The sequence below is a fragment of the Uloborus diversus genome, chromosome 9 (genome assembly GCF_026930045.1).
Source record: "Uloborus diversus isolate 005 chromosome 9, Udiv.v.3.1, whole genome shotgun sequence".
NCBI lineage: Eukaryota > Metazoa > Arthropoda > Arachnida > Araneae > Uloboridae > Uloborus > Uloborus diversus.
In genome coordinates, this window is record NC_072739.1 from 156,148,939 (window position 1) to 156,221,027 (window position 72,089).

The 72,089-nt window shown below is 33.4% G+C and overlaps 3 protein-coding genes across 5 annotated transcripts in view; 1 reads left to right on the forward strand and 2 right to left on the reverse strand.

The window, feature by feature from the left end:
- Positions 1-14,031: 14,031 nt before the first annotated feature.
- Positions 14,032-41,426, reverse strand: LOC129229613 (synaptobrevin homolog YKT6-like). Of its 3 annotated transcripts, none has more exons than XM_054863958.1 (6): positions 41,383-41,426; positions 37,212-37,367; positions 26,485-26,567; positions 20,921-21,077; positions 14,429-14,642; positions 14,032-14,334 (listed from the first exon to the last, which is right to left on the reverse strand). In XM_054863958.1, the coding sequence occupies exons 2-6, from the start codon at positions 37,316-37,318 to the stop codon at positions 14,299-14,301; spliced, it is 597 nt and encodes a 198-aa protein (XP_054719933.1). In that variant the 5' UTR covers positions 37,319-37,367; positions 41,383-41,426; the 3' UTR covers positions 14,032-14,298. The 3 variants fall into 3 exon arrangements, with proteins under 3 accessions (XP_054719933.1, XP_054719932.1, XP_054719931.1); XM_054863957.1 differs by lacking the exon at positions 41,383-41,426 and adding an exon at positions 41,163-41,281; XM_054863956.1 differs by lacking the exon at positions 41,383-41,426 and adding an exon at positions 41,095-41,250.
- A 72-nt stretch (positions 41,427-41,498) lies between these two features.
- LOC129229804 (pre-mRNA-splicing factor syf2-like) lies at positions 41,499-42,523 on the forward strand. The gene has a single exon (XM_054864181.1). The coding sequence runs from the start codon at positions 41,614-41,616 to the stop codon at positions 42,277-42,279; it is 666 nt and encodes a 221-aa protein (XP_054720156.1). The 5' UTR covers positions 41,499-41,613; the 3' UTR covers positions 42,280-42,523.
- A 20,706-nt stretch (positions 42,524-63,229) lies between these two features.
- LOC129230643 (signal recognition particle subunit SRP68-like) overlaps positions 63,230-72,089 on the reverse strand; it is a 30,492-nt gene continuing 21,632 nt past the window's right edge. The window contains exons 9-12 of the mRNA XM_054865060.1: positions 71,267-71,361; positions 70,625-70,745; positions 68,208-68,336; positions 63,230-63,521 (exon numbers count right to left, since the gene is read on the reverse strand). Coding sequence (XP_054721035.1) covers positions 63,294-63,521; positions 68,208-68,336; positions 70,625-70,745; positions 71,267-71,361 — 573 coding nt within the window. The 3' untranslated portion in view covers positions 63,230-63,293. The remainder of the gene's footprint in view (positions 63,522-68,207; positions 68,337-70,624; positions 70,746-71,266; positions 71,362-72,089) is intronic.

The following is a 72,089-nucleotide window of genomic DNA, read 5'->3' on the forward strand; positions in this document are numbered from 1 at the left end:
TGAATAATAAGGAAGTAAAGTATTTCAATTATCAAAACTAAACATTTTTGAACGAGTCTTCAAACTACGGAAACACATGGTGAGGAACAAGACAAAGCTAAAAACCACATGAAACCTAAATCTGGATCATGTTTTTAAAAAATTTCCCTGCATTCAATTTAATCTGGTATAATATTTGTCAGAAATAGACATTGAAATGTCTGAGAAACACGTCAAAAATTTGTATTTTGACCCGATTAAGCCTGTTATTTCATTAACATGGGGGGGGGTGTGAGGAGGAGGGGTAGCAAAGGGAATGTACTCAAAAAATGTTATTTTAAAAACAATAAAACACGAGCAAGGAAACTCTTTCATTTGTACAATGCATATCTCAAAAATGGGGGGGGGGGAATTCCCCCCCCCCCCAAAGACAAATCTTTGCAAAAAATATTACTTGTAATATTAGTTATATGTACCATATTCAACTTTTATTCAATTACCCTTTCATTTAAACGAATAGTGTTGGAAATACAGCTGAAATAAAGCAATAATCTGCATTTTGAGCCCCCTCTTTGCCCCCCCATAACTCGCAAACCCGACGCTCAAACTCTTGGGACTTTTTGGTACGTTATCTCCTCATGATACTGAACAACTTGGTATAGGTGCACATTCTTTTTTTTGAATGTCTGGGTCATGACCTAATTTGACTGGACTATAGGTGATATTAACAAGTGCCCCCCTCCCATTGAATAATATTATTATAAAATAATAATATATTACTAAAATAATAAGTGAGGTGACTTTTAAGTTAAGTGATTAAAATTAAAGTGAGTTTCTAGTTAAATTTCAAACTGGGTTTCGCATATCTAAGCACTGGTATGCACTTTAAATTATTTTTTTTAGCATTAAAGTAGTGCATCTTTTGGCACTGAAACATATATTGATATTTTCAAAAGACTTTTAAATCATGTAATTTGCTGCCTCTAAAATTTCTAGTTAATTCCAAACTATGTTTTGCATTATCCATCCAAGCACTGGTACATTCGATTTTTCTTTAGCATTGAAACAGTGAATCTCTTTTATTGCATTGAAACAAATATTCATACTTTTAAAAAAATGTTTCAACTTAGACATTTGCCGCCCTAGGCGGCCGCCTACCCCAGGAGCCAGCCTGGACAAACCTGACCTGGCAGTGTTTGTACGCTATGATTACGATCTGCATAGCCTTCACAATGCTGCCAGGTAAGGTTTGCCCAACCAGGGCCGGATTTGGAAGTGTGGAGGCCCCGGGGCAACGAAGGTGTAGAGGCCCCTAATCAGAGTTCGAAAAGATCAGCACATTTTCGAAAATATCCGATACTTTGATATATATCCGAATACAATAAAACCTGTAAAGTTGACCACTTTTCTAAGTTGACCGCTTTTGTCAGGAACGGAATTAGTCCTATCTTATATAATGAAGGAAAACCTCTGTAACTTGACCACCTCTCTATCTTGACCACCTGTCTATCTTGACCACTAATATACACCAGCTTTGGTTTGGAGTATTGTAAAAAACCCTTTGTAAGTTGACCACTAGGCAAAAGCATTAGGTTGTTACTAAAGGTTTCATCAGTTATGCCTCAAATAAATAACCAGACATTTTAGAAAATCCTATGAATGTTTATATTTCCATCGAAAAACATTGGGCTAATGTTAAGTCTCAGAAAATGCGCCAAACTTCAATAAGGAGTTATTTTGTGGAAAAGTAGATTACCATAGTTACAAATGTTCAAGAAAAAAATCAAATGAAGAATTTGAGTAACTTTTGACTTATGAATTTTTAGGAATTGTTAATATGAAGTAAGTTGTTTTTCATTAGTAATGAGGCATTTTTTTTTGGATCGATTCACAGAAATTTTAAATTTGTATTATACTTTACGAGTCATTCTGGTAAAGAATCTCTAAAAATATTTAAACATTTTTTTTTATTGCTTTAAAGTAATATTAAACAGTCAAAGTGAGTTTAAAGTATTCCAATTAGTTAAAAATGAATGCATGGGACAAGAAATGACAAAAAAAAAAGGTTTCCTTATTACCCTCTATAAGTTGACCACCTGTCTAAGTTGACCACCAAAGTGCTGCACCGCAAGTGATCAACTTACACAGGTTTCACTGTACTTTGATATATATGTATATATTCGATATTGTCAACCCGTGAAAGTTGGGATATTTTGTAATATTGTGGGGGCCCGGGGGCAGTAGCCCCGCCTGCCCTCCCTTAAATCCGGCCCTGTGCCTAACTATAGATAGAAAGTTTGTCAAGAAAGCATTACTACTCTTCAGTGACGGATTTACAATATTGCACTTACAAGGGGCACTAATGAGATCTAGTTCCCTAAGGGGAGCCAAATATGCCAGTGGAAACATATTTTTTTAATGCTCAGTTCAGTAAAATGAGAAATAACAATGTCAAAAAGCACAAATTGCAGATGACTGCACTTCTGTGTTTCAGCATTACAAGGAACGCTTGTTGAGTGCAGAAGAAATAAGCTTATGGATGAAAGTGACATTGATGTCTTTTCATCCATTAGCTCATTTCTTTTGCACTGAAAAAAGGAGTTCTTGCAACGCCAAAAAATATGCCTGCAGTAATCTGCAATTGGTACTTTTTGACGTTATTTCTTATTTTACTTTTTAGCACAAAGGTAGAATTTTATTTCAGTTAAATGTGTCTGTAATCAGTAAAATTATTTAAGTAGCATTGTATAATAATATTTTATCCATAAATCCGTGCTGCAAAACAACACCTTAAGAAAAACTGCACACACACAGAAGACAGTAGTTTCAAATGAATAATGTTTCATAACTGTTGCTAATAATATTTAGGAAGATTCTTTTTCTAAGATGTCATTTAGCTTGTTAAAGTGGTTGTCTTTAGCTGTATGATTGTAAAAATCTTTACCAAGGCTAAATTAATTTTATCTTTTCATATGATAGCTACTATAGCCTAAGCCCAGATTAGATAAACCTCTAACCTAGTAGCGGCATAATACGGTGATTAAGATCTGCCACAGCCTTCACAATGCTGCCAGTAGGTCTGTCATTTCAAATGTTTCCAGGCATGGGCGTCGCGGCCGGGGGGGTCCAAGGGGTCCGGACCCCCCCAATATTTGAGGACCGGACCCCCTCAATATTTGAAAATCGGACCCCCCTCGAAATTGTCAAGATGAAATTCATTATTTTGGGGAAATTATTTTTACTTTGAAGATTTTAAACAGTTGCATAATACATAATTTACCATGTTTAATTCATATCAAATAACACGAAATGAACATCGAAAAAAAATGAACTAAAAAAACAAAATAGGTGATGTGTATAGTGAACGGAAAGTCGGAAAGTGAACTCCAATGACAAACTATTGCTCTGCTCTCTGCGCACACTATAGCTTCAGTGGATGATGCTAGAAATGGGACACCTCCCGAGTGCAATGTCAACCCTGCATCCATAGTCGAGTCTCCAGCGTATATGGACCCCCCCCCCCTTTTTTACGACTCTCGTGCTAATAAGTCAACAGAAGTCAGACGGGGATCTGAGTTTCTGCCCCTTTCTTTCTTATCTCGTTTCTCGGCAATTCCAGGTTTCTGTTTCGAGTTTTGCAGTGTTCGTTTCTCCTATTCGTTTCAATTTATAGCGACCCCGATGTTACCCAAACAAAATGAAATACCAGACCTCTTTGGCGGTTTTTTGCAGCTGGCAACAACACCCTGGCCAAAGGATGAACAAAAATTTAGAAGATCACTAAGCTGGTCAAAGGTTAAGTTTGGGGTAGAAAGGGTAAGGACATGTCATGTGTTTGACATTATTCAACACGTGGCTTCAAAGTACCTTACCGAAGCGCGGTTTCTCAAATGTGTTTGCGGCATCTCAAATTTGACCAAAAAAGCGTTACGTTACAAAAAAAAGAAAAAAAAGGAGGAGTCTAAAAATTAACGTGCAATATCAAAAGCAAATCGTAAGTCAGCATAACGATGGATACTGTGATGTCACTTTCGATAGACCAACGAAAAAAGAAGCGCAAGATGACCAAAAAAAAAAGAGAAATAAAAGGAGCTTCCCTATTGGGAAACGTTCCGACAAAAATAAAGGTAATTTCATGCGGTCTTTTGGTCTCCTTGAGAGTAGGTGACCTGAAGAGCGCTCCTATTTTGGTAAAAATATTTTTTTTTACATATTCGTTTACGGCTATGGAGAGGTGACTTGAAACGGGAAAATGTAGCAAACCTTCTACATCAAATGAACCTGAGCAATTTTTATAACTACTGAATCATCATCAACATCCTTTAAAAAATCAAAAGACCGTGATAGGTAAGTACCATTCTGTTTAGTATAATACACGTAGGGGCTTCCCGATTTTAAATTATTCAGATGGGGTTACTTATCGATTTTCCGAATAAAATTCCTAATTACCCAGATCACTACATCTATGAGAAAATCTTTTTAATGCAATATTTCACAAAAACTACTCGAAATTTGAAGACTCGTCAGACAAAATTTTCTGGGAAAGGAAAGTTTATGAAAGTTCACAGTGACCTCCAATCGAGTAGCCCCTGAATACCTGCTAATCAGGTATGTTTTACAGTCAATATTTTGACGTTATGAGTCCTATCGGAACTAATGCATTCAACTTTCTCTCTCGCTTTTTTTTTTTTTTTTTTTGAAATGTTTCACCTTTTATAATTTTTAATGGATTAAATAATACCCCTTTTAGTTATTAAAGCTTAACAGAAAATTATCCATTAATAATCCTGCTTTACTGAACAAATTTTATTGAAATAACCATTTTAAAACTTATTGTCACGTGTCAGAAAAAAGCAGTTCATTTCTCTATCTATTTCCCATCGCCCGCTGATCAGAATTCAGTTATACACCAAATGCTGTTTGTTCTCTGTGTAGGCCAGTACTTTTCAATCTGTGGGGTGTGCCTCTTAAGACAGGCCTGTCACTTAAAGAGGATCAGGATGGGCACTTTCCCTGCTGACTTTGAGAAATCAGAAATTAATGTATTTACATAGGCATGGTTTTTGCAGTTTTTTTGATTTTATATGCATTGAGTGTATAGAGGATTCAACAAAAAAGCAAAATTTTGGTACATTTTTTACAAAAAACCTGAAAAAATTAAGAAAATACTTTAAAAGGTTGCATTATTAAAATATGATATTATGAGAGCTTAATTATTTGTGTCTTATTTTATTTTTGTAGTTGTGTTTTTCGTAAGTTCGTGAATGTCATAACGGTGAATTATGTACTTTAATTTTTTAATTAAAAAACATCAAATTAAACTTCTTCGAATCCATCTTGTGCCAAGAACTTAGAGCTGCAGGGTTTATCACTATGTAATATAAAAATTTGATTATACAGTTGTCGCGGCTTATATGAGTCACATTTTGTTCTAAACAGCTTTGATTCCATAAAGCTCGATTTCGTTTTTGATGATTTCATTCATTAAGAACGGTTAATTAAATTGTTCACTGTTTCAAAATGTTGAAAATTTGGTGCGGCTGCTCTTGGTGTGCCGCCCTTCGAAAGTTGAAAGAAGCTTCAGTGCGCTTAGAAAGCTGAAATTGTATCCATGGTCGACTATGACACACTCTCAGAAATGGACTTTCAAATTCGACGAAATTTTCTTCGTTTCTGACGAAGTCGCTTCCAGGGATATGCTCCGAGCGAACATTTCGTCAAATTGAGGAAACTGCTTTCCTCTCTGGTTTGAAGATGCGAATTTCGTCAAATGTAACGAAATATTTCTTCATTCTAGTTTCGTCAAATCGACGATCATTTTCGTAGTTTTGAGAGCATTAGTTTCGTCAAATTAATTTCGTCATATTTGAGCATGTTAATTTCGTAATTTTTTGAGTTTATTTCTTTTATTTTTCTTTTTTCTTTTTTGAGCTGATTAGTTTTCTTTCTTTTTTTTTTGAGAATACAGACGAACCTCGTTAATTCGAACACGCTTAAAAAGAATTACTTCTAAAGCGGAGTTTTTTGTAATCCCTGTCCCATTGTTGTTTTTTGGATAAAACGAATTCTGTTAAGAATAATCGATTTTAATGATCCATTAAAGTTCGTTTTAACGAGGTTCGACTATATTTTATAAGATTTAGTCAAATCTTAACTTCAGAATCTTACCACCATAATTTCCCACTTTGATGCGCATAGTTACACTCACAGGCCCGTCATTTACGGGGGGGGGGGGGTGTCATTCATGGGAGATGATCTCCCCCCCCCCCTTGATTTTTGAACATTTATGTCTTTACGTACGAAAGGCCGTGGTTTTAGTTGGTTTTCTATAAAATTTTTGAAGATAATACACCTTTTTCCACAATTGGAAAAAAATCGAAATGACTGGCCTGCACCCCCTTCCCTCAAGTATCTGTTGAAGAAAGAGGCACATAAAAGATGTTTAAAAAAATTTTTATTAATGTAAAAATACAAACAATTTCTTTAAAATGTAAAATTAATTATTGCAAATTCAAGTTAAAGAACAATGTGAAATGACATCTGGGAATCAGGGCTTTACGATGCACCGATACATCGTAAAATACCGATGTACAGTACACCCTTCATCATTACACCGGTTTAGAATAAAAACCTCTAAACCGATAGATCGGTGTGCTTCGCAAGTTTGCTTACATCCAAGCATTTTTTTTTTTTAATCCAAGCAAAAAAAAAAAAAAAAAAGAACGGAAACCCGCATGTTAGTCCGGCCCCATAAACTCTCCATGGTATCTAACTAAACCCCCATATGGAGAGTTTTCCTGCAAAAAATCCATTTTTTGCCAGATATTTTCTAAATTTGGCACAGAGGTTCATTCTTGATGCTCAGGAATACTCATTGAGCAGTTTTTGTCCCGCTATGGAGGGGGGGGGGGGAACAACCCTCATGAGGGTTCTCCTTATAAAAGCCAAGTCTTTGTCGGATTTTTTCCAAATTTGGCACAGAGGTCCTTTGATGCTCGGGAATGCACACACAATGGTTTTAGTCCCTCCAGGGGGGGGGGGGGGGCAACGCCCATGAAAGTTCTCTTTACAAAAATCAAGTTTCTGTTGGATTTCTTCTAAATTTGGCACAGAGGTCGTTTGATGCTCAGGAATTCAAAGGGTGGTTATTGTCCCTCGATTGTGGGGGGGGAGAGGGAACCCCATGGGGGTGCTTCTTATAAAAACCACGTGTTTGTTGAATCTTTTCCAAATTTTGCACAGAGGTCTTTTAATGCTCGGGAATTCAAGCAGGATAATTTTTGTTCTTCTATGGGGGAGGGGCAACCCCCCATTGGGGTTCTTCTTATAAAAACCAAGTTTCTGTCGGATTTCTTCTAAATTTGGCACAGAGGTCTTTTGATGCTTGGGAAATCAAAGGGTAGTTATCTTTCCTCTATTGTGGGGGGGAGAGGGAACCCCATGGGGGTGCTTCTTATAAAAACCACGTTTTTATCGAATCTTTTCCAAATTTTACACAGACGTCTTTTAATGCTCGGGAATTCAAGCAGGATAATTTTCGTTCTTCTATGGGAGAGGGGGGCAACCCCCCATTAGGGTTATTCTTATAAAAACCAAGTTTCTGTCGGATATCTTCTAAATTTGGCACAGAGGTCAGAGGTCGTTTGATGCTAGGGAATTCAAAGGGTAGTTATCGTTCCTCTATTGTGGGGGGGAGGGAACCCCATGGGGGTGCTTCTTATAAAAACCACGTTTTTGTCGAATCTTTTCCAAATTTTACACAGACGTCTTTTGTTGCTCGGGAATTCAAGCAGGGTAATTTTCCTTCTTCTATGGGGGGGGGGGGGAAGGGACAACCCCCATTGGGGTTCTCCTTATAAAAAGTTTTTGTGGGATATTTTATGAATTTAGCACAGAACTTCTTTGATGCTCAGGAGTTCTCATTGGGTAGTTTTCGTCCAGCTATTGGGGTCTATTTTTTTTTAAAACCAGTTTTTATAAGATCTTTTCTAAATTTGGCACAGAATTTCTTTGATGTTCGAGAATTCCCCCGTTTTAGTCCTACTATGCATGGGGAATGCCCCGCGTGGGTTTTTGTCGGATCTATTCCAAGTTTGGTACATTTGTCCTTTGATGTTTGTGAATTCCCATAGGATAGTTTTCGTGCCAAATTTGGGAAAATTCTGACAAAAGCTTGGATTTTTGCAAGGAAAACTCCCCTAATTGGGGGTTTGCTGCCTATAGCGGGAAGAATAATTCAATCTGCTTCAACTACTCGCAATGTAAGTTTGGCGTTGCATCACGATGTAAAAATTCCTACATCGTCCAGCCCTACTGGGAATATAGAAATGCTACTTCCTCAGCAGACATTGGGCTCTAGAAGAATAAGACATAGGTTACTTTTATGCAGAGTTACATCAATATTTGCTCATGAGAAAATTGCTGGGGATTTACTTCTTTATTGCATCGCATAAAAAGTTCCAAAGAAAAAAATTTTTTTTATCAAACTAATATTATAAATTTTAAAGAAATAGTGCAATAAAATGGACAGCTTTAAGTTTGTATATCTTTGTTCGAAAATTAGATACAGAAAATGAAATTAGATAATCTTGAGAAAAAGCTTACCTTTTTCTTTTTTCAATCGATTATTTGTCTTATTAATTTTGCTTCTATGTAGAATGCTTGTTTGGCAAAATTTATGTTTAATGCAAGAGGTGTATTATTGCATGCAGTACATACTTCATACTTTGAAGTACTTTGGTACATACTTCATACTTACCTCTCTGGAACTTCAAGGGAAATTAGGTACTTTATTTAACATAATTGATTAGAACCTTACTGATTTACTAAGATAGCTCCATAAGCATTAATGCAACCATGGCCAACGCTAAGACAGAATTGCAAGTAAGAGATTCAAATGTATGTAATGAAAATAGTGACTAGCGTATCGAGCAAAGTTTGCTAGTTTTTATCATATACTTTTTATTTTCCTTTCAATTTTTCATTTGAAATTTTACATAGACATTTCACTTTATCTACAGCAAAAACCATTACTTTAACTTAAATTTGGACTTACTAGTAGTTCCTCTATGAAATGCTTCTGAAGGGAATTCCCTTTTTATTTTTTGCTGATAATTCCTTGAGGCAGCAAATTTGGCAATAAAATTAATGCTGCATTTATTTCAGCTAATGGAAAAATTCCTAATTATCACAAATCAGGTAACGCAAATTAACATAGAATTTAGCGTACTAAATGTGAAAATAAACAACAAAAAACGCATTATAATTGTTATTATTTTCAAACATGCTGCTAACTTACCTTATTTTTCAAATCAAGGTTATCTTCAATAACTTATTTTAAATTTGGGAAAATTTGAAAAAAAAATTGAAAATATTTAGCTGCAAAGCACAAAGATCTAGTTCTTTATGGAAATTAATATTTTCTTTGTAACTCAAAATGCATTGTATTAAATTAATACTTACTTTACTTCATGTTTTATTTTGCAAGTAAAACCATTCAAAAGAAAAAAGAAAGAAACAGACTCAACAAATAATGAAGTATTGATACAACATAAACAGAAGACAGCTGCAGAAGGAAATGACATTACATGAACAACATGGGGTGCGACTTTAATAAGTTCGGTCAACGAGCCTAACAAAAAAAAAGGGGGGGGGGTATCATTTCCGAACCATAAGCTGAGAGCCAGTTTGCATTTATTTTTCATTGCATTAAGCACTTTTTTCCTCGATTTTTATGGGCTTGTTTAAAAGGTTGCTAAGCAATTATTAAAAAATATTTTTTATGAACACTTTTGTGAGATAAAGTTCTTAATACTTTTTGATTATTAATTTCTTCAAAATCATATTTTATTTTTCTATTAAAATATTTCATGTGGTTTTGTTAAGAATTAACTATAGAATATTTATTGTTTACCCATTCCAAAATATTAATCTTACCTAATGGGTAGAGCAATATTTCATTGAAAATGATAAGTGTTACGTACACTTTTGGGAGAGAGCTACTGTATAAATTATTATTGCATTGAATAAAATATTTCATGTAGAGTAGAAGAAAAAAGTACCAATACTTAGAGAGGGGGTGGGGGGGCGGTATATTTGTTTTAGAAAATAAAAATGCAGAGTAAAAAAATTTTGAATTATTAAACAAAAACACTTCGTTCACCAGAATTATATTAGTAAAATTCATGAAGAAGAATGAAAACACATAACCATGTAACATATTCAACGTTGAAATTAAAATTTTCAAAGTTCTATGCTATTTATCAAGGCGCTGTATTTATTATCTGCGTTGCTGTAGCTACGGTGGAATTTTTTATGTAAGTTTAAATTCTTAAAAATGCTTTGGTCATCTTTGTCAATTTTCTAACGAAATAAAGGAAGTACGTTTTTGGGAACAAATGTCAACAAACAAACATTTTCATTTGCAAATAAAAAATAACGCTAGTTAAGCCTAACGTGGAGGTGATTCAAAGTTAGTTTATACAGAATTCCAAACCAAATCGAACAGATCGTTTTCAATTTCAATGTGTTTTAAATACAACAATAAACCCAACACTAAACAAAAATATAACAATACATAAAAGAAGGCACATTGCACATACAAATTTTAATAAATACTAACCTTTTTTTTTATAAATCCTTTAGAATAACTGCCGTAAAATAATTTAACGAGCAAGTACAAGGCTGAAACGAAAACTCCCAGAATGCACTGCAATATGACGAAATCGGGACGAAATTATTTCGTGAAAAATTTGAGATTTCTGGTTTCGTCAAATATCACGTGATTCAGTGACGAAAGGATCGTAGAAAATAACGAAATAGTGCTCGAGGATTGCTGAATCGTCAAAATTGAGCGTTTCATTTTTGACAGTGCACAAAAGCGGTTGAATCATGCTGTTACGTTCACAAAAACATCTTGGACGAAATTGATCACAAAAAAATAAATAAATAAATAAATAAAAAATAGCACGGATATTCCTATCCCATGTGCAGTCTAGAAAACATGTATTTGTTGGTATTTATTTTTTTTTTCTTATTGTGTAATTATGCAAATCAAGATGTACCCGTTTAAAAGTATTGTATTAAATGTATACCCATTTCAATTTGATGTCAAGTTTTTGTCTCATACATATATACATATATATCTATCTATCTATCTATCTATCTATCTATCTATATATATATATATATATATATATATATATATATATATATATATATATATATATATATATATATATGTGTGTGTGTATATATATGTGTATATATATGTGTATATATAAATATATATATATATATATATATATATATATATATATATATATATATATATATATATACACGAATTTTTCTTAATGCAACTTGAAAATGACAGAGTCAGAATGGTCCCCCCCAATAAATTTCAGCTGACGACGCCAATGTTTCCAGGGGGCTGGGCGAAGGGTGTACACTTATTTTTTATTTTATAGGCCCAACTGGTTCAATGCCCACTTATGAAAATATTTATAAGTTTGCCCGAACTATACTGCCGTGTGCAGGTAAAGGGCAGTAACTGCAAATTTTTCGTTTTCCGATTTTTTTTTTTGCATTTTTGTCATCTATTGTACGTTATCTTCAATGTACAAGCTCGCTTATTTGGATCCCGTTGAAAAAAGGCACGAAAAAGACATCTAATCCCAACATTTCCCTATTGTTAGTACTGAATTCAAAATGCGTTTCTTCAAATATCTCGAAAACTCATTTCTACAGATACTGCCGTTTACCTGCACATGGCAGTATAGTTTTCTTCATAAATAGAAATTGATAGCAATAGAAATAATGAGTTAAAAATGCATGTTTTAAAAACTTTCATTTTAAGAGTATAATAGTTAATTTAAGTATAATAGTTAATTTAAGTATTGCTCTTAAGAGTTGTTGTAGAAAGAGTTAAATAATATTCAAATACTTGGCCTCTTTCTATAAACATAATTTTTTATTATGTCGATTGCTGTTTTTTGTACTTTAACTTTATTTTATTTTGTTGATTAACAGTAATTGAAAAGTTTTCGAAAAAGTGTTATTAGAGATTTTCCAGAATGAGACTGTCATGTATAATATGTAAAGGAATGTGCATTCACTTTTGTAAAAAGGATCATTAAAAAAGAGCTTAATGTTTTGCATGTGTATATGTTTCATTTTTTGATTAATTTTATGCGAGTGAATGATTGCTGATATGTTTTTTACATACATTATCTTACATTACAGTAAATGTAATATGGTTCTTTAGATATTCTGCATATAACTGATGATTAATGCATGCTTTTGTCACATTGGTATTTATCACATACTACAATAAGAGCTGTGAAAGAAACTTTAAAATGTTATTAAAGCTTGAATTCAATTTTTTTCTCTTAGCACTGAAATTAAGAGAAAAAATAAAATCTAAATCACAACTGGCTGATGGACCATAGTTTGCTCATCATTTTTTATTCAAGGTCCCAAAACACTATCTTAAACTACAAAAAGTTGTATTCTACGGTTGAAGCTTTTAGGTGAAAATATCAAAACTTTTAAAAGAACAATAGGGAAAATTTCCCAAAAAAGGTATTTTACAGTGATTAGAATTTCAGGAAAATCCCTTGGGTAAAACTAATGCAATTGCAAAAACGAATACACGAGTTTGAAAACAGATTAATTTTGATTCGTTTTCTTTTATTATAAAACTTTTATTTCCCAAAACAAGCAGTTGAATGTTACCAAATTTTTTCTGAACTTCCTCAATTCTTCCTGCTGCACTGAATTCAGTATCACTAAGGTCCGGATTTTGATGATATTCGAATTTCTGGGCTATTTTCATCTATCAGGGCATTCTTTTCACTCAATTGCATTTTTTAAAAACATTTTAGAGCTTTTCAACATTTTAGGAGATTTTTATGGTTTGTTTGTATATGATCACTATCTTAAGTAAAGAAATTCAAAATATTTCTACATTGTATACTATATTAACTCTCAATATCTCTTACAACGTGCTTCTAAGCACCAACCTAAACATTCCTTAAGAAAAATAACTCAATGTTAAAACTTTCTCACACTTTAACAGAGTTGCACCATTCAGATTTATAGAAAAGAATTAACATTTTCATCATTGAAAGGCTCTGTCGGTAACAAAAAGAACAGAAATAACTTTAGAGGACTTAGTGGGAGGGTAAGGCAAGGGGGTTCTTTATTCCCCCTTTTTAGAAATTTTATTCTGGAAGTAGGAGTTGACCCTTCCTTTATCTTTCTTCCTCGTGTTGACTGGTGTGAGACATTTATTTCGAACTTCAATGAACATGGTATCAAAATTTTTCTTACTGTAAATATTTTAAGACAGTTATACGTAAATTTAGGAAAACAAATTTTCAAGTGAAAATTCATGTTTAAATATAAAAGAAATATCTCAAAATACCCCCCCCCCCCTCCTTGTTTTCATTCAGTCAAACACAAATCATTGTCATAGTCCAAAGTACAACAATCACAACTTCTCTCACTGCAGAGAGATTGAAAACTCAACTGTGCAAAAAAAAAAAAAAAAAAAAAAAAAAAAAAAAATGAAAACTGATGCAAAGCATTAAGAGTGTCAACTTATTTGTAAGCTTATTGTTGCTCATTGCTTACATGCGAAGATAAATGGGTGGTGGGCGCACTAGATGTCACAAGGTAAGAAAAGAGTCATAAACTCATACTTTTAGAAGGCCCCTTTGTTTTTTAATGTTGACATGTCCTACAATGAACCCAAAGAAATTATAAAATGTAACTAGACAGCATTATAATTCATACAAGTATCCTGTGATCGTGTTTAGAGATGCCATTTTGAACCTGAAAATTTTCTGGCAATTTAAAACACTTGTCTGATGCATAGAACCTCAACAGCAAATGTTTAATGTCAGACTGGGTCTGATGTAAAACCACAAAGGGTCCCATTTACCATACTAGATTTTTGTTAAAAGAGTGGATAGTATTCAGGACTATACAGTATTCATTTCATTTTTGGTGAATGTTCAATGCCTGATACCAAGAAAAAATAAAACACAGTACGATATAAACCATATTTATTTAAATTACGAATAAAAACTTTATAATAATCATGAAATGCTTTCAAGACATTTCAATGTAATATTTATTGAAATAAATGTATACACAAATATACAATGCAATGTTCCATACAGAATTATCAAATGATTTAATAACAGCCTGTACTGAATAACATTGCATAGGAATTCACTAGATGGAATAAAAAAAATAAAACCTATGCACATATATCAAGTTGGTCTTCGAAACAGTTATATTCATCGTGACTTTTCAGAGAACAACACAACAGGAATTTGTCTTTCGAGCCTGCATGAAAATATGAAAGATATTAGAAATCTCAAAAGTGTACAAGCAAAATGAAACTTATAATTTATTGTATACCGAAATGAAAGACACTTACTGTTTTGTAAAAGGCTTTGGATTGCATACTTAGTTGCTCAGATTTAACAACTAAATCATCAATCTTTTCCCCACGTTGTAATACTGCTTCCAAGGTATTATGCAATATAATTTTTGTTTCATCAAGTTCATCTTGAATTTTGGTTAGAGCATCAGCATTTCTGGGATCTTGATAATCTGAAAGGTACTTTTCTATTCCAGGAAGTACAACACTACTGCAAAATAAATAAATAAATAAGTTCAAAATTTATTATTGAGTTGCTTTCTACTCTTAAAATTATTTTCCATAAAACTTAACATTTCATTAAAATATAACTCTTTTGAAATACAAAAAAATAAAACATCAAGCATCCAAACCCTGGGGATCATTTGTATTTTAACATCTTGAATTTAAATTTAATTTTTGCAATAAATTGTGATAGGAGCCTATTCGTTGGGTTTCTTGTTTCTACAATAGGTACCTATTGCAATCATAATTATGAAAAACATAATTTGAATTCAAGACATCAAAATTCAAATGAATGCCAGGGACTAGATGCTGTTGTTTTTTCTGAATAGGATTGTGTGAAGTTGAGAAGGTCGGAAACAAATAAACAAATAAAGTCGATTTTAGGGGACATGGCCACCAGTGTCTAGGAAGAGGGACATTTTTGCAGAAGCCTGCGGACCAGAGGACTTTACATTAAAAGCATTTAAAAAAAAAAAATCAAAGGAACATCAACTACTGTTGAGTGAAAGCAATCGTGATTGCTCATTTTTTTTTTTTCATTTTAATAAGAACATAAATTTTAACTTTTTTTTCATGAAAACCGATTTTAAGGCAGAATGCACAGTAAGCTCTTGTAAAAAATATACTGGAAATTTAACTAACCAATTCAAATGTGTTATCAACAAAAAAGTTGTACTACTTCAAAAACAACCACTTCAATACAGTGACATCCCGTTACAATGAAATATTCATCTCGACAAAATTAATTTTCAGTAAAAATTTTAATTTGCATTACATTGTTTGAATTTCATTACAATGAAAGTCCCCTTATAATGAAAAAATTTTTTCAATCCCTTGAAGCTTTGTTGTAACAGAATTTCGTTCTTAATAATAATGAGGCTGTGATGGCCTAAATGGTATGATGTCTGACTTGTAACTGAAGTGGGGTCCTTTTCTGTGCATCACTCTTAGCATTATGCATTAGGTACTGTCTGGGGGTCCACATAGACCAAAAGAGGGTCCTAGTTGAAGTTCCTCAGAGTTTGTTAATGTTGACTGGAGCATGTTAAATACATGGGCGATTTATGGGGGCGGGCGAAGGGGGGCAATGCCCCCCTTCGCCCGCCCCCAGTCTTGTTAGGACTTTATACATAGTAACAATAAACCTTCAAAAATCTTAAAACAAAAAAGTCATGATTTTTTTTCTTTTTTGAATAGCTCAGAAGCGAAAATGCAAAGAATAGCGACTGTCCTTTTGTGTGTGTGTGTGGGGGGGGGGGGGGGGGGGAGAAATCCGTACAATATATTACAAGTAGTAAAGCGGTCACTGGGATGCTGAAATGTGTTGAAAACGACTACTTTGAGCTGAAAGCTATTAGGGCAAGTATACAAGTGAAAATATCGACTGAACGAGCTATGTATTCAGCTGCAATACTTAAAATAATCAAGGATTATTTCAACAAATTAGAAACTGAAACAAAGATTTTAAAAAAGCGGATTTGCCTATAAACTAAACAAGCTATATAGCTTAGGACACCCGCTTTGTTGAAGGCCACCAACTCAAGAAAATTTCATGATTTGTTCCTTACCAAAAAAAGGAAGGACTTGAAAAAATAAATTTCATTTTAAAGTGCTTGAAAACCCTGAAAATTTTGGAAAAGTATGGATACAAACCATAAATTTAAACATTTATAGCAAATAGGAGGAGGTAGAGGAATAAATGCCGAAATATGTTAAATTCAGTTCCTCGCCTCATCCTGCATCAAAAATTTAAAAATCATGGTTCTCACATTTTTGTAACATAGAACATGAGATAAACTTTTGTGACTCAAATGTTTCACATCTTGCTGTTTATTTAATCCCAAATGCAGTGCAGTATTTTGGAATTTTTTTTGTATTGCTTGCTTCTGTCTTACTTATACTGCATATTGTTAATCTGTTCAGCAAGGGGGGGGAGGGAACCTCAATTCCTTTTCGTTTTCTGCACTGCTTGTAATTGAATAATTTTAATTGTTCTCAAGTCCTTGAAACGGATTAGATGAGTCTTTGAAATTCCTAAGCAAAGGGTGCTTCAATTTAATTTCTTATCAAGTGTATAAATTATGAATTGTCCAAATGGGCATCATGGTACTCTCCTGTTATCTATTTTCTAAATCTGTACACCATTTTTTTAAAAGCATGCTCAAAAAAAAAAAAAATTCCTGCCCCCCCCCCCCCAGAAACTCAGTCCTAAATCCGCCTATGGTTAAATATGTTGTGATCTCACTAAGTACTCCAAGTGAATCTATCTCTGGGGCTGCTGGATCAGGGATTGCTTGGCTTCTGGTCTGGATAAAAAAAGAAAAAACGGGGCTGTCTTCAGGGCCCCATTCAACCAGTTGAACCACAAATGGTGGTAGGTACGGGGGACCCTGGAGTGGTGATGTGTATAAAAATAGCTGTAAGTATGTGTACGTGAATATGTTCCTTATACAAATCCAGTTTATGTTGGAGTTTTGGCACAGAGGTTCTTTGATGCACAGGAATTAACATAAAGGTTTTTTTTGCCCCCCCCCCCTCCTCAACCACCCTTGGGGGTTTACCCAGAACATCCATGTAACAGAATGTTTGCACTTATTAAAAACATCGACTTAATTTTTTAAAATTCCAAAAAAATTTACATTTTCAGTCATTAAAATAATGGTTCTTTTCTACATGTTGACAGGAAATTATACTTTTTTTTCCTTTACTTTTATTTAAATCTGATGATTGAACATGCCTCACTGGACAAAACTTTTTTCATTTCAAGTAGATTGCAACGCAGCTTGTGATGAATATATCTAGATTATTGTATTATTTTTGAGAGGGTTGCTTTACCAGCTTTCTTAGTGGGGGTCATGTGGGTTGTTGTCTCACGCTACAGTAAATGAAACGTAGCAGCATGATGTTTCAACTGTTAAATAAAACTGTTGATTACATTGTGTGACTACACTTTACAACATAAAAAGATATTTTTTTTTAATAAAAATGTGTTTTTTTTTTTTTTTGGTTAAAAGTATAAAAACATGCAATTATTTTTGTTTGTCATGCACCCATTCACCCAAAAATCTATATTTGAGGCAGTGAGAAGAAAATTGATACAAGTGAATGTCTCAAAGTTTTGAGGAAAACACATTTAAGTTTTTATCCTAGGACTGCTTTCATTAATTTTTTTTCAAATCATGCTGCATAGCAACACCTACCACAGCTACTAGTATAATCTCTAGTCCTAAAACTGAGGAGTAGTTCAAATGGTAACCATAGTAGCTACCATTTGTACTGGTTATCTCCAAATTTCAACACTTACGTTCCATAGTTGCCAACTTGGGAAAATTTTAATGTGTAAAAACAAAAACTGTGACCGGCATTGACTTACGTCCTTTTAACAAAACCTGATTCGATTACTCTAACTGCAGATAACATACTTACAGGTCTTCAAGTTGTACAGGAGGCGCAGTGTAATGTGATCACGGTTAATGTTATCATTTGCATAATGTTATCAGAATCGCAAAGTCCCAGAATACCTGTATATTAACATGCGTTAAAAAAGTCGGATATTGTAATCAATGTCTTCGTTTATTGTTATCATTTTTTCATTAGCTTTGAAATTTTTCCCCCGCTATGTCCCTCAACCAAGAAAAAAAAAAAATACAAAGACTAACTTTCTGTGTGGCACTTTGTGGCTTTCAATAGTAATGCAAACTTTTTCTAAGAATGAAACAAGAAGTTCGTTCTCGGTGACCACAGATTCCCCAAGATACTTTTCGCTTGCACATAAAAAAATTCAGTTGCTGGACGTATTGCAGGCATGGATGTACGACCTCCATTGTTGCAGGTAGTGGCCTCTTCCCACTTTGAAAGAATTAATGTAGCTTCTGGGAAAACAAGATTCTTTCTCATTAGTAAAGCAGAAGCATTTTCTTTCTGTACAGTTACCTTAAAAACTTCACTCTAAACGTTCAAACATTTAATCCATGGTGTAAAAGCGCAATGATCTGTCAAGGAAAAAATGTACCTTTTTAATTGCTTTGACAATTTACCCATGCTGAGTCAAAGAAATGCTGCAGCACAGCTAAAAAAATTTCAGCCATTACTTTGTAAGCTGCTCAAGAATTGTGATGAGATTGAAAACAAAGCGAAGCTAAATGAAAATTTAAACAACAAGCGAAACCATGCTGGAAAAGACAGAAAAGCTGAATCTGCTTTGAGACTGTGGTTTTACAAATGTCAGGGAAAACAGATTTTATTTCACTTATTACTATGTAATTAAAAATTGCATAATTTAGCTTGAACTGTTTATGATTCAGATATTTTCATTTTGTTAATTTAGTAATTTATAATTTAAAACTGCAACAGTTGGGTCATTGTGATTTTAATTTGAGGTTGCAAAAAAAAAAATGCTCCTTAATTGGAAAAAAGCATCATTATTTTGTGCCTCCTGGGCTCTTTTCAGTTATTGTTATCAGGCAGTTATTGTTATCAAATTATATTCTTCCCAAAGTGATCACATTAAGCGGCGCCTACTGTATTCTATGGCATCATTTGTTTATTTATTACATCTGTCTTTTGCAATTACTGGATAAACACTTTCCTTTGAAATCAGCCAGCCATTTTTTTTTAATTAAAGCATTTTTAGAGTTCACGCTATAAATGACATGATTATTAAAGCTTAAAAATATGCTGAAAATAATCCTTGCATTTGAGTAGCTCAAAATTTTTCCACAGTCCACCTTTTTTCTAAAAGAAAGTCCATAGGCATCGGAAATCTAATGCTGCTTTAATAACTAGATAAAATTAATTTTATTAAGATCTTCATTAACCACATCTTTGATAAACCTAGTATGCATTAAGGTCAAATTTTGCAAATGGTGTTGAGTTGAAATAATTCGAACACAATTTGATAGAAATTTTTGAATAGGTGTGGCAAAAAAAAAAGAAAGTACCAGTCCTTAGAGAAAAATAAAACATTAGAAAGGGTTGAAAATAAGTCAACACAAAGTTTTTAAGGTTTAAGCCTCTTAAGTGATAGAATTACAAAGTAGACCCAAGTGAATGAGTATTAGGGAAATGGATGCAGCTGAAGTTTGAAATACGTAAGATGTTTGGACTGACATGTACCTGTTTGCTTCTCACTGCCTCATTTTACTTTTTCTTATGAAACAATTTGCAAGTGGCCTACAAGAAATAAATTTCATCCCAGGCACCAAAGCAGCAATATTTCAATTTTGTATGCTCAGAAAACTCCTAACATGAGTGTTAGTACGAGGGCTGTTCAATAAGTAATAAGATTAAATTTATAAAAAATACAGAAGAACTTTAATTGTCATGATTTACATGGTTTATTTAAGAATAACTTCTGCGGGACTAAACGCATTTATTCCAATGTTCTGTTCACTTCTTAAAAGCTTGTGAACATTAAGTTTGTGAGAGCTATTTCAAAACTGCTTCCATAGAGTTTAGACATGCTTTATTGCTTTCAAAATGTTTGCCTCATAATGATTTCTTAAGTTAAGGAAACAGCCGGAATTCACTGATGTAAAATAATTCTAACATTCTCCTTGATAATAACAGCAGCAGTGTTAATCATTGTCTCTGTGATGGACAGTGAAGGTTGTCCCTGACGTTCAATATCTTCCATATTCTGCCTGCCTTCCTTAAAAGCTTTATGCCAGCAAAAAGTACCGATTCTAAACATTGCTTCATCGTTCAAAACTTCACCTATCATATCAAAGATCTCTGATGCTGATTTTTGCAGATGAAAACAAACTTGAATCGCATAATTTTGTTCCATCGATGCTTTCATTTTGACAACTGGCTGCGTCTTGCAGGCGCCCGCCAACAGGCTTCAATTCAATCACGTGATCTTAAGAAACATGAGTCTGTACGCGCCAACTATCTGTAGGTTTTATTGATGCAGACAACAGATTTTTTCATGGCACTGAAATTAACATTCCCATGAGTGGTCTTGCCACAGTGAAATTAGTCTTATTTCTCGTAGGAGCCCGCCAACAGGCTTCAATTCAATCACGCAACACTCAGGAACATGAGTCTGTACGCGCCAACTATCGGTAGCTTTTGTTAATGCAGACATTTCTCACGCCACGGGAATTAATATTCTGATGAATGGTTTCGCGGCAGTAAAATTAGTCTTATAACTTATTGAACAGCCTACATAAATTGAACAGACGGGCATAAATTTGGGGAAAATATCACAACTCAAAATTGCATGCATACCACTAAAGGATAATAAAAATCTTGCCCACTTACCCTGGATCTCCAGCCCAAGCAGCTGGGGGAACTTTGACACAAAAATCTTCAAGCAATTTATTCAAAAGAGTGTGTGCAACTCTATGAGGATATTCATGGTCACTAATCAAAGCACCACATAATCTATCTGCCCTAACATATACATGGCACATATAAGCTGTAAAATATGGAACAAAATTTCAAATATTGTTTGTAAATATTTAATTAATCATATATTATTAGTCATAGATTATTAATGCTACATTATTTAGTTGAAACAATGATGCATAAATTGCAACTAATAATAAAATGATAATTTCAATTCAATATTAAATTACATGTATCAAAAACTAAATCATTTTTCAAGTACATTCATTCTTAATATTTGACAGTTAAAATACCATTTTTAGAATGAGTTCACAATTTTTCTTTGAAAAATGGTAGCTAAATTTTCAATCAATAAAAACATCATTCAGTCAAGAATCATTTGTCTACCTGTTGATACATTTTTGCTTGATTCCTTTCATTACCTCTCGAGATATAGCAGTCACAAGAATTGTGAAAAAAACGTTTGATTGCTCAACCCCCTTTTGAGCTATTGGCACCAAAATTAAATCAACACCTGTACTTTTTAAGATCAACATATAGGCCAAATTTTGTGTCATTCTGCCAGTTACTTCCTGAGATATAGCAAGCAAGCATAAAGGAAGAAAAACTGATTGATCCTTGGAGGAATTAATGCCTAAAACTATGGGGCACCAGTTTACATAGGAGCACATATGTGTACCAAATTTCATTCCATTTCATGCAGTATGGACTCAGCACACTTCAAAACTTGTAAATCCATAAAAATTTGAAATTCAAAAATTTTCACCAAACCAATACTTTCTTCTATATATTAGATATAGAAGAACCTAATTAAAAAAACCATGTTTTATACCAACATTATATAGAATTCTTTACAAGACATTAAAAAAGATCTACAATCTGTTACATTTCGAGTTTAGAAATCCGTGACTTTCCAAAACTTCTGCTCATAGGCGGCGAGTGGGGCTTATAAGTGGGGGGGAGGCAATTTTTTAAAGAAGTTAAAGACTATTTTAGGCTATCTTGAGTGACTGGGGGGGGAGGGGGGGCTTTTGATGTTCTCATGTGTAAATGGTTTAGAATTATAATTTTAAAAACGCCGTTTTAGTAGAGTTTTGTCAACATTTGGGGAATAGAGAAGAGTTTCCAGGGGTGTCCTCGTAATGCTTTTTTTTTTTAATTTAAATAAAGTAGAATTAATAATAATAATAATAATAACGAAGAAGTTTGGACTGTCTTTGGTAATGTAAGGGTAAGGAAGGCTCTTCCCAAAAAAAAAAAAAAAAAAAATCTTAAACTGATGTCTTAAAGGCACAAATTAAAGCCATCTTTAGTAAACTTAGAGCAAGGGGCTTGGGGTTCGCTCCCAGAAATTTTACAAAGTTTAAAACATTTTTTCAACGTCCTTTAAAACCTTATTTCAGAAGGAGGAACAATAGGGTTCGGAAATTCTCCCAGTAATTTTTTTTTTTTTTTGAACTGAATCTTAATCTTAAGAACTCAGTCTTGAACTTCCTTTGGGGACTTCAGAAAACGATCTCCGGATTTCTTTTTTTTTTTTCCTTTCTAAATTGGACTCTTAAAAATGCAGTTTAACACTATCTAGGGGTGTTCTCTTCCTGAATTTTTCCTAAAACTGGACTCGTTATAACGCATATTTAGGTCATCTTTGAATTTGAAGAAAGGAGGGAGTGCGCTCGTGGATTCCTGGCTCCTGGAAAATTTTCAAAAAAGAAGTTTTAAAACTGAAATTTTGAACATTATTTGGTGACATTAATGTTCGGGTAACCTCAACCAGAATATTTTGAAATTGAAATCTTAACGTTGAGGCAATCTTTCATGATGAAAAAAGTGCAGGGGCATCATTTACACTTCGAATAACAGAGTTATTTTAACAAAAAAAATTTTTTTTTCAACTGTTATACTAAAATTCCAGACCAGCAAGTTAATAACAATTTTCACATTTAGTTCTATTGTTTGTTACTTCGAATTCTCTAATTTAGAAAAGTATTTAGCTAATTCTAGAAAGTTGTGCTCTAATTTATCTGAGTCAGAAATTAAAAGCGACTTCATACACCTATTCGAGCAGCATTGAAAAAGAAAATGTTTAACCAACAAAACTCTTTTTGCAAGCTTTGTCTGAACAAGAAACAAATTACAAAATTAACTTAAATAGAATTTTTCTACTGCTACATACTTTATTTACCGTTTGCCAAATTTAGCTTTTTTTAATCGTAATCTTATTTTCTAACTAATGTATTAGGAATAAAACCTATTCAGCTGGATATATTGCCAACACTTCATAAATAATGGCAGGGAAGTGATTTTTTTTATTTTTTTATTTTTATTTATTTATTTATTTATTTATTTATTTTTTTTGTGCCAGGAGTGATTTTATTTTGAGCCAGAAGTAGATGTAAGGTTTCCGGAAATTTTGAAGTGGTGGGGAAAAAAACATTTTTTTTTTCAGTTTTTTCTGGAAAAATTGATTTTTTTATGTATAGAGTTACTTAATGGTATTGTTTTTCTTGGAACATATAGAGGGTTATGCAATTTACCCATCTTCATACCTGCCAACCTCCGAGAAAAAAATCCGGAAGATTTTTTTATTTTTATCCACAAGATTTTAACGCAAAATAAAATCAAACAGGACACCTACCCTCTTTACATTTAACAATACATTAGTGATGAATTTTGTATCAATTGAACTTACTTTCGTTTAGTAAATATTACTTTTATTGCTTTCTTTAAAAGTTTGGAAATAACATTTGTTACTCATCTTAAAAAAAGAACGAAGCAAAAACAGCTCGAATTGAGAGAATGAGAAGATAATTGGCGCCGAAATTGTGCCCCTAGTTGCCCGCCGCGACGCTTGCTTTGATTGGATCCTGATGAAGTCATGCGCTGTATCACTCAGTGACGTCATAATCTTGCCTGGCTTCTTCTCGTGCCATTCTCTTATGGCAACCTTTCCTTGGCTACTTGGCCTATAACGCGGTGCCGCGTTCCACAAAAGTCTCGTTAGCGCCAAAATTGGCGAGATAATTATTTTTTCTACAAAACGTGAAAAATCCGGAAGATTTTGCTCATAACCGGAAAAACGGAAAAGGACATAAAAATCCGTAAAACTTCCGGGAAATCCGGAAGGGTTGGCAGGTATGCATCTTCTTTTCTGCCAGACAAAAATATACATACAGGTAAATTTAATTAGAAAAAAATAGCCTTTTTTCTTTAAAACTGAGAACTTTGTTGGTCAAACACCAGAAATATGTAAAATTGTTGTTCAACCAACAATATTGGGTAAGCTGTGTCTAATCTCATAACAATTACACTTTATACTTTAGGTTGCATTTGAAACTTGAAATAATAATCGTAATTATTGACTCTCAAACATGATTGACCTTGATAAATGATAAATAAATACCTTTGTGCTGAACAGTAAAGTAAGACAAAACAACGTTAGAAGAAGCACAAATTTGTAATGTAATTTACAAATTTGTGCTTCTTCTAACGTTGTTTTGTCTTACTTATCTTACTTTAATGATTGACCTTGTTTGAAAGAAAAATAAGTATGATTTTCCTTTCTTGCAACGTAACTTTAATGTTTGAAAATGAAAGCTATTGAGTTTTGATTTTTTCCAATTCAGTCTAAGTCGAAATAAAACTAAATTGGATTTCCTTTATCTCTCCAACAGAAACCCCAAACAAAAACTGCGTAACAGTTTTTAAAAAATTATCCAAAATTTAAATTAGAGTTTCAGTTAATTATACAGCCATGCTAAGCAAAGTAGTTAAAGTAGTCATACCTGCACTTTTGAACAAAAATGAGTTATTGAACCAAGTTGTTTTCTGTTTCGTATTTTACTTAATAAATCAAGTGCTATAGGTTCATTTAATCAAGAGCTTTTTTAAAAAAAATTCTGTAAAAAAAAGGACATCTGAATCAAATGTATGGATGAGACGAACATTAAAACACAATACCTCTGCTTGAGCTCAACTGTAGATTACACTTTTGTGCTTAGCACGAAAATTATACATTTGGTTTGCAAAGTCAGCAGAAATATAGTTCTATGATTAAAGTTATGCTTGTTGGTTTCATGAAGAAGGAAAATAAATTCTTCACTAAGGTTTTGCTAAAGGTTCAGTGTGTAGAAGTTCTCTGTGTGGAAGTATCGTTAGTACAAACCAAAACCTCAATTTTTCTTAAAACTTGCAGGGAATGCAATTTTTTAGTCTTGACGGGAAATTCATTGATGAACAAAGCTTATCTGATAATCATTCACCAAAACACATGTGTTTTTGGTGTTTCGAGGAACACTTTTTTAAATGCAAGCAGCTGAGACTGTTTCCATAAGCCCATCTTTTCTGCATTAAAAAAATAAGCTCATTGTAATCTCAAAACACATTTCTGCACTTTCAATGCTGTTTCTTTTTTTTTTTCTGACAATGTCTTGCTGTTTGAATCTGTTTGTACTATCAGGCACATTTTATAATTTTTCATCTTGAATCTATTATGTAAAATTTAAACAAGCAGTTATAAGTAAAGCTGGGAGAAGGAAATAGCATCAGAATTTAAGTATGATAAATTTCTAATTTTATCAATTTTTGCTGAAAATTTCAATCAAAACTTCTTGAAAAGTTGAAAAAAAAAATCCATTTTTCAATTTTTCCGGATCGGAGTGGAAATAAATCCCTTCAGGAAAAAAACGTTCCCCCCCCCCCGACTGTTTTTATATCTATCCAGGAGAGGGACATTTTCCTTACAACTTGCCTGTTACATATTCCCAGGATTATAACTAAGGTAAAGAATGTTGTTTTTCAATTTTAACCTCTTAACTCAACTACACACTATAAGAAGAATTAAAATTTTTCTTTTATTTATTCAAAACAAAAATGTTGTCCAGGAGAGTGACAGTGTTACATACTTCATTTTTGAATTTCAAAATTTTAATGTGAGCAGCAGACAAATCATATCAACAAAATACTCAAGAAATCCAACAAAATAGTGATAATAAACAGTGTTGTGGCACAGCAGATTAAAATTTCCCTTTTTTTTTAATCTATGATAATGAACTCATTTCTAGGACAGGAGAGTGACATGAAAACCTGGGGACAAACTTTAAAATGATGTACCTTGATTATTTAAATAATTAAATTTACTTTTAAAATGTTATTTTACACCTTTAAGTATGCATAATTTAGTACTACAAATTAAATTTGTAAAATATCGATATGAAAATTTTAAATAAATTAAGTATATTTGAGAAATGAATGGGGACACGCCAAAAGAGTGACTTTCTGCTTATTCAAATTGTTTTGTAGAAAAAAAAGTTACTGTTTTAATAAAAATGGAATAACATCGGAAAAGTTATTTCTAACTATTTAAAAAAAAGGAAAAAAAAGTTCTAGGTCAAAAAATCTTTGTGTTAGGCTCTTTGGGATATAATATTGTTAGGATTTTGGGGAATCACCCATATATTGTTTCGAAACATTTTTACCTTGTTCTTTAACTGAAGTCCTAGAACTTGGTTGCGTTCTCTCAGCAAGAATCTGACTTGTAAATGTCATAAACTCTGATACACTGTAAGAAAGGTTTTTTCAAGCATAAATGTATGAAATAAATACATAAATATTGGTTTCAAGATACAGGGAAAAAAAAGAGCGACACACTTTTACATCCAAAATCATGTACATTGCAAGTTAATAGAACTTTGTTACACTGAAACATTTAACACTTTTGATATTTTGTGTGCTTTATTTATACTACTCTTAAAAACTACCCTTTATTTTATACCCTTGTTTTGTTTATACCCTTTTTTTATACGCTTTTATCTTTTATACGTTTTTTTTAAATTGGTCTCTGCAGAGTCAAATACATATTAATGTATACCTACAGTACGTTTGTTCCTTTATGCGCTTTTTCATATAGTCCTTCAAAAACCTATAAACAGTGTTTCTCTAATTATCTTGTAAATTCCTGCTTAAGCATATAGCAGTTATCAAAACATCAGAAACTTTTTTAATATTTACCTTTTTTCTACAGCATTTGTAATGCCATTGCAAATAAGTTATTTTTATTTCAGCAGGAGTAGTTAGAAAAATTTTATGAGAAAACTTTAGTTATAGCATTAGTTCTCTTTTAATATGGGGGGCAGGCTCGGCTCCTGGAGTAGGAGACCTAGGCAAGTCGCCTAGGGCGGCAGGTTTTACGGGCGGCAAATTTCGAAGTTGAAATATTGTTTTTTGAGTATGAATAATTTGTTTCAGCGCTATATGATTCACAGCTCAAAAAAAAAAAAAAAAAAGAATTTAGAGTGTGTACCAGTGCTTGGATATGTAAGGCATATAGTTTGTAATTTAACTAGAAATTCAATTTAATTTTAGAGGCGGCAAATTGCCGCCTCTAATTTAAAAATTTTTTGAAAATGTTAATATCTGCTCCAGTGCCATAATATGTACTGCTTTAATGCTAAAAAAAATAATTTAAAGTGCATACCTGTGCTTGGGTATGCAAAACCCAGTTAGGAATTTAACTAGAAACTCACTTTAATTTCAAGCACTTAACTATTTATTTTATTTTATTATATTTATTCAATATAAAATAGGCGCTGCTTAATGTGATCACGGTTAATGTTATCATTCGCTTAATGTTATCTGAATCACGATGTCCCAGAACACTCGTATATTAACACGTGTTAAAAAAAAATCGGATATTAAAATCAAAGACTTTGTTTATTGTTATCTTTTTTTCAAAAATTCAACTTTTTCCCTCTTTTTTGTTCCTTAATCAACAGAAATACAAAGGCAAACCCTGACAAGAACGAATTTCGTTGTGGCATTTTGTGGTTTTTAATAGTAATGCAATCTTTTTCTAGGAATGAAATAACAGAAAGTTTGTTCTCAGTGACCATGGACTCCCCCTAAGATGCCTTTTGTTTGCACTTGAGAAAAACCAGCCCTTGGACATGTTGCAGGTGGTGATGTCCTCCCACTTTCAGAGAGAATGTAGCTTCCTGGAAAACAAGTTCCCTTTCTTATTAGTAAAGCAGAATATTTTTTCCCTCCCTGTTCAGTTACACTAAAAACTCTTGTCAATATCGCTTAGGGAGTCAAAACTATTAGATCTGGCCCTGTTGGGGGGGGGGGGTCTTTTATCTAGGTATAAGATCATAACACAATATGAAGCAAATACAAAACAATTGCAAAAAAAAAAAAACATAAATAACTTTTAAAACTTGATTTAGTAGCCAATATAGCAACTTAAAAAAAGTATTTTTGGTAAATGTATGATTAATCATTATCTTAAATTAGTTGTTTCGAAGTTTTTATTACAAATATTTGTAATATTTTTATTTATAGCATTACATGACAAAGACAACAACGCCAGTTATGTATAACTTTTTGGAATTACTTAGCTGTTTAAGTGAAGTTTTAGAGCAACAAAATTAAAAATCCAGAAAAACATTTCTTTAACAGAAAGATTTTTAAAAATAAATTAAGTAAAATTTTTTAAAGATGCATGAATTAAAGCTTCATTGAGAAGAAATAAAAGTTTTTACTAATATGTGTCATGAACATATTCAGAAATCATTACACTAATAAGTACACTACTCAGGGGTGCTCCCACCCAAGAGCAAGGGCGCACCCTCCCTAAATACAAACAGCAATAGCCCCCCCCCCCAACAAAATGAAAAGTAGCCCTAAAAACACCCCTAAAAATTTTAATGTTACAGTCTGCGCCATGACCCTCCTAGGTGGGCACCTTTGATTTACTACACACGCAACTGAACTAAAAGACCTTATTTAAAATTTCTATCTTGTACTAATATCGTCGCATATTTTAATTCTTAATACTTGAATTAATAAGTCCTCTTTTCACTGCTAAATCTTTACAAAATAAAAATTAATAAATAAATAAAAATTCTTCAAATTTTAAAGACAATTTTCAGTATTCACACACAGCCCTTAGATTACTTTAAAAATCCTTTAAAAAAGAGCTAAAACTACTCCTAAAATTTTTTAATTAATAATAGGGTTGTTTCCTTCAGTCAATAGTAGTTCTTTCTGGCACTGAACTTGATAGAATAAGCAAAAAAAAAAAAAAAAACTCTGACCTAGAAAATACTTCCATTTTCCCAACAGTTATTTAATTAATTTTTTAAAATGTGAGATTTTCAAACAAGGCGTGGTATTGATGACGTCACAAATGATGCTCTTTGGCACATCTTCCTATCGCGTTTCCATGTTATGATGATCAAGACTCGAATTAAAAATGCGCTCTACGCTTGCTATCAACCATATTGTTGCCAATACACGTGAGTAAAGATGCAAATTAACTATTTTGTTCTGCAAATGGCAACACTAAATGGCATTTCATCATTTGTAATGTCACCGGCAGAAGCATAAACAATTTTTTTTTTAATATTAAACTTAAACAAATTATTTAAAAAATGGTCAGACCCTATGTTTTAAAGCATGCTCTTTCGGAAAAAAAATATTTTTAAAATTTTGGAAATGACTCCATTACTAAAGAAGTTATTTATCAACATTTATACAATAAGAGAGCTCAAACAAATTTTTAGGCAATAGATTAACACAACTTTTAACTTCATAAATCAGCTAATTTTTTGCAGTATAACATTTAGCCTACCAAAGAAAATCAGATTCGGAGCCCATATGACCAAAGACCATATAGCTTCGCATAAGACTGGACACTCCCATAGGGATCAATGCTTTCGCGTTTTCTCCCACTTCAATGAAAGTCGTTGAGCACATAAAAAAAACTTCACAGGCGTGTTGGCGATTGAATTTTGGAGGAAAAAATGTTTTATACTGTGTGCAGCGATTAATCGCCAAGTTCAGCCACTGTGCGTCGTGCGCCGTGTGCCGTGTTTGAATCAGTTCTTCTCCCCTCCCTCTGGCGAAGGGTGGTAATTATATGGGCATTTAAGCCTCAGAGAGGGTCATTAAGAAAAAATGAAAGCAAATAAATAAGCAAAAGGAACACAGAAGTGTGTTGTATCAATAACAGACTGCTTACGAAGATGCAAAGAACTTTCTCATTTCTTTTTTTGCTGTTTTATTTATTTTTATTTTCCTTTTTTACTGCCTATTTATTTTTATTTAATTCATTGACTTTGTATTTATTTACTTTGTGAAGCGAATGCAGAGATGTATTTTCATTTTTGTCACAATTTTTTAACTTATAAATTTTATAATTTCTCTATTCACATTATAATTTTTATTTTTTTCATGTCAACAAATCTTGTATTACATTACAATTAAGTTCAAGATGTCAAACTAGCAGAAAGAAAAAGATGAAAATATAATGTATTTAAGTTAAGGAAAAAGTGTTTGAACACAACGTGGGCTTATAATCTGCCGACGGTTAGAAAAGGGTTATGATCCCCATGACTCTCCCCTCGTATCCCCCTGTTTAATACCGAATATTGATCGCGTCAGGGCCGGATTTAGAAGAGGGAAGGCGGGGCAACTGCCCCGGGGCCTCCACAGCAAAGGGGCCCCCACAATAAAATTTTTACAAAATATCCTTTTTTTTTGGTATTTCTACAAAGAATGATTGCACAAGATAATATTATTATGGATATATCAGAAAGGGGGGGGGGGGGCTCCACTCCTTCGTTGTCCCGGGGCCTCCACACTTCCAAATCCGGCCCTGGATCGCGTGGATAACAAATAATTTAAAAATAGAATGGCTAAGTATTTTGTATTCAGTTCAGATAAAATTATCGACGAAACTAAAGTATTATTAATGCATATTTTTTAATTTTTCGCTAATATTTTAGGTATTTTTGATGCATATTTGTTAGAATACGTTAATGATTTTTTTAATGCATATAACACGACTTACTTCGTAAGATTCTTGTGCTTACTATTAAGAAATCGTGTTCTATTGCGTGCTTTATCTTTCCAACAGGTTTCTAAGTACAACTGGAAAAAACAATGTTTTAAATAATAATTATTTCTGAAACCCGCAGTTACATATGGTTCTTTATTTTTCCTTCTATTTATGTTTAATTTCTTACATTCAGTCGAATCGGATCTTTAATCGACAACCAATTGATTTTTTTTCTTATTCCTCCTTTCATGGCATAGAATTCAAGGATACCTTCATTATAAAGTTTAGTAACCTAATTTCGTTCTTTCATGTTATGTCCTATGACTTGGCGAAGGTTTTTCAAAAAATAAATAAAAAGTGAAACAAAATACTAATAATAATCATTAAAATTATCAAACTGCTGTTGTTATAAATCTCATTAAATTAGGATACATAAAGCAATAGAAATAGATTTTTTTCTCCTTCTCCATCCATCCCAGCGCCCAAGCGTTGGTATCTGAGCCGTAGAAATGTTGCATTCTACTGTAACAGTAAACGTAGATATAATTCCTCCCTTTATTTAGCCTACCTTTCATGAGTTATTTTTATTTGCAACTGTACAGTTAAGAAACTTTGTTCATCGGCTCTTTGGGACAAATGCAACACTTATACTGCTGAAAAGTATGAAACGAATCTCACAGGAATGCGTTTTTAACGAACTAATCTTGTTACAACAGGTATTTCAGCATTTTAATATTTGAATTAATTTCGAAGAAAAAAATTTCATTTTCAGGATAAAATGATAAAAAACAAAATAATAAATAAATAAAGCATATGTTATAGGAATAAATGATTCAAAAAGAACGTGAGCGAGTACTTAAATGTTTCAATTTTTTATATTATACAAAGATAAATTATTTAAAACGGTGACTACTGCTTATTCAAGGGGACTATAAATTCTATATTTACCGGATTATCAGTATTCAAATGTGTTATTCCGAACTTTATGTATTTCGCTCACTCCTAAAAGAATTTGATCATCAACCCCCCACCCCCTAGAAATCCGGAACGTTTTGTAGCGTAAAACAGAAGAAAGTTTTTCTTTTTTTTTTAATTTCTCATGTCAGTAAAGGAAAAGAAACAATTTTTTTTAATTCTGAATTTTGAAACTATGAAACGAGTGAAAATTTGAAGAAACACAGAAAAAGCAATTCTAGTTCTCATTAACTACAAAGCATATTTGAAATTTAGACCCTTAAATAGGACTTTCTGCTATCTTTCCAAATTCAATTTTGGGTCGTCCAGGGTCAAGGCAGGTAGGTCCCTTATCAGTTTGGTAGACTTTCCCTCCTCCAGGAGCGTGCACAGAAATTTCGGGGCCCGTCACAAATGACTTTTTCGGGCCCCTCTCCATATTGTTTACCCGTATTTTCACCCCTAGTCATAAAAATATTGGGCCCTCTTCAGGCTCGGACCAACAGGTGTTCCTTCTCCCCCCTGTGAACGCCCCTGCCTCCCCCCCCCCAAACTCTTATAAAACTTACACTGCACCGATTTCGAGCCGGGGACTCTCCAAGGACCGGGCCCCAAGTTTCTGATTAGGCTATTATCTGGTTACCAAGATGTGCCAAATTCAGCTCCTTGATACATTCTGAGTAAAAAATGTAAAAATCATGATTCTCGCGTTTTTGCAGCACATTTTTCGAAGATAATTTTTTGTGACTGATGTGTTGCTATTTTTTTAATATCGGATTCAGTAGTTTGGAAGTTCCTCTGCTATTCCACCACATGGGATTTCAATTTGACACAGGCTCTTAACTTGACAATGTTCTTATGGGATGAGAACACCTAAGAAGTTTTTTTGTGAAGGAAGTAAATTAGTGTGGTCGACGATAAGAGTTTATAGATTCTTTTGTGTGAAGCCCAGGATAGGAAAAACTCTTCTGCCCCTGCTTCTGCGCTGTCTTCGGCTGCGAAGGAGAAAGGACAATAATAGGAGATAACAAAGAAAAATTGGTGACAATGAGGCAGATAAGCAAAGCTGTGGACAAACGCGGGAAGATTTCACGCAAACGGCTACTGCACTTTGAAATACTGATTTACACCCTGAAGATGAACTCAATCGTTTGAAATTTGAATGCAAGGCAGTTCGGTATGGAGTAAATGTTAGCAAGCGTAAGTATAGAATTATGAAAATAGTTTTGAAAGTCTTGTGATTAAAAAGAAAAAAAAAAAAAAGTAGGTTTCATCCACAATTACGGGGTTGCGTGACATGAAATTTTTCAAAATGTTAACTGAAATTTTAAACTTAAAAATATGTTTTTCCAAATTAGATTTATCAACAAATTAATTAACATTTACGCAATTCATGTACATACGTGTGCGTGTGTTTTCCTTTCAAATTTCACTAAATCGTAATTCTAAGCGAAGGAAATTTTTCAAATTGAAGTCGTAAAGTGCGAAAAATGCCAAAGCAAGCCATCTTTTGTAACAAAGTATAGAAATTCGAAACACTCTTCCTGGCATTCATTTGAATTTTGAGGTCTTGAATTCAAATTACGGCCGCGATAAAAACCATTAGTAGAAACAAGAAATCCAATGAGCAGGGTCTCAAACTAACTCCCACACTCCCTTAGTTATTTTTACTTTTTTTTCTAAAAAAAAGTCTATGAAATAGTTTTAAAAAATCAAAATTTTTTTGGGAATAACGTTTTGAAATTTCCATCCCGTTCGCTGTTGCGCCCCTGGAGAGAGTTACTCCGGCCAATCCCTATTTACGCCACTGTTTACAAAGATTACTTTCACAAATTTCTCAAATGTAAACTATATTATTATACACAGGTATACCATTATTATATCAGGAAACCCATAATTTATGGAGCCGTCTCATATTTTGGCGCCCGGGATGATCCCCCCGCTTGCTCTCCTCTTCGCTGCACTATTTTGCAGAAGTTGATAAGGTTTAAAAAACTTCTCAGTCATCGACTACATTACTTAAAATTTTTTTATCTCGCAAGATTTCCCTTCAATTTTCACTGTGAAATGGGCGACAAATTCGTTAGATTGAATGAATTTACAATTATTTTTTAAATTCTCACTCCTGTTAATTTTGTACTAGGGGGCTCCACTCCCTGCTCGTTTTGTTCGCCAACCTCCGCTCGCCACTTGTGGCGCGTAACGATTGGTAATTTTAATGCTTACTCCTTGGTGTCCTCGGGACATACAGGGTTCATGATATTCTCAAGACTGGATGTTGAAAGCCCAAAGCGGAATGGCTTTCTCTGGATGTTCGATATCCAACGAGACCAGTTTCGACCTGAGACATTCCTAATCCAGAGGAGATTGGGTTAAAAGACACACAGACAAATGCGTGTTTACCTAAAAATTTATTTCTCGTTAAAAAAAAAAATGTCAACAAAACTGATTCATTTTAAATCTTAATGTAACTTTCTTGAATTTTTAGATCTCTTCTATTTCAATTTATTTTTCTTTTACTTTGTATATTAATTGGGTTAAAAAAAACGAACTATAAGTCAAAATAAATACTTATGTGCAAAAAGTAAAATGAGAAATAACAACGCCAAATAGCACACTTTGCAGATTACTGCAGATACGTGTTTCGGCGTTACAAATGAATGTCCTTTTCAATGCAAAAGAAATGAGCTTATGTTTGAAAAAACATCGGAGAAATGGTTAGGTTTCTTTTGTCGGGTGTCTTTTCAACCAAAAGCTCATTTCTTTTGCATTGAGAAAGCCGTCCATTGTAACACCGAAACACGAGTCTGCAGTAATCTGCAATTCAGTCTGTTTGACGTGGTTATTTAATTTTCACAAACAAATGGGGTGGTTTCCTTCAGTCAAAAGTAGTACTTGTAGTCACTGAAATCGATAGAATAAGCAAAAACTATAACTTGGACCCAAAAAATACTTTTATTTTCCCAACACTTATTTTTTAATTATTTTTTTTAAATGTCCGATTTTTCAAACAAGGCGTGGTTTTAATGGCGTCAAAAATGATGCAGTTTGCCGCATCTTTCACAACGTTTCCACGTTGTGATAATCAAGAAGCGAATTAAAATTGCGCTCTATGCTTGCCATCAACCATATCGTTGCCAATACACGTGAGTAAAGATTTTTGTTTAAAATATATTTTGATATTTGATCTATTACTGCATCTTTTTTTTTGGCACAGTTTGATTTGATCAAGAAGAAAAAATTTGAACTTAAAATTAAAAAATTCTTAGTAGTTCACAACATCATTTTTTTTTTCTTTTTTTTTTTGTTTGTTCGCAAAAACTTAAAGCATTAATAAGAAAAAGCGTTGGAATTAAAGGGGCGTGTAGAAAAATTATTTTGTTTAGTTTTAGTTTTTGACAGCCCACCCCAAACGTATTTGTACTTTAGACTTTCTATGGCATTATGAAGAACACATCGCCGCTTAATCAGCGTCCCGTTAAATAGATTTTCAAAAGAATGGGAAGAGGATGTAAATTGAGTTTCAAGATTCCGTAGATAAAATCTGGAATCAATTAGGTTTTGTTATCATTGTCGCGGGAACTGAAACCGGTGGTTAGTATCCCCGTCCTTTCTCCCCACTTTTTCTAAGAATTCTTAGTGTTGTAACCTTTACGCCAATTCCAAGAATCTCCAGTTCAACTTGGCGGCTATAGCTCTGAATGTCAGTTTTTTTCAAGCACCAGTTTTCATTCTACTTACGCTTGTTTTCCTTGCCATGCGTAAAAACCGGTCGTCGAGTGTCCAATCTTCACTAGTTCTATTATCTTTGATATGACTGTTTTGTCTGTCTATTAACACGGTTATTCCTATGACCAAATGTATGTACATTTTATTTAACTTCGCACAATGTCTGTGTGCCACTTTTGATCATCTTGAGTTTGACCCTGTACCAGAGGAACTTTTCTTACAAACATTAGTAGTATTTTGAAGTAAGTTACCGCTTTAAGCAAGGGCTAAGGCAGAAATACATACGGTAGGTAATGTGTTGAATAAACTACATATTTTTGTGTTTAAAAAAAATCTTCAACGCCTTATTTTTTAAAATAAATTTTAATGTTTTTATGAACACTTAAGACTTTTTTACACCTATATTACTAAATTATTACTACATCTTAATTTTATTTGAAATCTGAAATTATTGTTAAAATAAGAAATAAAATGAGTAATTTAACAACTCATTGTTAATAACTTCCATTTTCCAAAATAACTGAAAAATTTACAATAGGTAAACGCATTGAAACTAATAAGCACAGCACGCAATTTAGGACAAATAAGTGAAATATGAAGAATTCTTTTACCCCACTTTTACTTACTTGCTCATTTTTGGCATTCAATGACAAAAAGTGAATGCAACTGCTAATTATTATTATTTTTTTTTTGTAGTGAACATTTTTGATAAAAATAAAAAATTGAATTTTCGGCACAAAAATTACAAATTTTGTCTTTCTCCAACAGGATGTAAGAGACATTTAAAATTGGAGCAGATTTTCCACCACCGCCGCTTAGTTAAGTGTCATATTTGTATGATTTTACCCCCCCTCCCCCAAGAGAGAGAGCATCCCCCCTCCTCCTTCAAAAAAAGAGAAAATACCCATCAGAATAACTCTCTCCTAAAGATTTCAATGCCACAGTCTGTGACATGAACTTCCCCAAGTGGGCACAACTGCCAAAAATATTAGCTACAAATCATGAAAATTAGTTTTTTTTTTAAATTTAAATTTTGGTACTGAAAACAAATTTTCGCCTTCAAAATATTAGTACCACTCAGAAGAGCAAATTTTTCTGCGCCAGATGGAATTTGTTTGAAACTTCCCAGGAATACAGAACAAGAACTATTATTATTCAAAATAAATTTTAAAAATAATTCTGAGCCTTCATTCACCCAATTGGTAACGACTGGCCGACAAGGAGAGAAAGATCAATGAGCTTAAGTTTTTATCTGTCACCACTTTTTATTTGTTAACAGGTAAAATATTTGTAATTCAGCTTAGCACATAAGAAAGGCTTTTGAAAGGATTTTCAATTTTCCCTCTTGATTCTTCTTATGAACTAGCAAATCTTAGTAGATGAGAATATCTTTCCTATTCTGTCTTTCATACATTAAATTTAAATTTTATATGTGTTTCGCCTTGCAAAGTTCATCCTATTATGAAGTCAGCAATCAGGGTTAGGGGGAAGGAGGGAAGTGATTTTTAACTGTTATTAGTTCTTGTTAACAGGCCAGGATAGATAGATTGTTGTCAGGCCAGATAGTGCAAAAAGTCAAATACTCGCAAGCTGGAATGACAAAAGTCTTCTGTACCTACTCATTATTTTAACACACATTAATTTTAATTGTACAGAGATTTAAATAAATGAAAATAATTTTACCTATTTCTTTGGAAAAATCCGAAGCTTGTTAAATCACTCGTACTGCATAATGTAACTGCTTTTGATGGATGTTTGTATAAAACTGCTAAGTGATATAATTTAACCATTACTGAACTTGATTTGATATGTGAGCACCAATTTCACAAAAGGATATACCTAGAATAAAAAACAACAGCTTAACATTCATCATTTTAATCAGTAGTGGCTCATGCCTTGAAAAAATGAGGGGTTCAGGAGCTCTCCCCTGGATTTTGTTTCAAAATTAGTCCTAAAATGAGTCTGAAGAAAAAAAAATCTTTGTATAATCTGCGGATAATACAATGCAGAAAAATGAAGTTTCGATAAAACATAAAATTTTAGCAACTAAACAGCGTAAGAACATTCAAGCTGTGCAATATAAACAACATACAGGCAAGGTAACGGTCTCAGTGAATCCTGCTATAAATATTGAGGTTCAATGCGTTGGTGTTGAAAAAAATACAGGTAACTTTTTTGACAGATAATCCGCAGATTATATTTAAGAAAGTACGGTGCAATCCATTTTTTTATTATTTCAAGCATGTACACACAAAAAAAAAGGAAAATAAATAAAAAGTTATAAATTATTGTCTGGAAAAAGTGAGGGGGCCTGGGCCCCTCCCACAAATCGCCACTGATTTTAATACTTCAAACGCAAATCAGTCAGGTAACTTATTTAATGCATGAAAATGTGAAATGCTTCATAGTAGCATTCACATGAAATAGAAAAAAAGTATATGTAATAGATGACTGTGAAAAACTACCTTTTAAATAATCCCTTGACAACAGTCTTATCTAATAACAAAACTAAGCCAGTCATTTTTAATTTCCTCCGGAGAGGGGAGATGAGCAAAGGGTGTATGCTCAATTCGAATTTAATCAGAAAAAAAAAAGTCATGCCCACTTTCATGGAAAACATTAATCATTTGAAGTTCTTTATCCTCCTTAAGAATAAAACATATGGGATTTTTCCTTCTCCTTGCCTATATCTAACAAAATATTTTCATTCTACATCATTACAAAAATTCACTAATAATTACTCTACAAATTTGCATAAAATACGTTTAAGATTTAACTAAATTGAATAAATTTTTAAAACACCTAAAAATTTTAACAATTGATATAAATTATCTTAAAAATGTCCCACAAAATTACACGATTTCAGACAAAAATTTAGATACAAGAAATTATACCTCTATTTTAATCAAACATTCATCAAAATTTTAAATTTTATATAATGCTTATTTATAACTAGCTGTCCCGGTAGCAGAAACAGCGAGACGCGAGACGTGCGTCGCAGATTTTCCGGCATCCTGCAGATAATTTTACCGAAGAACAAAAATAAATAAATAAATAAATAAAAGAAAAAAAAGAAATGCAGCTTGGGAAAAGATCGTATGGAGATCGCTTTTTGAGCGATGGATGGTTCAGCATTTCAGCTAGAAACATAGTCGCCATATTTGGTCATTCAAAAAATCGAAGTAGAAAAGTGCAAAAGATTTCAAAAACAAAGATGAATTGGATGTTTTATTTTTCTGCCAAGAAATGAAAATAACTTAAAGTGTACAGCAAATCATTTTTTTATTTTTATTTTTTAAAATAATTTTCTTGAGGAATGAAAAGTTTTATGTGAAAATTACATCTTATCCTCATTGCTTTGGACGCAAAAGCGCTAAAGCTTCAACTAAAGTTTAGTCTCATGAGGATTTTTATTTTGAAAATATTTTTTTGCAACAAATTCAGAAATTTATATCTTAATTTTTAGCGTAGTCGCCATGTTTGGTCATTCCCAAGATGTTGGTACGCAAGACTCATGAAGTGCCTACGTTTTCAAAACGGAATTGGATGTTTATTGCAATGCAAACTGTTAAATTATGCAAAATGTGCCTTTTTTTTTGGTAATTCTTAATTATTGTTTTTAAAATTGCAAAATTTTATCTTCAGAATATTATCTTTTCTTCGTTGCTTTAGAGGCTAATGTGCTAAAAACTATTTCATCTAAATTGTAGTTTTTTAAGGATTTTGAATTTATTACTACTTTTAATAAACAAATTCAAATATCTATTTATAACCATGAATTTTTCGCCATGTTTGGTCATTCGCAAGATGGAAATAAACGATACTATTACTTACCTAAGTTTCCAAAAACAGAATTGGATGTTTACCTCAACACAAACTATTGAAGATAACATAAAGTGTTCAATAAATCATGTTTTTTTTTTTTTTTATAAAATATTTTTTTTTTTTTTTTGAAAAATGCGAATTATTACCTGCACAGTTGTGTTTGATCCTCACTGATTCGAAGGCTTTGCTATAAGCTAAATATTTCATCTAAAGTGCAGTTTCCTGCAAACTTCTCATTTACTAATTTAAAAAATTCAAAAACCTATTTCAACGCAAATTTTCCATATTAAAATTAATATATCTTGAATAATTGGTTTTCATAGTGTGTAGAGTTCTATTTATTTTTATGAAAGTAGTGAAAGCTGCTGCCCCCCCCCCCTTATTGCTTTAAAACTCAGCGACAGTGGTGGCCACGAAGTTTTTCGGGTCTAGTGGCCACTGCCCAGTTGGAAAATTGTCCAAGTCTTGGTCTTCACATAGGACTTGTGTATTTTATGAAAACTTAAAATAAAACTAATAATAATGCTGCAGATTATTTTTAACTACAGAAAATAGTGTCGCAGACTGACTACAAAGTTTCTGCTACTGGGCTAGCTGTGCTTGCAGGGTACCCATAGAGTAAGGAAATGATTTTCTTATATCTTATAAGACCTCTTGACATCACACACAAACGGACATCATGTTCCTTACTTACAGAAGATTCAAAGGGCTGAATTTCTTGTTTTTTTTTACAATATGACACATATTACTTCAATTCTCGCTTAACAATAAATTAAGGGGGGAAACCAGTTTACAAGGCTGAAATTTCAGTATTTTTCGTTATTTTTTTTAACAGGAAAGAAATAATAAGAATTTCTTTAAACTTTGAGGATATTTTATTCATCTTTTGAAAAACACCTTGTAATTTTTTGAAGTGATTTCCACTAGAAGTAGTGGAGTTAGAAGCTGCTTTCCCTGGGCAGTCGCCATGCGGGCTCATTGCTGTTGTGCATTATCAAAGCCACAATTTTTGCCTTTAATTGTTACAATTTTTCTTTCTCTTAAACAACATATTTCCCTAGAATAGCATACAGCACCCTGGAATAGCTTGATTTGGAACGGAAACTTTAAGGACTTTGCGACCACAATAGATTTAATCATTTAATGTGCACACCAGTCACATTAGCATACACAGAACATACAGTGACACTGACATACAAACCAATTTTTTTTTAATTAATTTCAGTAAACATTAGAAGAAATAAAAGTAGCGTTTTTGTGACAGTGAAAAAAAATTGTAGGATTAAGAGATCTTTTTAAACAAGAGAGCAAACCATAGTACGGGGAGGTTTATATTAGAAAATTTGTTTCACAACTATCGTACTTAGTTTTAAACGTTTAAGAAAATCCAAAGTCTGTTCAAAAAAATTTTCTTGGTGCAGTTATGTTTAAGTTTCACAAATAAACTACTCATAAAAGGACACAATGATACCTATATGTCATTCTACTGAAATTAACAAACATATAACTTGTACTTCCTTATCACTTCGTAAATTAGGAAAAACATGAATACATCACTTGAATCTAATTTAATTAAATTACAATAAGCTTGTTCAAACAAAACACAAACTGTTTTGCGCGAAAAGGTAACATACTGCGAAATTTTCTCAGTGAAGTTTAATAAATTCAATAAAAATTAATAGTATTTTAGGTATAAAACATGAAAAACTTTAAGATTTTTAAATAAAAAAAAATTACAGACCAAAGGATCGTTTTCAAACCAACAACAACTTCAAATTTGAATAAACATTATTACAAATATATTAGTACCGTGTTTAGTATTCAAAATTAGCTAATTAAAGGTTTAATATTTATTTCAATGAAATCATGACATATCCATTTGTGCACACAAACAGCATTTTCTTGCCAACGAAAAGCATTCAAAAAAACTATTAATAGCTGACATAATTCATTCAAAAAATGAACTAAAACAATAATAAACAACAAATTTTTCACGCAATACTCTTGGAAGTATTGATTTGAGACTTACGATAAAAGCTAGAAATTTTTAAGACACAAAAATTTCAAAATTTGGGTAAATAAAAAAAACTATTTAAATGGAATGATTAACTGTAACTGCATGATACTTAAACAGTGACGTAAAAATCGTGACGTAACGCCTAAGACTTGAGTAGTAAACAAGTATCACAAGCAAAACGAATTTGTTTAAAAGCAACTGAATATTTACTTTATATTTGAGTTTTAAACGTATTACTTCAAAATGGCTTCAACATCTGCATCTATAAAGGATCGTCTTCAGAAATTTAAGGATTTACAGTTTCGAAGAAAAGAATCTCGCAAACTTAACTACGAAGAAGTTGTTGAAGAAGATCGACGTTTAAAACTACCTCCCAATTATGAATCGAAAAACAAATGGGCGCAATACATTATCGAAGAAGACGAAAAAAAGCAAATTGCAGCTGCTAAAGGAGAAGATTATAATCGCACGAAACTTTTAGACATCACTGCTGAAGATGCAGCCAAGTGGGAAAGAATGAAGAAAAAAAAGAATCCAGATCCCGGATTCTCAAACTTTGAAGATGCTGCTGAACGTCAGTATGAAAGGTTGACTAAAAAACTTAAGCCGGACATGGAAGTATATCAAAGAGAGAAAGAAAAATTAGGGGAAGCGTTTTATCCCACAAAGGACACTATAATTCTAGGATTGCACCAAGACAGTAAAGAAAGTATTGATAAAATGGTGGACGATCTTGAAAAACAAATTGATAAGCATTCAAAGTTCAGTCGAAGAAGGCGATTTAATGATGATGCTGATATCAATTACATCAATGAAAGAAATATGAGATTTAACAAGAAACTGGAGAGATTCTACGGAAAATATACAGCTGAGATTAAACAAAACCTTGAGAGAGGTACTGCTGTATAAAGCAGATTACTGTGGCTGAAACCTTCACTTTTAAATATTTTGTTTATGTCGTCCAGAACTCCAAATATATCTTTTGTACCGATTAGTAGCTTAGTGAAAAAATTTCTCTAACACCTACAAGCCCTGAATACTTATGTAAGTTTTTCATACACAATAATGATCATATGTTATGTATATATGTTTCACAATTCAGAGTCCATATTCATTGTTTGTACTGCCATTTTGATGTTATCATTAAAATCAGTTAGTAGGTTTGACTTTTGCTTTTTATTACAAACTATAAAGTCACCCATCAAGGTATGACGGGTGAAAATTGCTTTTACTCTTCTATATTTGAACGAAGCAATTGCCTGTTTGGTAAAATTTTAACTAGAGATGTTCCGAGTAGCACTTTGGCCGAATACCGAGTACTCGGCCTTTCACTACTCGGCCGAGTACCGAGTTACCGAGTACTCGGCCTTTTACTATTCGGCCGAGTTACCAAGTACCAATTATGTTTTAAGAAGAACCACCGATACACGTGATGAATTTTGAACTTATTGGAATAGTAGTGTAGACCTCCTTGCCCATATAATAGCTTTAAAAACTAAATTCCTGCTGAAATTTAATTACGCATCATTTAAAAAATTTTGTTTATGTGAAAAATTTACAAAAAAAATATTTTTTAAATTAAAAATCTTACTACTATTATATATGCGAAAGTTTGTCTGTATGGATGTTTGGATGTATGGATGTTTGTTACTCTTTCACGCAAAAACTACTGAACGGATTTTGATGAAACTTTACAATAATATAGCTTATGCATCAGAATAACACATAGGGTAGTTTTTGTCCCGTTATGGGGGGCAAAACCCCCTTCGGGGGGCAATAAAACAAAATTTTTGTATAAATTCTCTAATATTGGGATGAAAAAATACTTGCACATATTTACATTATATGTCCATCGAAAGCTCTGATTTTTCTGCTGAAGATGGCACCTGTTCGAAATTTGTAAGTAGAATAAAAAACGAGTTATGAGCTTTTTAGTTCCATGTTCGAAGGCTTTCCTCAACTCAATACAGTATTTAGTGTATCATCTCAACTCCCTGGCGATAGCGACAATTGTTGTATTGTTGACTATCTTTGCTTTTCGTGACTGTTCAAGGCTTTTCTCAAGTCAAATCTTGAAGTCAGATTTTTGCACAAAATTGGCAAATAATACATGATTTGGCTGATCATTTTTCACTTAAACGGAACTTCAATGTTAATGGTTTTTATTATTATTTATGCTGATTGAACACTTACTCATTATCCAATCAACCAGCAGAAATATCGCCAAAATTTTTGCAGAAAGATTTCCGTAGCTGATGCATTTGGCAGTTTTTTCAACGTCGCTGTTTTTGAAGCCGAAGACTATGTCATAATGTTTCTCAGCTTTCACCATGTAAACAAAATATCGCCAATCAAAGAATTTTCAAAAGACTCTTTTTACTATGTTAAATAATCCAGTAACTAAATTAGGCAAATCCATAAATAGCACAAAAACTTCCATTAATTTTCCTTTTTTGCACAATTTCAAACAATCACCAAATTTTACTACTTATTTTGGAAACATTTCGGATGAAACTGTTTAGCGCCATTTTATGGTGACCAAAAGTATCTCAGCATCTGGCGACGATATCTCTGTAACGAAAATTAATATCATATCGTTTTACAAAGTAAATAAAGAATGGGGGAGCATCATCAGAGGTACCCCAAAACGACTTTCGCAAATTCGGTAAAATCGCACCAAGAGCCCACAATGATTGAAATTTCCCAAAATAACTAAAGCAAGTATAAGGGGATTACGAGCGCAGCTACTTTTTTTTAATCACTTCGCACTTCATTAGCCATATAGAGAAGGTTTTAGACTTCATGTTAAAAAAAAAGTATCAACAGATTAATCTTTTTAAACATGAGAAGATTAATTTCATGTTTAGGAAATTTGTATATGCTTAAATATAGTGCTTTCGTTTCTAAATCAATACTATTTTATTCTTTATACTTATTGTTATTTTAGTTATATGGGTAAGGAAGAAACTCGATTTTTAATCATGTCAAAAAGATGTGTTTTAAATTCTTTCACTTAAAACAGAAAACAAAAGCAAGTAACGATTTTTTCTCATAATTATTACTGACCCAGGCAACGCTGGGTATTTTCGCTAGTAAATAAATAAAAAGTATCATTAATTAAGTTGGAATTAAAACAAATTATACCAATGTATTATAGTTCTAGTCCACCAAACATTAATAATTTTTAAAAGCAAATAAAACAAATGTGCAAGAACACTGCAGACCAAGTGTTTCTGCCCCCTCCCCCCCCCCCCCCCCAAGTTACAAGGAACATTTTTTTCAGTGCATAACACGTGAGCTAAAGAATTTAAAGACATTCAACGAAAAAATCCGAAAATAGTAGTATAGACCTACTTGTCCATATAATAGTTTTTAAAACTAAATTCCTGCAGAAATATAACTATGCATCATTTAAAAAATTTTGTTTGTGTCAAAAATTTTACAAAAAAATTATTTTTAAAATTAAAAATAAATAAATAAAAGTTATGATTAATCAAGTTGGAGTTATAGCAAATTACAGTAAAATCCCTCTAATGAGGACACTAACAGGACTTTTTTTTGTCAACGGGATAGGGGTTTAATAATGTTATTTGCATTGGAACTGGGGAATTAAACATTGTCCGCATAAGAGGGGTGTCCACCTTTGAGGGGTTTCACTGTATACCAGTCAATTATAGTTCTAGTCTGCCAAACATAAATAATTTTTAAAAGCAGATAAAACAAATATGCAGGAACACTGCAGACACATGTTTCTACCCCCCCCCCCCCCCCCCCCCGTTACAAGGAACGTCTTTTTCAGTGCATAACATGTCAGCTAAAGAATGTAAAGACATTCGACGAAAACATCTGACTGTTGTCGGATGCCTTTAAATCCACGAGCTCCCATTTTGTGCATTGAAAAAGGAATTCCTTGAACGCCAAAACACGTGTCTGCAGTGTTCCTGCACTGTGCTTTAATGTTGTTTTATTTTCTTTTATTTTTTAAGCAAAGGTATTTTTATATTTTTATAACTAATTTTTGTTTGTAGCAAAAATTCAGTTTTAATATAAAAATTCCATAATTTCTAAACTTACCTTTTTTGCATAATTTTTAATAAATAAGTTTTTTTAACTTTGGGGGCATTAAAATAAAGATTTATTCCATTGAAGCATAACAAACTTCATTATTCTCAAAATTTAAATTTGACTTATAAATTTTATTTGTAAATGATTGCAGAATATAATGCTTGCTCTTTTTTTATAAATTTTAGTATCTGTTTTGGACAATATTCAATTTTTTGCAACTACTTGGTATTGGCCGAGTATCTGATCAGAATTTGGCCGAGTACCGAGTACTCGGCAAATTGGCCGAGTAAACCGAGTACCGAGTAGTTACTGAGTACTCGGTACGTCTCTAATTTTAACCCTAACTCCAGTGGATTAACCCTAAACTCCAGTGGATAGCGTTAATTTTCAACTACTTTATCATTTCTTGATTCCTCTGAAATCAGTCTTACCAGTAAAACAGTTAAGGTACCGGATTTAGTTCAGCCTTGTCACAATAAAACCTTTCAATGCATCTTAAACATTACCAAAACATATTATCAAACTATCATGCTGTCAAAAAGTTTCATTGTTGAAACTTGTGGGTTACTCGATCAATGACTAAATTATTTTTATTAGGATTTTTGAAACATGTGTAACCATGTATTTTTGATCACGTCATTGATGTTTAAATTTTCAAATTCTGTAGGGATTTGCAAAATTTAATTTTAATGATTAACAGGGACGGATTTAGGGGATGGCAAGCGGGGCTATTGCCCCAGGGCCTCCGCAACAAAGGAGCCCCCACAATAAAATTTTTACAAAATATCCTAACTTTCACGGGTCGAAAATATCGGATATATACATATATATCAAAATATTCGGATATATATCAAAGTATCGGATATTTTCAAACCCTGATTAGGGGCCTCCACACTTCCAAATCCGTCCCTGATTAAACAAATTCAAAGTAAAAGATAAAATTACAGGCGTTTCTTGTATAACACGGTTTTGATATTACACGGTAACAAATCTGCAATTATTATAACACGGTTTCAATATTACCCAGTACAGAACTTTAATTCATAACCACACGGTTTTGATGTAACACGAATTTTAAAAGAAGGAATTCAATTTTTGTTCAATACACTGTTAAAAAATGTATGATAACAACTGTAATAAGTTTTTACTTTATTTTTATGAAACTTTTACGAAAAATTATCTGTCTTGCGCTCAAAAGTTTGGTTTCCCCGTATAATACTAACTTTTAAATACATACTTGATTTTTCTCATCAGTGTTCTAAAAGCAAAAAGGTAAGTATTATTTTGTTTCCAATGCATTCTAAGAAAATAACATTAGGATTAAACATAAGCTAAATTTGGCAAATGATAAATAAAAAATGTAGTTGAAACAAGGAACTGATGTGATATACCCCACCCTTGGCGACTTTTTCCTGTTGGCGCCAAGAAAGCGTCGCCAAGAAAACGATGTATGACGACATATGTCATACATCGTTCTTAGCGATGCTTTTTTAGCGCCAACAGGAAAAAATCAGATAAAAAAACATGATCAAAGCACTTCAGAACACAATATATATAAAAACAACATAAAAGCACAACAAAAAATATCACGAATATATGCTTCAAAAATGTACAGGGCCGGGGTTTTTTGTAAACATATTAAAATACAATGAAATAAATTATTGTAGTAATTACAAGTCGAAATTAATGCATTAATTTTTTTTTCATCATTTCTCCGGGATACGAGCCCTCGGTCTCATAGTACTTTCGTAATGAGACCTCGGCTCGCCGGCCCTGCCTCGGTCTCATTACGAAAGTACTATGAGACCTCTGGCTCGCCAGGGGTCCCTCCGACTGTTAATATACATTACAGTCGGAGTATGGTCACAGTTATGTATACTACAAGAACCCCTCAAGGATTTGTAAAAACAAAGAATTTTGGAAGTGAGAGGTTTTTTTTGAATTCTAAAATAAAGAACTTACCTTTTTATATGGTATAAATATTCACACTCAGTCTAAAACAATACATCATATGACAATGGCATATTACAGATACATACCACGTTGGAGTTAACTTTTAATTAACCTTCAAGTTTGAAGAAACTGGCATTTTCTAATGTTTTTACTTCAAAACACAACTACTGAATTTAAACTAACACAAAATAAGCATTCCTGTATGGTATATTGCACGAAACAACACCACCCTAAGAGCGGAACATATGTGCACCTACCTCCACGGACACACGTGCGAAAAGAATTAGTTCACATCTGTACTTCCCAGGTATATTCTGCAGGGTTACTAGAGCTACCGGAAAAAGTTTTATCGCCAACGTTGGCGATTTTCGAAATGAGCTAAAAATTCTATCCTCGCCAAGGGGGGGGGGGTATATCACATCTGTACCTGAAACAAAATATGAAATAAAAAAAATAGAATGATTCTATTTATTTTATTTTAACTTTTGTTTTATTGTTGTTGCTCAGACGAACTTTATTGCTATAGAAAAGCTCAGGTATTTTTTCTTATAAGATGTGTTTTGTTCTTAAGACAGAAAAAAAAGTGGATTAAGTTTCTTCGTATTGTGCGTAACAGTTTTAATTTGAGGTATGTAAAATAATTAAGTTTTATCATTCATAACAGCTCTTATTTTAAATCAGTGGGTCTTTATATGTTCTGGTTGCCATTTTTTATTTGTATGTTCGATTGAACCGAAATTTCAGCTATTATCAAATTTATACCTTATGAATTGGCTTTGATATAACACAAAGCACATTCCTTGATTTACATTATTTCAAGGTCTTGTATAACACGGTTGCGATATAACATGGTACAAATTGACATGATTTAAGATACGTACATGATTAATTAGGTTAAAAAATAAGTAAAAAATCATTTATAAAAAGTCTCATATAACACGGTTTCGATACTAGGAGGAACGAGTTTACCGTTTTGTACGAGGGATACCCCTGTACTATATAACATTGCATAAATTTGCTGCGAACTGCAGACACGTGAATAGGGGTTACAAGCAACTCCTTTCTCAATGCAAAGGAGTTGAACTTATGGATGAAAAGACATCCAACGAAAGCTTTTGTAGCAATTAATAATCAGCGGAGGCTCATGATTAAGACGAGGAGCGTGCACAGGCCCGAATCTATCAGTTTTGGGCCCACCTGGCAACAAAATCTGTAGGGCCCCTCCACAGAGTCCAGCAACATTATGTCTTTGAGCTAGAGCTTTTTTAATCAATTTCTTGGGCCATTGGGGCCCCCTGCACTGCGAGTACACAGATACAGCCCTGAGTGTGCAGCCCCGCTCGCACTCTTTGTGCTAAATTTAAACTTATTCATTTGTTATATGTTATTATACAAAATAAATCTCTCCTGGTATGAAAATACTCTAGTTGGGTAAGGGCAGTCACAAGGTCAAAATATTAGGAAGGTGTATGAAATTGGTGGCCTCTTAATTTTTTCATTAGAGTAGAATCTTAACTCTAGGATCCACTCCCCCCCCCCCCCAAAAAAAAAAGATTATAGACTATAAAGAAAATTATATCAAATATGGTTTAAAATCAAGAATGCTATCATTGTATGAATGCTACAAGTTGATGATTTACAATTCAGGTTTTTTTTTTAAATTGCTCCCCAAAAAACTCAACAAATTGTCCTTTCACTATTTTAGGGGAATTTGAGACTTGTTTTATGTATTTATGTCTTTGTTCAAATAAAAATATTCAACAAAAGTGAAACATTTTTATTTTTCCAAATTTGCAGTTACCTAAATTGCAGTACTCGGCCGACAATATATAAAAAAGCTTTTAACATAAAAACAGCCATTTTTTGCTATTTAGCATTTTATTTAAACAGTTTACACTCTAGTTATGACTTAAATTTTGTTTTCAGCCTGTAGTAGAAATCAATAACTTTTATGATACAGAATCAGAAAATGACAATAATTTGATTAATATTTCAAACAAGTTCCTCACCAATAATTGAAAATTTTTAAATTTCACTACTTTTAGCACAGTCAAAATATACTCATTGTAATCAAATTCAGATTCAAATATTTATGTTTTGCCTTTTTAGTACAGTTCTGATGTTAATTTACAAATACAAAAGTGACGACCAGCAACAGGCTCTGGGCCCAGCTAGGCTGGTCCTAGTCAATTTACAATCCCCAGTGAAGATCAATGGCCCTCTTAAAACTGTCTACTCCCTTGCTCGTTACCACCTCTTCTGATAATCTGTTCCAAGGTTCCACTATCCTGCTAAAATAATAATTTTTCCTAATATCCATGTTAGCCTGAGATTTAAATAGCTTAAAACAATGGCCCCTTGTCCTGTTTTCAGTGCTAAACTTCAGCCCTGTAACATCATTCATTTTAATAAATTTAAACAACTGAATCATGTCCCCTCGGTCTCTTCTTTGCTCAAGACTGTACATTTTTAGCCTTCTAAGCCTGGGATCATAGTCTAAGTGAGACCATTTATTAGCCTTGTAGTCCGCCTTTGAACCCTTTCCAATACATTAATATCTTTCTTAAGATAAGGAGACCAAAACTGAACAGCATACTCCAAATGAGGACCGTCCACCCGTCATAGGAAAAAAAAATCTTTATTCGTTTAGTATCGACAATGGATTGTAAATACAAGTTAAAAGTTGTTGATGGCTGTAGAGCGAGCAATTTAATTGCAAAATTTCAGCCATGAAAACCAGGTTTCCTATGATGTATTTGAGATTATTTACAATGATCTCCTCTATTTAGGAGTGAAGAAGTACAAAATGAGATCTCAGAAATAGCATAGGGATTCCATCTCTCATTAGGAAAGGAAATTACTATTCATAACAGGGACGGTTCCTCACTATGGGCTGGGTGGGCCAAGCCCACCCAGAAAAATTGTACACAATTAAATAGATCATTTAAAAATAACGTTTTGTAGTTCAGCTAAAAAGTTTTTAAAAAAACGAATGGGGGACATGAAACACATTTTAATACTCTAAAGCACCCTGCATATCGCTTCTAAATTATGAAAAGGTTTCCATCTGTTAGCATTTGAGCTTGCAAGCTCTGAGACCGATTCTTTGGGCATTTCTCGATTGTGAACCCGGCCACATCTACGCTCCTAACCAATCACGGCGATCAATCAGACACCAAAACGGTAAGTCTGTGCAGGCCCACGCTTAGCCTGATTGGCACCGTCGTGCAACTATCGTTTGAATGCCTTTAAGTAGTGGCGTTCAGGGAAAATGTAGTTAACACCTGGAGCAGGCCCGTCAGTTGGGAGAGTCAGGAAGGGGCAATTGACACCCCCCCCCCGACTTTGAGAAATTAATGTATTTAAATATGAGTGCGTGTGGTTTTGTTATTTTTTCGGTATAATTTGCATTGAGTATACATTTTTTGCACCATCCCCGTTTGAAAACGTCGAAATGACTGGCCTTATCTGGAGAGAAGTTTTATAGCTAAATATGATATAGAAAAAAAAAGTTTGGCATTTAATTAATTGAAACAGTGTAAATATTTAATTTTGGAATAAAGTGCATGTTTTTACTTCATATCTCGAAGTTATTTCAAGTTCAGTAGCAATTTTGATATAATAATGCATTTTGATAAAAGAAAATAATTTAAATATCAAAGTTCACACCGCTCTGAATATCTCTCTAATCTCTAATTGATGAATATTTAATCAAACTTATATGTCTGCCTAAACATGACAACAGGGTAATGAATTTGACTATATTTCTAAACTGAAGTATAATAATGAACATGATATTCCGCCTTAAAATCTGAAACTGAAGTATAATTTCACCGCCACCATTATACGAAAAGTTCAATTTAATGTTTTTGGTTGGAGGATTTTCCCCCCCCCCCATTTGCAGCAGCTAGGCGCCTTTTTGACTCAAGCGCAGTCGTGCCCCGCACGACCTTGCACATAGGGACGCCGCGACCCTGAGTCTGTGTCACTTCGATTTCTGCTGCATGGGCTCCAGCTCCTTAGCCCTCGGAAAAATAGCTTTACCCAATAGCAGGTGGCAAAGGATTTGACACACGTTTACGAAAGAATAGCTTGGCAGAGGGCAAAAAACGGCTGGTCCACTGAATGAAAGAAAGTGCTCTTATCGTTTTCTTCTGTCCCTCTTTTGTCTAATCTTAAATGGCTGTTAATATCTGGAACTGGCATTTACAATTTTATGGGTTCCCGGTCCCCCCCCCCCCCCCCCCCCCATTGCATCGCATGCATATTTTTATTTATTTTTCTGTTTGGAACTAATATAAGCAGAATTATCGGAATTTCTGGATGAAGAGTTTGTTTTTGAATAGCGCACAGCACAGATCAGTTGGTTTTGAGTGTGGTGCAAATAAAAGTTCTGAATTGGTCCAAAACTTTTACAAAAAACTTCAATTGGGTGAGATGTATTCAATTTTCTTTTTCGTTCTGATATTTGGCCGCAATCAATAAGTATTAATCGTATAATAGGTCTTATGGTTATATGTTTCCTGTTCTGAAGTATTCTAAGGTGGAATAAAACTAAATTGTTTCAATTTGATCCGGTACATCGCTTCAAGTCCTTTAAAGCGTAGGACCACATTACCTTAAAAATGACCAAACTATCGATTTTTTATTGCTTATTTTAAAACTTCAGATTGTTCCAAACTTTATGAAGCGAGTTTCAACACTCTAGTTTAATTATTTAAAAAGTTATTGGCTTTATGTCACTCACACTAGGTGTGCTTTTTCTCGATTTCGAACTGTTTTTGAGCAATCACGAATTGCTTATAGTTTTCACTTGAACGTTGAATGATGTCCTGCCTTTGATTTTGTTTTTCTATTCTTATAATGTAGGAATCCGTGTGCGTCGGAATCGAATTATTTATTATCGACCTTCACAACTTTACACAATCCTTTTTACGCAAAAATAGTATCCAACATCCAGCAGTGGCGGATCCAGACTATGGATTTGGGAGGGGAACTTTTTTGCAGTTATGTTTTATGTAAAAATATTCATTAAGAAAAACAACATAAAAACTTAGTTTTACAACTCGATCCTCAGCTTGTTCACGCTTTCTATCAAAAACATTTTTATGCATTTCAAATTCTGATACTACAATCCTCAGATAATAATTTTAAAAAGCGCTTTGTTCATTCTTGTATTTTTAAGGGCTTAAAGAAAATAATATTTTTATTGCAGCAGTGGTTCAACGAGAAAATAATTTTAGAAGGGGCACTCTTAAAATTTCTGCCATCTGACAGGGGGATCCGGGGGTTCTCCCCCGGAAAATTTTTGAAATTGTAGTTTTACGAACTCAGGTTTTGACGGTCTCTGATGTTACGGAGAGGAAATTTTCGGCGGGTATTCTGCGGAAATTTTTTAGAATTGAAATTTTGAAAACACTATTATAGGCGATATTTGTTTATGGTAGAGAAAGAAATGGGACTTTTTGGGGCAGCCCCCGATAGAGTGTGTGGTAAAATAGATCTAAATCGATCAAACCTCTGCCCAATTTTTTTGAAATTGAAGTTCCAAAAATGCAATTACAGACAAACTTTCATGATGTTACGAGCAGTGGGGTTCTGGGGCTCTCCCCAAAAAATAATTTGAAACTGAAGTCCTAGAAAACGAAGTTTTTAAGTGATATTCAATGATGGAGGATTTAAACGCTCTCCCCTTTAAATTATCGAAATTGTAATATTTTTATTTTCTGATTTCCTACGGGAGCAATCGGGCCCTCGTCCGGAAATTTTTCGTAATTGACGTCTTAAAAACGTGAGCAGACCATATTATTTTGTTAGCATCAGGTGTTCGACAATTTTTCGAAATTGAAGCTCAAAAAAAAAAAAAATCTTAAACGATTTTTGATGTTGTTAGAATGCGAGGTGTTAGGTAGTTCTTCCCTGGAAATTTTTCGCAATTGAAGCCCTAAATACGAGATTTGAGACGCTCTTTAAAGGTTTTAGTGGGGGAAGTGGACTTCCGATGCGTAGCATTAAAAGAAGTAGGAGGTGTGTTATGTAACTTTCTGATCAATTTTCCGCCACGATTGAAAATTTTTATTTCAAGGTTCTTTTCAAAAGAAATTTAGATTTTTTCGCGACATTCTTTTTTCCCCTTATTAATATATCTTCGATATCCAAGGTACGTTCTACTCTTCCCTTTAAGTGCAAGAAATGTTTTTGAACATGGAAACCCCTCCTATGAAAAACACGGGCAATGTGTCTGTTCTCCCTGGTTGCGCCACTAAACTGCAGAAGTTTTAAAAATAATGATCAACTCTACACCAAATAAATTATGATAACTCTACACCAAATATATACAAAACACAGTTTAAACAGATTTGTGATCAAAAAGAATCATTTTAAAAGATTACTGGAAAACAAATAGTACTACAAAAAGCAAATAAAGCAATTAGGGAGATTAGAAATGGCTCTAAAGTGGATAAAAGGAATTAAGACTAGGAAGCTGTGTTGTGCCATACCGATGAGCGATGAGCCTTTAAAATTAAGTACGATGAAAAATATTTAATCAGACCATGAACTCGAATTTACTTCTTGTAGCCTTATAACTTTTAGCATAACTAAAAAGAGCCATTTCACGGAAAACGGTAATTTTGTCCCGCACGTGACGCTTCATATATTTCATAAAAAATAATAATTTAAAAGGATGATGAACAAAATTTTGTTGCTTAAGAAATCACTAGCGCATGTGTGACTTCTTAAGCGAAGACTTTCTTTAAAAATTATTTCTCTTTTATGAAATATAGGAACTGTCACGTGCGGGACAAAATAACCATTTTCAATGGAATGGGCATATACTTTTTTTTCAATGGTTTAAATAATTATTTCTATGAGACATGTTTCCTTTACGTTGGAACCATAGCGTTCAAAATCTAAAATTTGTTTCGTTATTGCTGTATTAATAGAGCAAAAATATTAACTTATTCATAAGCAAGTTACCAAAGGTTGACTTTGGATGTCCCGCACGTGACGCATGTAAATAAATTTTATTTTAAATAACAAAAGTGTTTAATAAAAATATAATTGCGTCAGTAGTATCTTTGTATCAAATGTAAAGATTAAAAAAATTGCTTACCCCTGTTTCATTAAAATATTAGGAGATATGACGAAATGTTAATGAAATTTAAGCGTATTTTTCTCCCGCACGTGATGGTGGAATGGCCTATAATCATGACAGATGCATTTAGTTTTTGTATATTTTTATAACTCCTAACCTCCTATCTTAAAATTCTTGCAGTACCAGATCTTCAATTTTTCAGAATCGGAGCAAAACCTAAAACCTGCCACCTTGACCCATCTTCCTTTAAATATTAGACCGAGATGCAACAAAAATCAACAGAAATATGGTAAATTTGCCCCCCCCCCTCCCTCCAAAAGTTGCTACCCGGGAAATTAGGAGGAGGGCAAAGGGTATCAGCTATGTACAAAAAGTAAGCCATCGGTACCGGCTTGCTGCTGCCTGAATATTCTTGAATTCATATAGGTATGATTAATTCCCTCCAAGCTATGTTAACAAACAGAAAAAATTAATCCTTAAAGTGTCTACATCTGGTGGTTTTACCCTACTCTGTTTTCTAAGCAGTTTTAGGTTTACTTGGGATTTTGAGTTTTGGAGATGGACATTCCGCCAGTTCCCCTCTTTGAATCCGCTTTTCCTCTCTCCTCGCTTTTCCCTGCACCTTTCTTCAAGTTCTATAAAGCAGTAGAATTTTCCTGCACTCTATTTAAAAATTTTTTAGGGACACATAAGATTTTTGGGGGAGGGGAACATTCCCCCAGTTCCCCTCCATGGATCCTCCTTTGCTATTATCTGATCGTTTTTCATGGAGCCTTTCTTCAAGTTCTATAAAACAGAATTTTCCTGCTTTCTTTTCTAAAATTGTTTGGCTACACATAAGATTTGGGGGGGGGGGGGGAGGGAGAGACATTCACCCAGTTCCCCTCTGTGCATCTAACTGCCTCTGGTATTGTCTGATTGCTTCTCCTGGGGCCTTTCTTGAAGTTCAAGTTCTATAAAACAGAATTTTCCTGCTCTCTGTTCTAAAATTTTTTAGCTACACATGGGATTTTGGGGAGAGAGGAACATTACCCCAGTTCCCCTCCGTGGATCTATCTGCCTCTGGTATTGTCTGATCGCTTCTCCTGGGGCCTTTCTTGAAGTTCAAGTTCTATAAAATCGAATTTTCCTGCTCTCTGTTCTAAAAATTTTTAGCTACACATGAGACCATGAGACAATGTTCCCCTCCCTTTAAAATCGGGAAGGGGAACATCCCTTCAGTTCCCCTACGTAGATCCCCTTTTGCTGTTGTCTAATTGCTTTTCCTGGTGCCTTAGTTCACGTCTTGAAAAACGGAAAAATTTGCCTATACTCTGTTTCCTGAACAGTTTTAGGCACAATTGGAATTTTGTTTTCTGTGAACTGGGACGGGAGGGGGACATCTACGTGGTTCATCTCTGTAGAGAACCGCTTTTTAATTCTCTCCTCGCTTTTCCTGAAACCTTTCTTAAGTTCAAGTTTTAAAAAACGATAGAATTTTCCTGTATTCTGTTCTGAAAAATTTAGGTACATTTGGGGTTTTGGAGGGGGAACGTTCCCCCAGTTCCCCTCCCGTGGATCCGCGCCTGACATCCAGCCCCGGGCATTCATTTGAATTTTGACGTCATGAATTCATACTATGGTTGCGATAAAAGCCATTAGTAGAAAAAAGAAACTCCTATCACAATCCGTGATAGTGAAAACCGTAATTTGAACTCAAGATCTCAGAATTTAAACTTTTAAAAAATTGATATAGTCTTCAGTGTTTTTATTTTTATTTAAAGGGCATGAAAATTAATTACTGGTTAATAAGTAAGCGCATACAAAGATTCCAAGGAATTACATATTTTATTTAAATGTTTTAAAAAATGCTATGAATGTGATTTGACCCCTAGACAGGGGCGGATCCAGAAATTTTCTTAAAGGGTATTAAGTTTCATTGGCCAACACTATATCTAAAAAAAAAAAAGTGCATAAAAAAAGTGTAAGTTAAGCAAGGGTTTCCATCCCCCCAAGGAGGATGGCCCACACTGTCATATGCTACGGAGCATATACCTTCCAAATGAAAGCAAAACCCTTCTAAAATCTCACCCCCTCCCCTCCTAAATTTTCCAATGGCATAACCAGGGGTCGAAGTAGTCCTATATATCCTATATTTTCAAAAAAAGCATCAAAAATCGTCCTATATTTCCCATATTCCCGTTTTTTACCCAATATATCTTTTAAAAGGAACAGTAAATAAACTTTCTGACATTGGAGTTTTCGTTGAAAATATGTGCCCAAATGAATTTCAAATTAAAAAACTCAACTGACTGAACCCTACGACAGGCATCTTCACTCATTGGCTACAGCAATGTGACGTCACTCTATAGTGGGTGGAGTTTCGAGAACTAAATCTGAAGTTGGTTTTAGAATTTTGTGTTTGGGGGGGGGGGGAGGGCAACAGCCATTTGTTTTGTTTTCCATCATGGTTTTTGTTGGTATATTGGTATGTGTTGTGTTCAGTGCATTTTCTGATCGGAATGTTCCAATCTTTTTTTTTTGTGGAATTTTGGGATTGTGGAATGTTAGTTCCTTCTGATGTTAAAACGTCATTTGTGGTAATAAGTGGAATTATAGTGGTGAAATTGCATCGCTCAACAAAATTTCGTGTGGAGTAGTTGAATCAGGAGGACATTAATTGTACAAATTTTGGTGCATGGTGCACTAAAGGAAAAGATGATTTTACCGTTTTTTGCCATTTTTGCAACTGTTCATGCCCATAAGCAATAGTGGATTTTCGCAATTGAGGCTGCATGCTAAAACTTTTAAGCATAAAGAAAACTCTGAAAAAACGTCAGAAGGATCCTTCTCAAGCTCTGTTTGTTCTTAATACAAGTGGTAAAGGGTTCAGTTTAGATATAAAATCAAAGAGCAGTGGAATTAGTACTTTACTAGTCATAAGGGGAAAGAAAAATAAAAATTTATCTTTGTTCAAATTTTGTTTAGTTATTTAGTCTGTAAAGTACACTTTTTTCAAAAATATTTCTTTCAACTACAGGAAAGTCATTTCAGATGTAAGTTATAATTTTGTTTGAATTTTTTTAAACGAAATCATTGATAAGAATAACTAAATAATTATATGATATGTATTTATTTTTTCAGAGCAAAATCATTCATATAATGTGTCCTATATTTTTTGTGGAAAATGTCCTATATGTGACAAGTCGGTCACTTCTACCCCTGCATAACCTGCACCATGGATCACAGTCCCCCAAATTTTCATCAAAAGTCATTTTTCTTTAAGCAGACGGACTGGCGACATTACCATATGCTTTGCGTATGAGAAAACAGCTATAAAATAATTGGAAAAAGCACACACGAGCGACATGTGGTTTGAGGTGGAAGAGTGCTCTGAAAAAACGTTAAGCTCATTAGAGTTGATTGTGCTTTTGAAAATGAACAAAAACTCAAAATAGCAATAGCCCAGTAAACAAACCCAGTCAATCCTTTGAATTATGATGCGCTGAGCAGAAATACCTTATCCAACCTAGCAAAAAAAACAGGTAAACATTGATTTCATGTGCTATTTTTTCTGATCTGAAATTTGAAGTTTGATAATAGTCTTAATAAAACTCCTGTCACATGGGGGTCAGCTGACCCTCCCCTGCCCCTGGGTATTGTGATGTAGTTTCACACAATAAAAATTGAAGGTTATTCTAATTTTGATATATGAAGAATATACTGGTGATTGAGGAAACTGTGTTTCTAGAACAAAATAGATACCAATTTCGTAATTTGATGTAAGGGGAAGCATGCTAAAAAGAAAGTTAATGCTGCTGCGTGATCATGTGATAGTGTTGGCATCAAAAGTGTAATATAGTAGTTTGATTAATGCTGTGTGTTGTTTATTACTAGTTGCATGGGGTGGGTGTCTTTAAATTTTCGTTGTTTACTTTGAAATTATAAAAAATTGCAAGTGGATATTTTTCTAAACAATTTCAACTTTGATGCTAGAAGAGAAGTTTGAAATAAAAAAACTGCAAGTTCATCATTATTAACTGCAGTTCTCTCCATTTTATCTTATAAATATTATTGTGAAAGTTTTATACAGTGAGCCCACCCGCTAAATTAAGGCATGAGCCGCCACTGGTTCATAATATCCGATTATATGAGCAAACCCAATGCTTATATTCAGTAACTCCTGATTACCCGGCTCAATTGAGTCCAGGGGTTTTTCCAGTGAAAAACCGGTTAAAACAGAGGATTAAAAAAACATGAAAATCACAGCTTAAAACTTTTAAACATTAAGCTGCATAAAAGAATAAGTCTTTATTAAGTGACTAAATTTAATTCAAAAGCGTTTTGCATGTTATTAAGTAAAATACTTAAAAAATCATTGGCGCTTAAATAGTTTGCTGGTTGTTGTAAAATTTTGGCCTTTTTTCTTGCATTTCATAAATGGAAGAAGCCAATGCTTGTTGTGCCACAAAGCATAATGTCATTTTCTCCTTATGCAGAGGAACTGGTCCAAAAACAGGCTCCTACTTTCATTTTGGTACCCATCAATTTACTTATTCACTCAAAACGGATAATTTTAGTGTAATTTGCTTCTAAAAATATTCTTGAATTTGATATAAGGGTTTAAACACATAACACCAGTTTTAGTTATTTATAACTATATGATTCGACAAAAAAAGGCAAAATGACGGTTTTTCAAAGGGTGGTCCAAGTACGGGCTACTTGAGGAAAAAATATTTCTCACAAAAAATTAATAAAAAGCATGATTTTTTGTTCAAAAACTTGATTAACAAATAATCTTAGGATTTTGCGAAAAAAAAAATAATTTCCTTCATATTTTGCTTGCAGAAGTCACAAATGTTAAAAAATCCAGTTATGATGCAAGTCTTGGCACTCTTGCAACAACAATTGTTCTTTTTCTTTGTAATAGTGGAGATCGGAGACATTAAATATGGACTAACTTGTTTGTACATTGAAGCTTGACCACTTGGGAATAGAATTGGGGTGATGAAATCTCCCAAATCCAAAAAAGGGCTATCCTGTTTTTGGACCACCATTGGTAGCCCGTTTTTAGACCATCTAGTACTTGAAGTTTATGGTATGCTAAACCATTACAAAGAAAACAAATATTTTAAAACAAGTGCCAAGCAAAAAAAAAAAAAAAAAATCTGCTTTGTTTTGAGTTGTAAACCACTTACACTACTAAATAACTTAGAAAGATATAAATTAGCTTGTACAGATGTCGAAAAGTTTGGTTTTTCAAAAGCAAGTTTTTCTTAAAAAACGGTTCTCAATAAAGCATGTATGTCAAAAGACAAGGTCATTCCCTCACAAGTCTTTGCCATTTCCTGTTGATTCATTCGGTACCTACCATTCTTGGGACCAGGGGCGTAGCTAAGGGGGGGGGGGTTGAGGACAAACCACCCCCCCTGAAACGTTAGTCTCAAAAAAAAAAGAGAGAAAAAGAAGAGGGAAGAGAAAGAAAAAAGAAGAAAAAGAAAGAAAATCACTACGACGTTTTTCTGTGTAACAAAGGTCAAAAATTCACTACGATTAAATAGTCTACGATTTTCCTTTTTTCATCACTTGAAAAAAAACTTATACTTTCTTTTCACTCCTATCATTTCGGTTTTCTAAGGAATCACAATTTTAAGAAAGAGAGCAACCAAAGAACAGTACTAATCCAGATAAGAGAGCGAAATGGCTTTTAACTTGAATGACCTTTAACTATGAACTTTAATGTTCATCTTAACATGCCAAACCTGTGAATTTCACCCCTTAACTCTTCTTCCAAGAGAGTGCGCGAAACGACTATCCTTTGGTTAATCTTCCTGGAAAGCCTATTCGTGGAACGCATTTACTGCCTCCTCAGCTCTCGAAGACAATTCCTCTGTTTCTGAGTTGAAGAAAATGTTCTTGTTTGCTGCTTTGAAGATCATTGGGCTTCGAATCCGAAAATGATAGCATAACCGGAATTCGAGACGATAGAGGTTTTTGTTGGTCTGGTCTCGTGTGTGTCATAGGTCATAGTCAAAACTACCTTTGCTAACCAGAGTATCCACTGCAATCACATTGATTCTTCAGCCAGTATTTACTGTGTATTCTTTTGGAAACGTACAGTCTGTTTAAAGTAGTACATTCTAAGTGAAAGTTGTTGCATAATGAAACGAACAAGACCGATAACAAGCTTTTTTCAACTCAAAGAAAAAAAATAAAATGACGAAAAGGATTGCTCTAAAAAGAGAAAGTTAACGTCGTCTGAAGAAAACGAAGTACAGTCTGCAAAGCAGCGTTAGTCCCATCGGACCCTTTGGAAGGTAATTTTATTTTAATTCAAAAGAAAAATGCATAGCATTACATGAATAAAATGTTTAAAAATGAGATGAATCTAGATTATTTCTATTAGCTTGGTTCGGATTAAAAAGTAGAAAATAAAAAAAGACTTCTGTTCATAATACCCGAAAATTGCTGTTGCTCTCTCAAATAGATATTTATGTAAATTCTAAAGCAGCTAATAAAATAAAAATAAATATCTTTATAGATATATCATTATAAATATAATATCTTTATAGTCTGACCACCGATGAGATTGAAAGTCAAACATCCAGTTTACAGGCGGAAATGGAAGTATCTATTAGCTTTCAGGGATGCCAGCTTTTGTAGATGTGTGTTAGCCTCTAAATTAAGCAGTCACACTGAAATGAACGGAACACGCTCATCAGATATTTGATTTCCCCCTGATTTGGATCGACTGGTTTTGACAAGACGTTGCTAGAAAATTTCACTTTAAATTAAATGGAAGGAAAAGAAAAAAAAGTTAAATTTTCCATAACATTAAAAAAATAAAAAATTCTTTGCTTTTGTTTTGTTTGACACAAGTATCGGAATTGAGGCACCCCATTCCAAAGTATGTAAGATTCACCTCCCTCTTATTTTTTTTAATACTAAAAAAATTTACACACACACACATATATATATATATATATATATATATATATATATATATATATATATATATATATATATATATATATATATATATATAAAAGAAGACCCCCCCCCCCCCCCCGAAAGTCGGGTCTAGCTACGCCTCTGCTTGAAACTGCTGGAAACCCCCTTCTCCCATCTTCAATGGGAAGTCTGTATTTAGACCCTAGTTGGTTTTTGAACCACTTCCCCTATGTGAACTGTGTGAATCCACAGCGAAGGCAATTGGGGCAATTGCACCCCCCCCCCAAAAGGCTTGTAAATTCGAAAAAATTTGTGGAAGAAAACCACTAAATGACCAAACCTCCCCCTCCATCACAATAGCCGACAAATGTATTTTTACGACTTTAATTCCAAAAACTTCTTTGAACCCCCGCTCTCCAATAACATTGAAGATCCTCAAAATCTTGAAATTTTTGGAGCTTTAATTATGAAAAAATCGCCGGGGAAGATTTCTTGAATCCCATTCCTTTATCTAATGCTATCAAAATCATCCTTCAATTATTTTTTAAGACTCTCCAATTCCAAAATACTTTCGCTGGAACACTTCAAAACCTCTCTATTTCCTAACATGACAAAAAAGATCTTAAACTATGTTTTTGTTACTTTAATATCAGCATATTTCAGAGGGAGAGTTTTGAACCTCATGCCTTCGCCTATTGTTTTTAAAGAGGGCTTTCAATTGCGTTTCTGAAGCTTCAATATCATAAAGTTGAGGGTCAGCTCCTGACCCCATAAAACTCTCAATGCTACCAGAGATGGCCAACAACCCCATTTTCAAGACTCCAATTTCAAACAATTTTTGGTGGAAAGTTCCTAACTCAGTTCCTTCCTCCAGCATCATAAAAGATGGCATACAACTGCATTTTCAGACTTCAATTTGGAAAAATTTCCAGAGATGCCCTCCCCCCCCCCTCCCTAAGTACTTCTTTCTTCACGTTTCAATATCATTCAAGGATCGTCCTACACTGAATTTTCGGAACTTCTACATCAAAACACTTCATGGGTAAAGTTCTGAACTCCTTCTGCTACAACATCAAAGGTGGCCTTCAATTGCGTTTTTAGGACTTCAATTTCAAAAAATTTTATGGGGGACAGCCCCTGAGCCTCCTTGTCTTTAGCATCATTAAAAATTTGTAAAGTTGCGTTTTTGGAACTCTAATATCAAAAAACGACTGGGGAGAATTCCTGAATTTCATCCTTTCCATTCGAGCCACCAACAATGGCAAACAACTGAATTTTCAAAAATTATATTATTAAATTTCAAAAATTTTCCTATAACCCTCCCTTTCTTCTATTATCCACCATAGGGCATTTAAAAAGGCATTCCCAAGAAAAATTTTCGGGGGAGAGCCCACAAACACTCTTACTTTTGTGGGAATAATAAATAACTTAATCAAAAAACAAATCCAACTATCTTCAAATTTTAGTCCCAAATGCAATGATTTTAAGTTGTTTAGAGCCCCATAAAAGAGAAAACTAAGGAATTTTTAAAATTTGTTTGAAATTATGGCAGAAGTGACTATAAAAAATTACATCTTTGTTCCAGAATAATTATTAACAACATGTCAATTTATTATAAATGTAGTTTTTGGCAGACAATTTGCTCAAAAAAATCCCTCTAAACTAAACCATAATGAAGGAACTTTTACCAAGTTCAAGTTTTTATGCAAAATATCACTCAAGGAAATTTGCAATAAATAATGTGTTAGTTTTATAACTTCATTTTAAAACATGCAATGAATTATCTCTTTTAAAATTAAATAAATATAACACTCATTACATTATAAACTTTATTTCAATGCTTTAAAAAGCATAATAAACAAAGACATTTTAGTTCAGTTTATTTCCAGCCACCTAGCCACCCTCTAACAAATCCGGTGATTCCACCTCCTTTCTTTTGTTCAATTTTGTCATCAAGAGGTGGAAACTCGATTTGATTCAAAGCTAGATCAAAAAAGAGTGGTTTACAAGGAATAGGTTTAAAGTCAGGTGGAAACTGTGCTATTCTCGGCTGTGGTGATACTAATGTTGCATCTTCACGGTATTCATTTAATCTGTCCATCAAATTCTACAGAAAAAATAAATAAAATCATTAATATAAAACTATAAACCACATTTTAAATGACATTATCAATTTCAAGAGTTCCAAAAATAAATGTAAAATGTTCACATTAAAGGGGGAAAAAATGATGACATCTATAAGTAAGGGGTGTTCATCCACCTCATTTATAGGTTGTGATGGTGCACTGCTTTAAATGTCGTGGAGTACTTTCTGAAAAACAAGAGCTCCCCACATCCCCAAATGATCTCAAAAACCTAATAAAAGTCACCCTCCTAAAAATTTCAAAAGTGCAGTCTGCACCATGACCCCCCCCCCTCAAAAACAGTGTTTATACACCACCATTACCTACAACATTGCAAGAACAGAAAGATTGCATATGGATTCCATTACAGAGCATCATGGGTGCAAGTTTGGTGATGTGTTCAAGACGGAAAATATTTTGAGTCCCCCCCCCCCGCCCCTGACATGCGTGCTTAAGGAAAAATTTATGAGTATAAGTGTTGCAGATTTTAACAATGGCAGTTTTGGAATCTGTGTTTAATCTGAATTTTAAGCTTCTGTCTTTTCTATCAACATGGACCCAGCTTAAATAGTAATATTTAAGCATTTTGATATCGCAGTTCCAAAAATCTAAACACAGGCAATAACAGGGGGTCTGGAGGCTGACCCCCAGAAATTTTTTTAAATATAAAAATGCAATGGTAGGCCATTTTGGTAAAGTTCAGGGAAAGGAGGAACTTTCTTACAAAATTTTCAAACTGATGGTCCCAAAATCACAATATTGGGCGATCTTCAAAAAATATTGGAGAAAGTGGGGGGCGGGGGGGGGGGGGGCTCTCCCCGAAATTGAAGCTTTGAAAACGAAATTGTACTCCATCTTTCATAACATTTGCACGCTTTTTGAATGCATTTGAAGGGATGGCGTTCAAGAACTCTCCTTCGGCAATATTTCGAAATTGAAGTTCCAAAAACGCAATTTTAGACGATGTTGGATGATGTTAGGGATAATTGCGTTTGGGGCTCCCTGCCATTAGTCTTTTGCTGATCGCAAATATTTTTATTGCAGCAATAAAATCGATTGGGACTTAAGAATTTCACTTTTGCAACAGAAATCAGTTCTGATCGGAAAGTCTACCCAAGATAGAACGAACAAACCACAAAAGAAGGAAAGGTGGGGGAAGGATATGAGCAATTATGGTAACTGGCACCATTCCCCCACAGTCTTCATTTGTAAAAGAATTCTTTCATAAGATAGCAGGTGGTAAAATTAGCAATAAAAAAAGCTTCAGGGAAGTATATATGTTTTTTACACGAGGAATACTATCCAATGTTCATTAATTAAAAAAATAACAACAGGGGAACTGATTCCTCACCCCAGGGAGGGTCCCCGAATCATATCCCTCAAAAGGCACTCAAATAGTCTAAAGAAGCGTTTTAAATATTTCAGCATCAAAAAATTTTCGAAAGAGAACTCCCGAACCCCTTCCTCTAAGTTTACCACAAACGCCCTTAATTTGAGTTTTTAAGGCTTCAGTTACTACATTTTTTCAAGGAACAGTACCCCCTTTACCTATATACATAAATTATGATCGGCTAAAAGTTTTAATACTTTAATTTCGGAAACTTTTTGACAGAAGCTTCCGACTCCCTTCTCACGTAAGTCATCCAATGATAGCCCAAAACATAGTTCTTAAAACTTCAGAAACGAAAACTTTTCGGGCTGTGCGGCGGGAACCCCCTTCCCCCTCTCCTTGTGTGAAGCAGGCACACTAAATGCAGTGTAAGTTTGTTTAAGATTTATTTTTCTATTGAAAGAGCAACTCCCCTCCCACATCGCCAAAGACAACCTAAAGTTTTAAGACTTCAATTACAAAAATGTTTCAAGAAAGATTTCCGAGTTCCCTAACTCCTAACTCACTCAAAAATAGCCAAAATAGTATTTCAATACTTCAGCATGGAGAAATTTTCGGGGGAGAATGACCCCCCCCCCCCCCCCCCCCCGCACGAACTCTTTCCTCTAAGTTCACTAAATTTGACTTAAATTTGTGGTTCCCCCTTTTCATCACCGAAGTTTTTAGAATTTAATTTCTACAACTATTGAGAAATCGAATTCCTTCTTTTTAGTCCCCCAAAGATTACCTAAAGCAGAGTTCTGAATACTTCAGCTTTGAAGGGGGAGGGAGACCCCGAACCCCACCCTCTGCGTCTATGTTCATTAAAGATAGACTAAGTTGTGCTTTTAAGACTCCAGTTTCGGAATTTCACCTAAAGAGAGCTCTCCCCCCCTCTTGACATTGCCAACGTCTGCCTAAAAGTTTTAGACCTCAGTTACAAACATTTTTCGGGAGAGGGTCCCAAATACCCTTTGTCTTAAGTCATGTAAGTATAGCATCATTATTAATACATCAGCTACAAAACTTTTTCCGGTTAGAACACCGAAACCATCTCTCATAAATTCACACCAGATTACCTAAATGAGTGTTTTTGTGACTCTTTCCGATTTTTTTTTAACCCTCACCTTCCCCACTTTACATCATTAAAGACAGACTAAACATTTTTGACCTTGTTTTTTTTTAGAGTTTACAGAGGAGAAATCCTGAACTACCTCTAGCTTCAAAAATGGCTTACAATTAAGTTTTTCAAATTCTTATTCTGGGGCCCTTGAGGAGCCCCTCCCCCCCCCCTCTTAGATTCTACAAAATATTAATATTTTAAGACTTCAGTATCGTGGGAATTTGCGGACTTGCCCTCTTTGCCAGAGTAACTTTTTTTCGCAAACTGGTGCTGCCGTTATTTTTTTCGTTTCTTTTCTATCCCCCTCCCCCCCTTTCCATTCTAGCGAGTGTTAGATTGAAAGTCATTGGAATTAAGTAATTCTTCAAGTCTTAGAATATTTTATTAGAAACATGTCAAAAAGGCAGGAACAGTTGCCCGTCGGTGTTTCAAACCAGTTTGAAATTTGCCTCCAATTCTTTCCAGAACTTCTATTCTCATTGAAATCTTAAAAGTCCCTGATAGTTCCCGTTTTACCTGGTATGTGGACACCCTTTGATGTGGTAAACATTTCATTCCGTCAGCAATCACTCTCAACCGGTGATTCAGATTCAACTCTAAGACAATTTAAGAGCGCACATAATTTTCATTTATGCGTGTTAAGTTAGCAATAAGAAAAAAAAACCCAAATGAGAAAAAAACGAAAGAATGATCGAAAATAGCAAGTGAAAAATAGAGACGAAAGGCGATCAATTCGAAAAATTAGCGAGAATAGTGAGAATCCCGCGGTCTGCAATGCAGTGAGTTGGAAATAACAGAGCTACCTAAAAGTCATTCCTCCAAAAGCACGTTGCAAACAAAACAAGCCTATGGCAGAAAATCGGGAGAATGTTGATGATTATTCAAGCTTATGGAAATGTTCAGTTATTAAAGCATATTTTTCAAACACTAATTTATTTTTTTAAAGCAAAAACTGAAGGACAGTCATCGAATTTCTTTCCGTCCCGACCTCCGTCTCGGAAATTTTGTCAAAGACGGAAATCCGTCCTGAGACGGAAGGTCTTGCACCCATGCAGAGCATTGAGAGTGAAACACTCCAAAATTTATGTTATAGATGTGTATCGTGATTCGAAAGTTCGAATGTTCGATGTTTCACATCGAACATTTGTGAATGAAAAATATTTTAGTTTATCTTTATTTTCATTTATCATTTATAGTGCTGAATGTAATAGTTTATGAAATATCAAATTTTAAAACTGGGATATTCTTTTATGCTAACCCTGTATTTAAATACTCTTAAATATAAAATGAAATAAAACAATTGGACAAACTATATTGGTCACTGTATTTGTTCAAGGTTACTTACTTCACAAATTTTTTTTAAAAAGCACCAATAGATGATGGCTCGGTGACATTTTTTACAGCCACCAACCTGTTTTAAATGTTAATTTATTCTACCATTTATGTTACAAAATCATTTGAATGAAAAAGAGAGCACAAATCAGAGGATTTTAAAACTACTATTTAGCAAAAAACATGATAAATATAGATTAGACATATAAGGCCACTCAAGAATTTTCCTTCAGTACATATTGTCGCATCAGAGCAACAGTAACATATCTTAGTGTTGTTTCTGGGATAAGATATCTTACTTTTGCTCTGAGGCGAGCTTATGCTAGAAGTTTAAAATATTTTTTACAAATCCCTGTACAAATAAAACTACACATAAAAAAATGTGAACTTTTATTTCATTAACTTGACTAGCAGAAATTGGCAACATTAAAAAATCATAACTTTGCAAAAAAAAAAAAGCAGAAACTTGTTTCAGGGTTACCAAGTCACCATCTCCCCCCCCCCCTTATATCTTTACCTCCATAAGCTCAAATCTTTTTAGCATGAAAAGGGGGGCGGGGTGCCTTGTAACACTAAAACAACCATCTGCAAATTTGTGGGGTTTTTTTTTTTTTTTTAACTTGGCTTACTAATTTTAGTTTTAGGCAAAGCGGTAAACATTTATTTATCAGTGATTTTTATTAAAAATATGCAGACAACTATAGTAACAATAGTAAACAACGTATATCAAGCATACTAGCAAACTGATCGCAAATCAGTTTGCTAATTTGTCTTGATATACCTTGTTTAGTATTGTTACTTTGTAGCAAAAAGGTGTTTATGTATTTCATGTGGACAACTAATTACCTTTTTGCCTTTTGTTGCACTATCAGTGGGTTGAACGCTGTCTTCATTTCCTAAAATACTTAAAGAGTAAGCATTATACTTGTTCCCTTCAATTTTTGTCAACAGTTCTTTAAGTAGCCCAATCAATTTCTGAAAGAGAAAAATTAGTTATAACTATCTATTACTAATTTCTTACAAGCAAACAACACTGATGCATGTTTAGTAGAAAATTAATATCATATATGGGAATTTATGAAAGCAAATAAAAGAATAACTTCTGAGTCTGAAGAAACATTTTCTCGTACTTCTTCAGAAACAACAGCACACAAAATGAACAAAACTAAGCAGTCCTGAAAGTAAAGTAAACTAAACCAACCTTTGTAAGTAAAGTAACTTTAAGTATACTAAACTAAACATAAGAAACATTATAATTAAATCAAATTAAACATTACAACTCAGTTCAATAGGCTCCATAGGCAGCTATGATACTGGTACACGATAAATTTAATAGCAATATAAAATTGAACACGAAAGAACGAAAATTTGAAAAATTCCAAAATACCCTTGGGACTCATCAGGGGGTTACTCCCTAAGGGTAGGGAAAAAAAAACATGAGATGTTTCGTGAGTGCTGCTGGCGAAATTGCCTAAAAAAGCAGCACTAGTTCCCAACATCTCACAAAACAAGCAATAGATGTTACTGAAAGTCCAGAATATCAGCATGACAAGAAGAAATTAAAATGGACATTTACAAATCAAAAATACAAGCTTTACAGAAAGTTAATTAGAACAATTTCATAACTAATTTAAACTACAAGAGAAAAAATCACAATTGAACTCAATAGCAAAAGAAAGAACATGCAACAAACAAATCCATGGAACAAACAAAATGACCTACCGCTTCTCTTCCATAACCTTGCAAATGAAATTTTCCATAGAATGCTCCGGATATTGGTTCTCAGTTAATCATCTTATATTTGTATTGTCATTAAACTAAACATAATTATGTTTCAAGATTATGTGTTTGAAAAAGTTGAATTGGTTCTAAGTCAGTCACTTTGTCATTGCTTACTTTGTGAACATAAAAGTTTAAAATATTACTATCCCTCAAAAGCAGGTGATAAAACTTACAACAAATAATATTTTGCGATTATATTACACAGACACGGACATTTCAGTGTAACGCATTTATTAACTCTAACTTCAAACTTGCAGTGATTTTAAAACAGCAGATTGATTATTGAGAAAATTAAATTTCAGTAAGCTTTAGCAACTTTCTTTTATTAATTAATACATATTATATCAGGTGTTAATAATATATTGGTTTAAAAAAAAAAAAAAAAAAGAGTTTCATTTAAAAGGCTGAAACAGTGCTTAACAAAGTTTTAGCTTTTTTGACATATTTATAAATTTTTTACAGTTTGTACGATTTAAAAAAACAAGAACAAATAAGCTAATTAAAAACTTTAAGACTTTTATAGTTTTAATGACAACTGTTTGAATCATCATCTTATTTAATTTATTCAACAGTGTTCATAAAATAACTCAATAATAATAAGTGATAATAATAACCAATCTATTACTACAGAGGATAGAAAAAAGAGTGCATTTTAAAGCAGAGATAATATAAAATTTTATGCTGAAATTTGTATATGCACTCGTGTGATTTGCTGTGGGAAAGAAAAAAATTTAAATTTACAAAGTGCTTTAGAGAAAGGGGAAATATTCAGTACCTTATTTTGATATGACTACTTTAAACTTCATTTTTTCATCACTTCCAGATTTTATCCTCAACTTATCAAGTTATTTATCTCCAAAATAAAATTCACGCAAACAAACTACAGAGAGTGCTAACACTTTTGTTTTAAATGTTTATACAATACTATATTTAAAATAGGTTTTCATTTATTTATTACTATTATGTTGAAAAAAAGATAGCATGTACATTTAATTTATTAAGATTACAACTTATTCAGTACCTGAATGAAACAAAATTTCATACTGCTGCATTCAATACTAGGTAAGAAAATTAAAATTTAAATAAACAAATAAATAAATAAGGCATCAGGTTGTACAGAAAATTAGTCAAAACACAATTTGAATCATATGAAACTTTCAGCTTAACCTGTTATTTAAGGGTAGGGGTCTCCAATTTTTTTTAACTCAAGGGTCACATTTTTTGGATGTGAGGTGGACCAGCAATCTAACAGTATTTTAATTCGAATGGCGATTAGTCCCCCCCCCCTCCATTATACACACTTTTCTTTTATATTAAGTACTTAGTGGTGATCCAAAAGATTTTAAAGTGCAAGACAGAAAAAAAAGCTCATGATAATTAAAACTTAAGATTAATGCAATCTGACAAACAGTATCTTAAATACAGAAGGCAAATTTGTCTGGAAAGGGAAAAGATTTAAAACATGAAACAATTGAATGTACCTTGTTTTTTAAAGCTGGATTCTTCAAAGCACTTTTAGAATATTCTTCTGATCTCCCATACAAAGCTATAGCTTCAACCCATTTATTTGCAGCAGCATAAACTTCAGCTATATAAAAGCACCTGAATAAAAACAAATTTAATTTCAATAAACATTTGAAACATATCTGAAGCTTCGTTGAGCACTTTTTCTTTTCTTTTTTTTTAAGGGATAAAAATTATACTTGCATTCAATGAAAACAAATCATCACAAAGATATCTTAAGGAACAATATTTTTATCAGATAATTTTTCCATTAGTTACTTTCATTTCATTGTCAAAGCTCTGCATAACATATTCCAGTTAAAAAATACTATTAATAACCACTAACAGTAATGATTTAACTTTCCATTCTACATTCCTTGGAATTGCACAGTGACGGAAAAGCCAATGTGATGAACAGTACAATGCGATGAGGATTGAATACAGACATAAATGTATGATAAAATATTAAGTTTAAACTTTGACATGTCCCTCTATAATTCCATTGAGAACATGTTTAGTTTTTCACCAGAATTAAAATGTTTATACTACAAAATCATACAGAAAATACCACAAGTATCTGCAGCAATTGAAGGGGCAGGATATTAAAAAGTGGGATTTACCTATGAGCTTTATAAGCTAATATACTTGCTTCTGCTTCATCAAGGAAATTAGAATCCGATTCTACCCCCGGCAGTTGCTTCATTTCATGTAAGTTCTATAAAGTAACATTCAGACGTTAAATTTTGAATTTCAAAGCATTTAAAACAGTAATGGTAAAACATCTTTCACAATTATGATTTACTTTAATTTTATTTGCAAAAAGTGTATTTAAAAACACTGAAATGAATACATGGTAGAGTTATGATAGTTACAATCATATTGCAGACATTACATTTGAAGTCATGAAAAGAGGTTTTTAATGTTGATAACAATAGCAAAAATCAAGAAATAAGAGATTAGAGGCCATTCATTAATTACGTAAGGATGATTTTGGCAATTTTTGATCCCCCTCCCCCATCTAAGCGTAAGTAAAATTTTTCACCCCCCCATATTATGTAAGATTCCAGTTCGTTTTTCAAAATAATAAAATAAAGAATATTAATTTCACCATTATTAAATTTTTTTAAAAACTTTTTTGCGGAAATAAATGTTTACTAAAGGGAATCTAGACTAAATGATTTTTCGAGAAATATTTTTTGTATATGATGCGATACTAGTTGAAAATAAGACATGCCATACACAATGTGATTCTTTTATTATATTTTACACTATTCATTCTTTAAAAAACAAGTAAAAAACAGCTCATCCTAATATGTTTGTTACCTTCCGGAAGCAAGTGAAATATGATCCATACCAAACCACTTGACTGCGCAATTTCTAATATAAAATATCGACTCGGAAAATATTACATAAGCATGGGTCTAACCCCCCCCCCCCCCAAAG

Bases quoted from the DNA above. Each gene is read 5' to 3' on its own strand.
- LOC129229804 (XM_054864181.1), top strand. From the start codon at position 41,614: ATGGCTTCAACATCTGCATCTATAAAGGATCGTCTTCAGAAATTTAAG.
- LOC129229613 (XM_054863958.1), bottom strand. From the start codon at position 37,318: ATGGTTAAATTATATCACTTAGCAGTTTTATACAAACATCCATCAAAA. The intron at 26,568-37,211 runs GTAAAATTATTT...CCTTTCTTACAG, and splicing joins GGATTTTTCCAAAGAAATAG to TGTATCAGAGTTTATGACAT. The intron at 14,335-14,428 runs GTAAGTGTCTTT...ATTTTCATGCAG, and splicing joins CCAAAGCCTTTTACAAAACA to GCTCGAAAGACAAATTCCTG.